General features: G+C 34.8%; 1 protein-coding gene, 1 long non-coding RNA gene, 1 other non-coding gene and 1 pseudogene across 3 annotated transcripts; 2 read left to right on the top strand and 2 right to left on the bottom strand.

Moving 5' to 3' along the window:
- Positions 1-9,946: 9,946 nt before the first annotated feature.
- Positions 9,947-17,895, top strand: LOC146929715 (uncharacterized). The gene is made up of 2 exons (XR_015006108.1): positions 9,947-10,218; positions 17,538-17,895. It is a non-coding gene; the product is annotated as an uncharacterized LOC146929715 (long non-coding RNA).
- Positions 17,896-19,999: 2,104 nt separating this feature from the next.
- On the top strand, positions 20,000-20,206 carry LOC146929714 (small nucleolar RNA U3). Its single transcript, XR_015009043.1, has one exon. It is a non-coding gene; the product is annotated as a small nucleolar RNA U3 (small nucleolar RNA).
- A 17,658-nt stretch (positions 20,207-37,864) lies between these two features.
- LOC146929713 (uncharacterized) lies at positions 37,865-38,707 on the bottom strand. The gene has a single exon (XM_085708248.1). The coding sequence runs from the start codon at positions 38,597-38,599 to the stop codon at positions 38,045-38,047; it is 555 nt and encodes a 184-aa protein (XP_085564374.1). The 5' UTR covers positions 38,600-38,707; the 3' UTR covers positions 37,865-38,044.
- A 17,772-nt stretch (positions 38,708-56,479) lies between these two features.
- Positions 56,480-57,121, bottom strand: LOC146929712 (uncharacterized; annotated as a pseudogene).
- Positions 57,122-72,089: the final 14,968 nt, after the last annotated feature.

The following is a 72,089-nucleotide window of genomic DNA, read 5'->3' as shown; positions in this document are numbered from 1 at the left end:
ACATATTTCATGGCAATTTAACATCTAAACAACAAGAATTGGCCAAAGGGACTCTAGGGTTCTAAACCCCTAATTAACAAAATCCATTCATTCTTTCAAGAATTTACACATCCCAAAGGTAGTAAACTATGTATAGAACTCACCTAAACAAGTTTCTTGCAATTCCTTCTAGATTCAAGCTCAAACCCTAGCTTTTGATTCATCTTGATCCTTAAATTTCCAACCAAAGCATGCTTTAATCTCTTCCTCCACTTGTTTCTTGCTTGCTAAGCCACCAATTGCATGACTTTAGAAGACTTTGATGACCTAGAGACGGGAGATTGGGGCGATCCTAGAGAGAGAGAGAGGAGAGAACTCTTTCTCTCAACCCTAGAGAGAGAAAGTGAATGAAAAATGAAGGAAAATTGGCCCTTGTCGCCTTAAATAGCCACTTGCAGCTTTTTACCACTTCGCCCTTTGCCTTAATCGTGTTTATCTTGACATCGATACATAAGTCCATACTTGACTGATATTACATAATAATATCTTCAGTCGTAAATAACATTCTTCATCATAATCGCTTTCATGAACATTAGTCCTCTGACACATTTGACTGGTAAAAATTCCATTAGCTGAAAAGCGGGATGTTACAGACAAAATGTGTGATGCATAAAGAATAGTATAATGACTAAATAATAAAGGATTATATACTGACTTATTATTCTCAACTATTGGTTTAATGGTGTGATCAATTTGAATTTAAGGCTCTATCTTTGGTCATAGGCTTTTGCTCTCACTATTCTTTTATTCATAGCTATTTAAATTATTAAAAGTGATAATATAAACCATTTAGTATGGATACACACATGTCTTTAAAAAAAAAAAAAGTATGGATACACACATGTCTGTCACGCCCTTGAATAAAAATCACTTATGTAAAATAAAATAATAATTACTAGGTAGGATCATCTCAAAATAATAATCTATACTATATATAAAGAAAACTATCCCTTTCAGCACACTTTTTGGGTTGGAATTTTCTTTCCAAAAATACCCTTAATTTTTTGTTTTAATTTTAAATACAAATAACACATGTAACAAATAGATAAGAATAAATTTAATTTAAGGAGAAAACTTACACACAATTCTTAATGAATTGTTCTTACTGTTAGTCAATTATAAAATAACACGTTGATTACTAATTCATGTCACTTATCGTCCCCGTTAACCCTCTTTTACCTCCGTTAACCATAGATCAAACTCACAAAAAACTAGCACAAAACAAAAACTCATGTTACTTTTTTATCAACCGATTTTATGTTGTTCCCCTCAATACAACCGACAATGATTGCCAAGTATTTTCATATCCCTTCCAAGAAAACAATATTTCCATATTATTTTATTACTTCCACAAAAAACAGTATTTCCATATTATTTTATTAAGTTATTCTGCCTTAGCCTTTGATCGATTGTAACAAACGTGAGCAAAAAATAATGGTAAAGATTGGACTTTAAATCCTCTAAAAAAATTAGTAACAAACGTGACCAAAAAATAATGTTAAAGATTGGACTTTAAATCCTCTAAAACAATATTAGTAACAAACGTGAGCAAAATTTTTTATTAAAGATTGGACTTTAAATCCTCTAAAAAAAGATTAGTAACAAACGTGAGCAAAAAATCATGTTAAAGATTTGACTTTAAATCCTATAAAAAAAAAAAGATTAGTAACCAACGTTACCAAAAAATATTATAATGTTAAAGATTGAACTTTAAATACTCTAAAAAACAAGATTAGTAACAAACGTGAGAAAAAAATAATGTTAAATATTGGACTTTAAATCTTCTGAAAAAAAAGATTAATAAAAAACGTGAGCAAAATATAATGTTAAAGATTGGACTTTAAATCCTTTCATGTTACAACTAATCAAAGTCGATTAATTTTATGGATTATATTTGACTTTGCTGGTTCATAAGTGATTATGATTCAAATTGTTTACGATTAATTTTAAGGATTATTTGACTTTGCTGGTTTATAATTGCTTATACAAACTATGACAGCGTAGCTTTTTTTTCTTTTTTTTTTATATAAAGAGAACCGTTTTTTTTTAATTATTATTAAATAAAGGAAAAATAAGCAATAATACCCCCTGCCGTTAAGCTCCTTCCCCTGCCGTTCTACATGTATACAGTTGATAAACTGCTCTCATGGCCCCCATCCAATATCCAACAAAATACGATGAAATCAAAGTGTTAAAACCATTTAAACAATTCAAAATTGTTAAACCATAATCACACTCATGTTATCAACAACTAAAAACAGAAACACTAGAAAGCTTCAAACAACCATCTTTTGTTTTTGGTTACATTCAAACCACCATCTGAGAGGCCATTAAAAGAGAGGACCGCTAAGTAAGAAGTATGGATACTAACACCGACACCAGATACAACACGGATACTGACACGCCAATAACGTTATAATTTGAGAAAATCACATAATTTAGGGTAATTATAATTGTGGATGCGGATGCAACGCGTGTTCAGACACATCTAATATGAGAAGTGTATGTGATTCATAGGCGATGAGTACTATCATAATTCGTAATCACAATATAAAAGGAAAAAAAATCAAATAGAAGTGGAAATAGAACCGGTTGATTAAAGATAGATAAATAGGGTAGAAAGAAACAAATGGCTACACTACCATATCAACATGAATTCCTAAACTCAATTGCTCAAGGAAGTATCCCACCACATATTTTAAAGGTAAAAAAAGGTGTACCTTTGATGTTGTTGCGAAACATAGACCCTAGATATGGCATGTGTAATGGGACACGATTGATATGTCGTGATTTATTTAAGAATATGTTGGATGTGGAAATCCTAACAGGAAGCAATGCTAGAAAAAGAGCATTCTTGCCCAGAATTAAATTAAAAATAAATGTGAGTTCAGGACTTCCCTTTGTGCTTAGTAGAAAATAGTTTCCCATTACAATAAGTTCTGCTATTACCATAAATAAGTCAGAAGGGCAGACCATTCCCAATGTCAAAATCTATCTTCCACGAATGGTCAATTATATGTAGCTTTATCAAAAGGAGTTTCTCAAAATTCAACAAAAGTTCTCATTAAAGAAGGGAAAATAAAAGGAGAATATGAAGACTTTACGAAAAATGTAGTTTTTAAAGATATTATTTTATCGCAATCATAGCAATGTTTCTTTTACATAACATGTCATTTTACATTTATGTTATGATGTTACTAATTACTATTAGAATAAACAATAAATGATCATTATTTTATCTTAATTTTATATGCAGGCAAACTAAAATATGTTGAGTTGAAAAATAATTTTGTTATATGCCTTCACAATATTTTGTTTATAAATCAATATATCAATAATTTCCATTAATATTTTGAAATTTAAAAATTTTAATCAAAATTATACAAACAAACATAATAAAATAATCACATGCGTTAGCGCAGTAGAAAGAGCGGACAGATGGGCACGATAGTGCTCGTCTTTCCGCTAGTAATAATAATAACAACAACAATTATAATAATGATGATGATAATAAATAATTAATATATAAACAATTCATAAAAGTTGACCATATTTCAACTATATACTAGGAATAAATATTTTGCCATTGCCATGCCGAATAAAATAAATAAATAGTTAAATAAAATATATTAAAAGAGAAAAGAATTCTAATTAATTAAATTAAAGTTCATAGATGAAATATCATACATAAAAAAAACTTCAGGATTTAATAATTAAAAAGAGTATGCTATAATTTCTGAAATTCTTTACACTTAAGATAATTCTTTTAATAAATCAAGAAAATAAATAAAATAATATATATAATGTATATAAAATATTGAGCTGTTACATTTTCGAATAAAATAAATAGATAAATAAAATATATTAAAAGAGAAAAGAATTCTAATTAATTAAATTAAAGCTCATAAATGAAATTTCATACATAAAATAAACTTCAGGATTTAATAATTAAAAAGAGGATGCTATAATTTTCTAAAATTCTTTACGCTTAAGATAATTCTTTTAATAAATCAAGAAAATAAACAAAACGACATATATAGTGTATATAAAATATTGGGCTGTCACAATATGTACCCCAACCTTTTGTACTCTTTTTTTTTTTTTAATCTACATAGGGTGATGCAAATCCTCTCCACCCCATTTTCCAAAAAAAATAAAATAAAAAGAATTTCACCAACTTGTATTGTCTTCAAAACCTTCCAAAATCTTCATTGATCTTCATTCTCTAGCTTCCATAACGTCCATGGGGTGCCTTGATTTTTGGATTACATGATTTATATAAAAAGATTCAAAACATCTATGGAATGCAAAATGTCCCCAAAATCATTAGCAACTCATCTAAAACTCCTATCAACTGTCTTTTTTTGGTCTATATGGAAATGTAATACGCGCTAGACAGGGGGTGAATAGTGTTTCAAAAGTTTATCGAGTTTTTAGCGAAAGCAATTTTCGAAAATAAAGATGACTAATTGGATTTGTGCGAGATTCAATGGTAATAACAAAAGTAATAAAACTATGTAGTAATAATAAGATTCACTAGGCATTGAGAGATTCAAAGTTGAATCTTAATACAATCTATTATTGATAAATCTTACACAAAGTACAAAACAAGACAAATCTCAAACCAAACCTAAGAGAAATTAAACAATTATACTATTGAATGCAATGTATATGTGTTTGATAAATTGACAATAGATTAAACTCAAATGTGATCAAAGTAGATTAATAGAAAATCTAATTCAATGAATTAATTCAAGTTTAACAAGTTGAAACAAGATCACATTCAATTTCTATTCTAACAATTTATCAAGCATGCATATACGCAATTAACAAAATTAAAGAGGAAAGGGAAGAGAAACGACATTGAGATTTATAGGGTTCCCCTTTCGTCCTAAATCTAGGCTACATCTACTCTTCTTGGTGGAAAACGTCTCCTCCAAGGACTTCCACTAGAATATGAATGTTTGATTACAATGTGATTACAATAATTCCTTCAAACTACCCTAGCTCTTCATTTCCTATGCAACCACTCCCTCAATCTTCAAATACCCTTTGAAATTGGTGCTTTTTGACGTCTTTGAATCCTCAAACACCCGTGCAACCCTGACAGCTCTTCACTCGAACTCTTCGATGCTCCGTCTGGTGGTTGGATCCTCTTCAACACATGCACTTTAGAAATAACCCCCAATACCCTTAGAGGTTGAATGAAATTACTCAATTCACTTTAGATTCTTGATTCCCAATCAATATCCTTTAAAGCAATCAACTTATAATCCCTATAGCACTCTAGCAATCTATGACTCAAAAGACCACAATGATTCTTAGAAAAAGTGTTTAATCACAAGAGCAAATGGACAATGAGGTTTAGAGACTCTAGAGAGAATAGATGCAAATGATTCAGAGGTTTGGGTGTTAGGAGGATATGAGTATATATAGAAAAGGGTGGCAAGTGCAATATTTTGGCCAAAAACAACATTTTGAATATATTCACTTAATGTGTGATTCTATTCAAACAACAAAAAGACAAGAAAGATAAGGCATGATGATTGATATGATTCAGACCTATAGTGAATCGATTCAAATTACCCAGGATAAAGATTGATACGATTCATTAATCAAGTTGATCGAATCATCAAGCCAAAAACCAATGAGTGAGAGAAACAGTGATACAAATCAAAATAGATTTAATTGAGTCAATCATGATACGATTAAAAAATACATGAATTGATTCAGAATAGCAGGGCACAATGGCAGAAAGATCCTTTGATACGATTCAAATTTATTTGAATCGAATCAAAATATTAGGAACTGACTTTAGCTAAAAGAAAAAGACCATATCTGCATGGGTATACCACTATAGACACAAAGAATTATTAGGACACAGGAGAGGATAATTGCTAGGTGCTTTAACATGAATATAGCCTATATCTATGAACACAGTAACATCATTAAAAGAATAAAACTACTATCTATCTACTAGCAAAACATCATCAAAACAAAGACCTAAATCTACATATGACTTCATCTTTAAATGACTATTAAATGACTCAAAAACATAGTTAAAACATCATATTACGAGGTGCCGACAAAGCTCCTTACTGGTTATAATCTTATGATTAGAGGTTGTTATATGGCTTCCCATTGTGATCTTTGTGGTGTTTTAACTAAATCTATTTTTCACCTATCTGTGGATTTTTTCACCACTTAGAATATATGAAATCGATTGGAGTTCTAAATCAAAGTCAGAAGATTATAACTAGGAGGTTTTATTTATTTTTTAAAGTATTCCTTGTAAATATATTAACACCTACTTTTGTAAAATATTTACATTATTGCTATGATTGTGTTTTTCAAGTTTAATAAGATCTAGATTTTGAAGTTTTAAAGTCTATTGTTAATACTTTATATGAACTTAGACGTTAAAAATTTCATGTAGTCTAAGATATTAAATCATCATTGTCGTAAAATAAAAAAAAGATATCACATCATCATAACAAGTAGCAACTCAATGTCCTAACTCAAATAGAATACATTTTCTTCTTAGAGCCTTACAATTATCTTCATAATAAAATAAAATATGTAATATTTTCTCAGGATACAAGAAAATATGTCAAGAACATGTTATTAAACTCAACCCTGATGTCACAATATCAGAGCCTAGAACTCAATTTAAACATAAACAATAATCCAACAAACTTTAAGAACAACATAATATAGGTGAGAGTATAATTATCTATTTTAATCTCGTACACAAACACCTTGATACTACTCCTCAATATTGTCACGAGGATAACCTGCATATAATGAATAGAAAAGAAACACGTACAAAATAGGCGGTGAGATATGTTATACGACATTTAAAGTGGTACAACAATATAATTTCATAGAAACAAACACAAGAATAGACATTTATGATTGAAAACCATTTGAGGTGTACATATAATTAAACAAGAGACACATATATCATGTGAATCATTCCTACACGTCTACTACATGAATGTCATATCAATAACTCATACTTAATAAATTATAGTTGGGGACAAGGGAAGTAAAAGAAGAACACCATCAATGAACTTTAAATTATCACACTCTCACTGGTATTAGAATATTAGACGACTAGTTAGAGTTTTTGGGCTTTATAAATATGCCATAACATCAAGTAATCATAAATAGTATTATTATGGAAACTAAGAATATGATGAAGATGGTTTATAAGTATAAAAATTGACTACGGTTATGGATAAGAATGAATACGGTAACATGACTATAGCGTTCAAAAAAAAAATGACTAGCTCGTAATTTTTATGGATCAAGTTACCCCGAATTGTAGAGATTATTGGTGGAGAATTCAATGATGATTCATTGATGTTATGCCACTATCTTGTGTATGGATGCATAAGGTTGATTATTGGTCCCATCTTTTAAAAAACATACTATCATTATTTTGAACATGGTTAGATAAAACTATATATAGTGGTCTATTTTGGTCCAAATTATGGACTCTAATAGACTTATAGAATTTAGAAACCACAAGAAGAAACATGCCGCTTTCACTTAGCAACAACATTTTTGGAATCATGATTTATCATTTTCATTGTCAGGATTTAGTTTAGCATGCATCAAATAGATAGGAATAATATGAAAGAAACTTTAATGAGGATGTATGATATGATTTATTCGAGGATAAATAGTGTTTATTTGTGTGTTTTACTTACTTCCATCCCCTTATTATGATGTTTATAGAGTTTTAGTTCTTGTTTAAAATGATTATCATTTACGGGGCTTTGAATTTTACTATATTATTAGAGTACCCCATGTACTATATTTTCAATTATATATATATATATATATATATATATATATGTATATATATCGTTCTATTGTGATCAAAGAAATTGCAAGGTCCGATAATTAAATCAAAGTTTGGGACAAATTATAAGAGTAACAATATTATAATGAGAAATAAAATAAAAAGGCTTAGCCCAATGGAGAAATATTTGTTTACCCTACCCAGTAAAGGCCACACAATAACCGTTAATGCACTTCAAAGGGTGTTCAGAAGGATCAGGATATTTTTTCTGACAATCGGCATCAGTAACACACTCTCCTGTAATGTAAAATAAGGATAAAGAAGTATTACTAATTATGAGTAAAATATTGCGTCTAAGATAAAAAAAATGAGAATTAGCTTACTATCAGCCTCAAATGCAACAAGAAACAATGAAACATAAATGATTGCAATATAAAAAATCTTGAGAATTCCAGCCATATTTTTACTTATGTTTTAACTTTGCATATAATAAATGGTGAATTGTTTGAATACTTATATAGTGAAAAACCTCATCCAATGTTAACATCAAGTAAATAGTTTTTAACAATTCTTCCGTTGCATGAAACTCCTCAATAAATTAGAATAACTATTAGATGTCACTAAAGTAAATTTATGTATCATGTTTGTCCCTTTAACCCATATAATAGATCTCACATAAAAATGTTGTTTGTAATTATAGTTAAAACCATCTACCAATATTTAATAATTTTTAATTACTTATCTAGTATTCCCTAATATACATACATACATAGAAGAGTGTTATAGACACTCTCTTTCTAACACTCTCCCTAACACTAACTCTTTTATTGGATGAAATTCATGTGGGCACCAAACATAGAAAATTGATCCTACATAAATTGGCGAGACCCACGTGGATTTGACCCAATAAAAGAGTGAGTGTTAGAAAGAGTGTTCCTAACATCTCTCTCTACACACACACACACACACACACACACACATACATAAGGGGTTAGGGTGGAAACCAATGTATCATATTTGAATCTTGTGGTTAAATAAAACGTATTTAAAAAGGGAGGCCTTATTAAAGGTGACCAACAAGATTTAATGGTTCATATTAGTCACTGACACCCAATGATTACTATGCACCTATAAGTGTGGAAGAAAAAAGGCAAGAAAAATCATAAAGATTATTAATAGTCTAGAATGGCGACACAATTATTTGTAGAAATAATACCCCAAAGAGATAATATATTTTTATATTAATTTAATGTATTGACAATTCTTCATGGTATGTATATGCTTACTATCTTTTTTTTAATTATGTTTGTTTCCTTTGGTCATTAGTTAATTTTAGGAGTAATTTGATACATTTCTTTGATTTTTAATTCATGAATTTAATAATATGTTTACGCTTTCATATCCTTATTGAACCACCCATTTTTGTAATTTGTTTTTCATTGGTTTAAAGTGGTGTTCAGATTATTGACAAATCAACATAGCCTATATTGGGTATTTTAATCACATTTTTTTTAATTTTTTGAAAAAGAAGATTCGTTGAGCTTAGCTTGCACTCCGGTGGGACAACTCGCGATAAGAGCTAGTAGATTTCACCTCACAACATTCCATCAAATTTTGCAGTGTGATATATGGAACAACTTACAGTGTGACAAAATTATGTTTTAGACAATATATAAATAGTTTTACACTTTTTTAGGATTTTAAAATCAAACGAGTTAGAGAAAAATGGGATAAACACTTGAAAAATTATGAAATGAGAATTGAACATTGGGAAAGAGAGTTTGATATTTCTTTCATTTTTCATCATGCCTAATACTGTTATCTCTGCTGTTTTTATGTCAATTCCTATGAATAGCTAAGCCCTTTTGGCTAAGATTAAGATGAACATCTTTTGATATATTTTTAATTAAATTCTCATATTATTTATGTCATTGTACTGTAACACCCCGATTTTTATTATTAGTTTATTAATTTTATTATTATGTGACATTAGTAATATTTGTATTATTTAGAAATTTATTTGTTTATTATTTTGTTATAATGTGGTTGAATTGATGGGTTAGCTAATTATTAAAAAAAAGAGATAATGATAAATTAAGGAAATAGAGGTGTATGAGTAATTAAAAGGTTTAAGTGAGTAATTAAGTATTGTTTTATTTGTGAAGAATAAACATGATAGAACCAAGCCCGGTAAGAGGATATAAATAGATTGTAGTCTCATGAGAATTAGGGTTAGAAACACACAAGAGTAAATTGAGAGAAGAGGCAAGAAGGGGATCTAAAGTGGTGAAGAAGAACTCTAGGAGGCTAGAGGATGAGAATGGAGAGAGACCCATTCATTGGAGAGATTTGATTTGTTGATTGTTGAGGTAAGTGGAAGTCTCTATTCACATATGGGTTATGTGAACAAATGGATAGTAAAAGATTTTGTGTAATTCTTCATGTTAGTATGATGAATTGATGTTGAATTCGTGCTCTAGTATGTTGTTGTGATTTGTTGGTATGTGATTATTTGTCAATCCATTATGTGGATATGCTAAATCCATGATTTAATTGTGTTAATGTTGTGTTTTTGAGTTTTATGTTAAAATGAGTGAAATTCAAGAAATTTGATGTATGATTGATATTTTGATGTGTTATAAGTACCAAATTAAAATATAACGAGATGAGGCAATGTTTACCTATCGTTGTTAAAGTAAAAGAGGGTTGATGATCATGAGATTAGATAACACTAAAAGCAATTGAATTTTTATTTATATGTGATCTTGGTTACTCTGCTTGATTAAGAAAATGCTAAATTCTTCCACTACATAAACTGTCTTCTCTCCATCTCATGTTTTTGGCTGTGTGGAAAAACTGTCAATCACTTTGTAACAGACTGTTTTTCACTAGAATTATTTTATATATTTATTATGTGTGTTTATATGCGCGTGTGCGAGATTATTTGTCCTTTGTGTGTATTTTATTCGGGATTAGTGGATTTTGGCTTAAGAAGGGTATTTTAATCATTTTAGACTCAGGATTATTTTGGTTATGTGGTGAGCAAGGGTAAATTAGTCATTTCAGTAAAAGGGTTATTTTTGGTGTTTTAAGTGGGAATGATTATTTTTACTAAGTTACTAGTGAGTTGGGGCAATTATTTAGAGACTGTAACTATTCATTATTTTGACGGTTTAAATGAAAGTAACTTTGAGGAATTGGTTGGTAAGAACATTGAGGCCATTAAGACAATTAGAGACCTAGCCCAATTATGTGGTGACTATATAAACACAACACTTGTGAGAAAATCAGGTCTTTACATTCATTCATTCATTCATTTCACAAAATATTTTGAGAGAGAGGTAGAGAGAGAAAGTGGATCAAGAGGATAGAAGAGGAGGGTAGAGAGAGAGGTTGGGGTTTGAAGAGTTGGGAGCTAAAGTGAAGCCTACGCTAGAGGAATCAAGAGCTAGGTGTAAGGGGGATGGTTTCTTTTCAATAATTAACTCATAATATCTTATTTTTGAGTTTAAGTGCTTTTGTGTTAATTGTGACTTTTGTGAATTTTGAATGATGAAATTCGTGCTCCTAATTCAAGTGAATTTCTGGGTATGATAAACTTCATAAAATTCTTGAGTTAAGATCTTAAATTTCATAGTTGTTGTTGTTGTTGATAAGTTGTTTTGATGATTTTTGATTAATTGAGTGTGAATCATGAATTAGTGAGTGATTGTTGTTGAAATATGTTTGAATTCACTTCATGAATGTTTGTTTATGTTTTTATCTTAATGGGGTTTGAATTGGTGTGGTTGTTTGTGAAGTTTGAATGAAAATGAGAAAAATTGAGGGTTTTGGTGAAAATGAATTAGATGATGAATTTTGGGTGAATTGGTGTTATGATTCGATGTTTGTTGTTGTTTTGAATGTCTTTTGATGTTTACAAACTAATGTACAAATTTTGGGGTCGAATTTGGTGGTCAAGGGGATCAAAATTGGGGATTTTAGATGAAAATTGAGTGAGTTCCCGAGAGGAACCAAAATTCTGAGTTTGCTGTGTGCTGTCAAACTCACTGTAGCAAGTGATCACTTGCTATAGCGAGTTGCTCAGTACAACAACTCATGATTTTAGCGTTCCGGGTACTTTGGGGCCGATCCAGACCGTCCAAACGGATTCTTTTAATGTACTTAAATGCATTTAAGCTTTATAAACCATTGGAAACATCAATTGAATTAGATTGAATTTAGTTTTGTGGAATCGAATCCAAACTTTTGAAAATGGCTCAAGAACATGAATTTGCCGAAAATAGCAGTATCTTAAGTTTGGGGTGGAGTACCAGTAAAATTAATTTATCAAAAAGAAAAAGGTTAATAATGTTTTATCCCTTGTAATATAGACCATTTTCGGTTTTCCCCTTGTAAATTTTTGTTGAGATCCACGTCAGCGCCACATAAGAGATTCTGGTAGCTGGCTCGGGGGGTATATTGGAGAATATTAATTTACAAGGACGGAATCTAAGCAAAAAACTATTAACCCAAAAGAAAAGGAAAAAAAAAATAAGGTTATGAAACCTATTTACAAATGACTCTCCCGGCTATAGTTTTTTAAAAGATTGGATTCTCCCAAACTTAAAACAAATCCTAAAAACAAGAAAAATATATTTTGGGTGCATTTGATCTACTAAAAAATGAAGAACAAGACATGACAACTATAGACGATTGTAAAACTATTCCAAAGACAATAAACTGGGGTCAAAAGACAAGATAAAAACTGGAATTTTTTACCCTCATTAAACCACAACACAACTTTTGTCCCAAGTACAAGCTCTCTAAAATACCAAAATAGTTTTTTGTTCACCAAAAGTTGTCAAGGGCAAAAAAAAATTCAATACCATAAAAATTTATCATATGATGTTTTCTCTTATGTTGTGTTGTTTTGTCTTACATTGTAGTGTCCAGTACTTGTTGATTAGCAGATTAAACACACCATTTTACCCAAGGCAAGGATTTGGGGTTTGTCACCTATAAAAACAAAGAATATTGTTTTGTAAGCACTTTGGTTTAATACCTCTGTTACATCTGCTCATGTGGATGACAACTTTGTAATTTTGTTAGAAAGCAAATGGTAAAATTAAGATTTCACATACCGTTGTTTTCTCATCTCGACTCTGAATTGTCCCTGCTCTCATTCTTCTCTAATTCGCTCTCCCGCATCCAACCCCCTTCTTTCCTCCATCGTTCATCTCCATGTTGCTGCCACCCCTCTCCTTACTTATCGTCGTCCCTCGCGGCTCTCATCTTCACTTATGTATCTCCTTCCTCATCTCTCTCTCTTTGATCAACCCAAATCAAAAACCGAAATCAGCAAGAAAAAAAGCAAATCAGAAAACATCGTGAGTGCTGCAACTTGATGGGGTCGTGGTTTGCGATGTTAGCGTTGAGATACAGAGGCAACGACTTTAACATTTACGAGCCGACCCGAGACAATCTGATAACAAACCGATGAGACTATGGACGGTGACGGTGATGACGACATCGAAAAAGTGGAGAAGAGGTGGGGAGGAGAAAACTAGGAAGATGGAGAGTGGTGGAGATGAGAAACCCATGAAGGAGGAGAGAGAGTGAGGAAACAGAGAGACTTCTCTGATTTTTTTTTAAATTTATTTTGAGTTGGAACATTTATTATATATTAATGTCGATTGTACAATTGTTTGTGATATCTTTTGTGACAATCTTTTTTTTTTCTTTTTTTATTAGCAAAAACATTAGAGAGAAAAAAAAAAGGATAGAGAAAGTAAGAACATAATGTAAGTATGAAATATGAGTATGAGAGAGTTGTCCAAAAGTTGTCATAAAATAGTTGTACAAATATTATTTCTCTGATTTATTATTGCCACATGGATGCATCATAGGGGTGTAGAGTGATGGTTTGCTACATAGGGTGTAGGGGTGGGCATCAGATTGGTTCTGTTCGGGTTCAGGCCCAAACCCCCACTTCGAGCCAACCCCCGGGTGATCGTCTAAGACCCAAAACATAAACTATTAAAATTTTGGTTTTTCAGGTTAAGTTATTTCAGGTTGGCAGGTGCATCGGTTCAGTTTTATGAGTTAAATGATAATAACACATTTTAAATTTTGAACGAAATCAATTTTTTTTATCTAGTTACGGTTTGTATGTCCTTTTATACAATTTTTTCAAAAATTAATTTTCTTCACTTCTTGCTTGATTTTCTTCATCTTCATCTTAATTTTTGCAAAAATGGTTTGGAGCTTTGCTTTTGACAAAAATGATGCAACTGATAGAAGAAATGGTTTTGAAAATGAGAGATGAATATTGACAGAAGAAATGACAAGGAAAAACATAGTTTTAAAAACCGGTAAGAGTACTGAGTCACTGTGTCATTGGTCAAACCGCATGAAAGAAGATTAAATCGGTTGACTCGTTTATATCACCCGATTATTGTAAACATTTTGATTTTGTATTGAACTGGATGACTCGGTCTTTAAAAAAATATAAGACTTATAAAATGTTAAAAGAAAATAAATTAAATTAATTTTACAAATTTGTTCTTCAAATTTACAACAATCAACTATGACATAATTATCTAATCAAACACATAAATTAATTTTAAAAGCAAACTAGTTTGCATTTAAAAAAAAACAAATTTTCCGCCGTTAATCATTTTAATATTTACAATCAAAGTGTTTTCCTATGAAAAATTGATTCGAAAGTACTCACCGAGAAAAAAGTATACTACACTTAAAAGGAAAAGTTTTAATTTAGCATTTTAGTATTTTATAATATAATTAATTTGAAGTAATGATTAAACAAAACAAAATGCATGTTGTAGCGGTTAGCTTTTCCCTTGATCACTGCGAAGAATCCCCTTTGAACCATGTTGAAGGTCATTTTGCAATTTTTTAATAAATTAATACGTTGTTCCCAACAATTAAGACATTCCCCCGCCGTTCTGTAAAACTGTCGGTTCGCCGGTTTTCATCCGGTTTGACCGAGTCACACCGGTTTTCACCGGTTTGATAACATGGTTGGTCCAATGTAAGAACCAAACCGGATACTCCTCCGGTTCACGGTCCAACCGGCCGGTTTGGTTTTCAAAATTATGAGGAAAAATAATGAGAAATGAAGCTTCAGTGAAGAAATGGTTTTGAGAAATGAAGATATAATTTTGGGAGAGAAGATAGTTGTCATGCGGCTGCTGCTACTAGGGTTTGAAAGATGAATTGGTGTTGTTTAACCTTGCTTTTATACTGGTTAAAAATTTGGGCCAAAAGAGAATTGAGCTTCATAAAGCAGATTTGGGCCAACGAAACATATCCAGGTTTGAAAAATGGAGGATTGCTTTTTAGGCCCCCTCAATATCTCTTTAAGTCCCCTAAAGTTCCAAAACTTGAGGGAAGAAATGGTGGAGAGAAAAGGGTTGGTTTTGGAAGAAAACAAGAACAGAGGTTGTACAATATATGTACGGTATTTATGTGCCGGAGGTGAAACAAAATTCAATTAAAAAAATGCACATCTGGTAGTTAAGTTCTGGATGTGTTATTAAGGGTATTTTTGTAACTTTAGGGGGCTTAAAGAGATATTGGAGGGGCCTAAAAAGCAATCCTCTGAAAAATGCTCTTCTCCCAACAAGTTTTGCTCATTCCCAACCAAACTTCTGAAAATGCTCCTGGCGTGAGTTAAGTCACGCATGTGTGAACCTCAACGTGACTTAACTCACACATGAATTAACACCTGTGATACTTAACTCACGCTATGTTTGTGGAACAGGCAGAAACTCTATATTCCCAAATTTTCTTCATCCCTTCTTTCATTCATTCAATTTCATCATTCATTTAATTACTCACAATCATTCATTCATTAATAATTAACATACGCATAATAAAACCAAAATTTACGCAAAATTAAAAAACGATAAACTAATCAAAATATCATAAAAATGTGCAAACGCGCGAGTGTAAATATATTACATCAAAAACCCCGAAAATGTCACAAAAACATCTAAAAATAAACTAATGGCCTAAAAAAACTCTAGAACGAGACCCTAATCTTCCTGTGGACTATGACTCATATTCCTCTAGCATGCAATAATGTTGTCGGATGTTTTCCATAACACTGACAACAACAAGATTTGAATACACACCAGGAATCTCCGTCATAGCGCTATCCACTATGCCTCTGACATTGTGGATGATCTGTAATGGGTCGAGTGGATGTCTGGCCCACTGCTACTCAATAATAACTTCCTCGTAGGGAGGGACAGGAGCTGTGTAGCCAGGAATGGCCGCAGGGGCTGTCAAAATAGGATGGGATACTTTGTAGAACCATTTCATGTACCCCTTTGAATACTTCCACCCCTCATCCTCCGGGAGTGGATCATTCTTCTCCTGCTGGCTAAGGACATGGATAGCAAACTCCACGAAGGCCATAACCACATCCGCTGGAGCAATCTCCACAATCGTCGTAGGAGGTCTGGGAATGGTCTGGACATAGCCTTACTACCTTAGAACCAGCTTCGGCAAGTGACACATTATCCTGTCTTTGTCGGCCATGATCTATCCGGAATACCAGCATACATCATGAAAAGGAGTCAGGTCTCGTTAAGTCTCGTACGACCTCTAGATGACATGAGCATGCTCCATCGAATCAATTGCGTCTCTGTAGTGTTCAGGATCAGAAAAGCCCCTCGAAGGTTTCCATTGACCCACAAGCGGGTCAGAACGCAGGTAATCTTCCTCAGTCTTCCTCAGAAGGAGTGTCTTGAAGTGCGCAAAAATACATCCCTGCAAACATAAGGAGACAAATTTATATCATCACAAGTATCATACAAACAACTATACATTATAATCCACTAAAAAAATATAAAATAAAAATATATTACCACAAGCAAACTCATGTAACCACCAACGACGCTAACAGCTGAGTCGGAGGTAAGAGAAAGCATCTCATACAGGAAAGCAAGTCCCATCCTGTACCATGATCAGTCGCCCACCCTGTCCAAATCCTTAAGCGCAAGCAGCCATAACAGATTAACGGTTCTGCTGTTCTTGCCGAAAAAAAGGGTGTAGCTAAGCAAGAGCAACAAAAATGCCTTAACGCAGGAGGTCCTAACAACACTCTTCTCCTCCTCCTCCTCCTCTGATGCATGATCCACCAGCTGATTACATCTATTCCACGATGAGTAGTAATGCGTCTTCAGTTTAGTGAAACAAACATGAGCCCCACACTGTTTTTCCACCTCCTTCATCGCCTCTGTCCCTGTAAAACATAGCTCATCCTGCATCAGCTGTATTCCCCGCTCATGAGATAAATCATCATCCTCAATGAGCCTTCCACTGATGGGGATGCCTAGAAGACGCGCCACATCATCTAGTGTGATGGTCATCTCCCCAACAGGCAGATGGAAGCTGCTGGTGTCCTCATGCCATCTCTCAGACAAGGCACAAACGAGTCCGTGATGATGTTGTCGTACCCAGTCTTAAGGAGGGGACAAGACCGGAATCATTCACCATCCCCCAGAACTAGTCATTTGCATCGTCCGCCAACGGTACTATCAAGTTACTTGATGTGTCAATATTTAGTCTATTTTTATGCATTAATTAGTTTAGTTTTATTTAGATTTGATTTGATTTTATTTAAATATTATTTCCTTTTTGAATATTTTACTTCAAATTAAATATTATTTTATTTCAGGAACGAATATATGATGGAAGGAGCCTTGGAGTAAAAGAAAGGAGTCTGGAGCAAATTCAGAGCAAAAATACAAAGATACGGAGACAAAAATATGTCTCCCACAAGTCAGAAGCTTGGCACGGCCCGTGCCAACATGTGGCACGGCCGTGCCACCTCCCAGAACATCTTTTTGCTGCTTTTGCTTGAAGGCCAAGTTACTCTATTTTAGTTTTACCGAAAAGCCCTTGTAATTGCTTAGATTTTAAGTCAATTGTAAGCTATAAAGAGAGTAGCATTCCATCACAAATAATCATCTTTATTCTTGGAATTCAATAGTGACAATTGTTTTCTTAATAAAGTTCATCTTTTTATTTCTTTACTTTCTTGTTATTTATTTTATGTTTTCTCTCTTCTTCTCCATGTTTACGATGAGCATGAGCGAGTAGACTTCTTTATCTTGGGATCGTTGGATAAGTCTAATGACGTAATCCGGATCAAACCAAGCCTTAAACCTTAATTATATGTAACCCTAATTTCTAATCTAAATTCACTGTTTTAACATGAATTAACCATTATCAAACTGTGGAAGCGACTACTCGTAAGACTCCCCATGAAAGCCCTATGGTCCGGCCTCAAACTCCATCCTTGGCTCCTCCTGAGCCTCACCCTCCTGCTGGTGAAGCTGCTCATACTGAGGCTGAAAATACTCAGGTTGATACACCTGCTGCTGCTGATATTGCGTCAGGTCCACTATCTGGGACTCAGCTGTCTGTGAAGATGAACCCACCACAAACCTTGTTCCCCCACCTCTCTGTCGACCAGCCAGAGGGGGGCGTTGTGGTACCTTTTCTCTTGGTGCACTCCCTGTAGCCGACTCCCTATCTCCCCTAAGTCTGTCAGGCCTTTGTGATATATCTGCACAATATTTCAAAAAGAAAAAATCAATGAGCCATTTTATCAGGGACATTGTGTCATTTCTAACTATTCAACAACAACAATTAAATTTTGGCAATGTCATTTCAATATGTAAACTACCACATTGCAGTCAAACTAACTATAATCAACAATAACAAACCAATTTCTAAATAATTTCATCATTAACAATCCAAAACCCTAAACTACCACATTGCACTTTAAACAACATCTAAACTACAATTCGTAACTTAATTCATTACTAACAATCCTAAAAACTAACATGCAAGCAAAATTTCTAAAAACCTAAAAATGTCTAATTTCTTTGAAAAATCATAAATTTAAAACAAAACAAAAAAAAAAAAGAAATGAAGTAGGATAAGCATATTTTACTTGTTGATTTGGTTGATTTGATGTTGATTTGGTTGAAGTTGGTGAAATTCGCAAAAATGGTGTGAAAGATCGTATTTGAGATGTTTTGAAAATGAATGGGGTTATGTTTCTGTTGATGTGATATAACACTTAAGTCACGCATCGTGAGTTAACTCACGCTGCGTGACTTAGATCACGCAGGAATTTAACGTGCGTGAGTTAACTCATGCAGGAGCATTATTGGTACTTCAGTTGGGAACGATTGATTTTTGTTGGGAAAAGAGCAGTTTTCTTCAGGGTGGCAAAGGAAATATATTTAGGTTTGGGCCAATGAAACAAAATGAAATTTTAAGGTTGGTCGGGTTAGTTCCGGTTCCGACAGGGCAAAAATAACCACCCAAACCAAACCGAATGTACCCATAGCAACCTGCAAAGCTCACCAGACCAATCTCTAGTCTGTTTTAACCTGAACCGAATGTGTGAACTTACATCGGATTGCCCAGGTAAAATTAGGCCGACCTGTTATTGTCCACCCTAATAGGGTGGTTTAAATACCACCTCTGAAAAACAAAATAACAAACTCATCCTAAGTAATGGTAAAAGCAAAATTACCAACAAAGGAAAACATGTTGAACACTACCCGAAAAAGAAAAAAAGCCTATAAAGTAACTCAAATTTCAACATTTTAATAATGAAAAATAAATAAGTGGGGATGCCAATTGTGTGCCGATCCTTTATCAATAAATTTTGCTGCCTAGAAAGGAAGTTGACATTACCCTTATTTAAAGTCGGTGTGAAGAATTGTAGAGAATGTGTCTTAAAATCAACTTTTTTGTCTTTTAGTTTTTAAATTATGTGATTTGAATCAAAATAAATATGAGTTTCTGGTTGGTATAATTCAAATTACACAAATTAGAAACAAATCATAACTCAGTTTTTCTTCTTGATTCAAATTACAAACATCTAATTCGAATCACACATTTCAATAAATAAAAAACGCATAATTTATGGTACATTCTCAACACATATTGAACACTATCACACAACAAAAAGGCCTAAATGTAGCTCAAATTTTACATTTTAATATTGGAAGATAAAATCAGTGGAGGGACCAATTCGGTACCTCTCTAAGCTTGACTAGAACTCATCCTTTATCAACAAATTTTGCGGCCTAGGAAGAATCCTATGTGCTCTCTCTAATGTCCTTTATTCTTGTTCTATAGGATAGTACTATTGTGTCCTTGATTTCTAAGGAGACCAAAACATACATCTGGTGGATGAACTATGACCGTGCTATCAAAACGTGATTAACGGCCAGGATGATGTGTGTATCATCTTTAGCTGTAGATGATCGTTCTCGGTCTATATCAACTGATCGGGATGGTCACATGGTTGTCTAGCAGATTCTAAACCCTAGACGAAGAAAAAACAGAGAAAAGACCTAGCAAATAGATATCACGTCGCCCTCCTTGAAAAATTACCAGCAAGGGTAGGAACGATAGTACTTTGTGCAAGTGCAATTCTCTTTTTCCTTGCCTATGTTTTCAATGCTTTAGCGTGCTTTGCTTTGCGTGTGTACAAGTATGGTAGGGATTACACGAGAGTAGGTACCGCATGTACACCTTTGTGTGGGAAGAAATGGAAATATGTATCAAATAAGGAGAAAGAGTAATTTGTATGACACTAAAAATACCAAACTCGTTTGCTGCATACGTGCTAGCTGCTCAACAGTTCAAATTTAATACTTTTAATCTTTATTTTCTTATTTGCTTCTACCTTATTAATATTAGTCTTTGTTTTTGTCTCTTAGGTTGAAATGGATCAATATGAAGGTTGGGCCGAAATCGTCTTTGCAAATAGACATTTTTGTATTTTAATATTTTTTTTAGTTTTGTGAAAAATAAAAAAATAATTAAAAAAGATGTGAAATAAATCCCACAAAACAATATCCATGAATCAATTTTCACTTTAGAGATTAATTGATCTTTATGTCGATATCAAATGGTTTCTATAGTACGACAACACACATACCAAATTAGTGATGGCCAATAGAAGCATGACTTATTGTCTTTAACTTGAATAATCCAACTTTTACACACACATATTTAGAATAGGAAGAACAAAACTAAATAACTGGACTTAAATGATTAATGAGCTTCACAAATAACGGATTGTTAAAGAGAATATGAGTTAAATTTTTTATTGAACCAACTTTTGACCTAGTTTTAGTTATATATATCATTATTATTGAACACTACCTAAAAATGTAACCAAAAAAAAAAAACACTACCTGAAAATGAAAAAAAAGCCTATAAAGTAACTCAAATTTCAACATTTTAATAATGAAAGATAAATAAGTGGGGTCGCCAATTGTGTGCCCATCCTTTATCAATAAATTTTGCTGCCTAGAAAGGAAGTTGACATTACCCTTATTTAAAGTCAGTGTGAAGAATTGTAGAGAATGTGTCTTAAAATCAACTTTTTTTCTTTTAGCTTCTAGATTATGTGATTTGAATCAAAATAAAGATGAGTTTCTATTCGTTTCTGGTTGGTATAATTTAAATTACACAAATAAAAAACTAATCATAACTCATTTTTTCTTCTTGATTCAAATTACAAACATCTCATTCGAATCACATATTTCAAAAACTAAAAAACGCATATTTTAAGGTATATTCTCAACACATATTGAACACTATCACACCAAACAAAAATGCCTAAATGTAGCTCGTATTTTACATTTTAATATTGAAAGATAAAATCAGTGCCTAGGAAGAACCCTATGTGCTCTCTCTAATTGTGTGCCTCTCTATGCTTGACTAGAACTCCCTTATCAACAAATTTTGCTGCCTAGGAAGAACCCTATGTGCTCCCTCTAATTGTTGCGTCCCTCTAATGTCTTTTATTCTCTTTTTCCTTGCCTATGTTTTCATTGCTTTAGCGTTCTTTGCTTTGAGTGTGTATGGATACAATAGTACAAGTATGGTTGGTTGGGATTGCACAAGAGTAGATACTGTTGGAACATTGATGTGATGTTGGAAGAAAAATTGGAAGATTAAATACCAAGTAATTATATTTGATATAATGTTGTGTGAATTGAAAAAATAGAATGTGGGGTCCCAGATAAATAGAACACACACATTAATAGTGTTTAAATTGTGATATTTAATTTTAAATACTTGATAATGATAAAATTAATAGTGATTATTAATTTTATTCGTGAATATCACTTCCCATAAATTTAACTTATGGTGGTTGTGATAAGAATAAGAATAAGACGGCATGGTTGATAGTCTGCCTTGCACAACTTTGGGTAGTGCCACGAAACGTCTTATAGAGAGCGATCTGGTCGTGACTCAACCTAGTAACAACTTCGATAGATATTCTTTTTCAAAATAAGAATTTGGAAATTCAAATACAACAATTTGGTAATCCAAAATCAACATTTTTAAGACGTTTCCTACTGCAATGTCTACCGAAGAAATTACTTATTGAGATTTCGTTGTCCCAAAAATAAAAGAAGGATATATCAGGCTATCAAAATACATCTTTCAACTGAAACGATGAAGTGATTGTTGTTATAACAACAACACTAAGAAATTCACATATGCGACTTTGAATCTGTTCGAATTTTATTTTCAAAAATTCAGAACCACACTGTGAATAAGTAACTCTAATTGCAAACAGAATAGGAAAACCCCAAAATGGTCCTAAATGAAAATCAGCAGCCACCATCAAGACATGGCATTTGTTCGCAATTTATATTTAATATAATTGTGAGAAACCAAGTCATATGTCCTGCAAGTATATGAACAAGTAAATTGTTGCTCCGCGACGTAACTTGACTGAAAAGAAATTCACTGATATGACTAGTTAAATCAATATAGTTTGTGAATTAAGTGAATGATGGATAAACATTAGTGCATTGCGCCATGTTTGCTATGATAATGCTATGTTCAAAAACATATGTCACTGCTGAAAATAAGAAAGCGTTGTTGGAACACTATAACAACATTAAAGTCGTTGCCACTAGAGATATGAAGTTGCAATTCACGTTCGAAAAGAAAAATTATTCTCTAGGACGTGATGCATGCTCTAAAAATAAGAAAGAATTTGAATTTTATATTTCCACTAAATAAGACTGAGTTGACTCAGACTTAAAGAGAGACTTGTGCACCATGCATTCTTGTGGGAAAAGGCTGCGCCTTTGATGGTATTTTCAAAATTAAATTCTCATTCTATTTTATAAGTTGTGTGATTTTAATATTTGACATGTCAAAATTTATCATATGAACAAGCATATAATTTTAAACTTGAGTAACTTGGACTTAATTCCAACGTTATATGATTAGACAATTTTATTTTTTGCGATCATGATAAATGAACTAAAAGTTCATATAAATCAGTGTTTAGAGAATTTGAATCTCTAAACTTAATAAATTATGATATGTGCGAACTTGATGGCACATAAACTATAAATGATAAAATGATATTTAATCATATTTATTGATGACTGTGAATTTTGAAAAATAAAATTGATATGCTTGATATGTTCAATTTCTATAATGAAAATTGAAATTTATGTTGAATAGAGTACCCAAACTAAGAAAAAAAATTCTAATTAAGATTTTTCTTGAAGAAAGGACAACTCAACTTGTCTGATTTTTGAACTAGGAATTGTCTGGACTATATTTGGATTCTGGACCCCAAGAGAGTTGAACTCACTAGTAGAGCCTATGAATGAGCATTCATTGGGTATGCTATAAATAGCGAAACATATAGGTTTTATGACCTAAATGCTAAAGTGATCATAGAATAAAACGATGTTGGTTTATATGTAAATATTTACCCCTTTAAATAAAGAATAGTGGGGGCACTAGTGTGGGCTCTAGTGGGAGCACGACATTAGTGGGGGCAAAATAAATTCCCTTTTAAAAATTAAGAACTAGTAGGGGCCCTATATCTGATCACATTCCAGTAATCAGAAAATAGTTATGAAAACATCGTATGAGATGTTATAGAACCTCAAAGAGGTAAGAAAGATATAATTGCTAAAGAATATAAATCTAATTATATGGTTTGTATATTGGAAGAGGATCCATTTGGCCTTCAAGAAGCTTTGTCTTCATTGGATGCTAACTTTTGAAAAGAAGCAATAAACGATGAAATGGATTCTCTAGAGTCTAACGAAACATGACTCTTAGTTTACTTGCATCATGGTTGCAAACAATCGGTTGTATTTGGATTTTGAAAAAAGAAACTAAAACTGGATGGTTCGTTGCCTAATACAAGGGTTACCTTGTAGAAAAAGATTTTAGGCAAAGAGAAAAAAATATAGATTTCTTCGACACGCAATCACCAATCACTAGAATCATACTCATGAGGGTACTAATTCCTTTAGCCGATATTCATAACTCGATAGTACTCCAAATGGATGTGTAAGCTGTCCTTTAAATGGTGAAGTAGAATAAGAAATCTAAATGGAACAACCTGAAAGTTTTGTGATTCATGGACAAGAAAACAAGGTCTGTAAGTTAGATAATTCTTTGTATGGTCTAAAATAAACTCCTGAGGAATGGCATGAAAAAATGGCATTCTAATGCTATCGAATGAGTATAAAGTGAATGAAAGTGACAAATGCATTTACTACAAATATGGAAATAACATTTGTACGATCATATGTCTATATGTAGACGACTTGCTCACATTTGGTTCAAAGATTCATGTTGTAAATCATGTGAGATCATTGTTTATCAACAACATTGATAAGAAAGACCTAGACAAAGTTGAAGTAATTCTTGGTTTCAAGATTACTAGGTCAGAAAAGAGAACTTTTTTGATGAATCTCACAAAGCTAAGAAGATCTTAAGGAAATGTAATTATTTGACTGTAAACTTACAAGCATATATTATGATCCAAGTGTAAGAACATTTGAGATGGAGTTAGACAAATAGAATATGCGAGCATCATTAACAGTCCTTAGGTATGCCACTGAATGTATTAGACCCGACATTGCCAATGTCGTGAAACTCTTGTGCAAGTTTACTAGTAGACGGATGAGAAGCATTGCCATGCTATTGAAAGAGCATGAGGTGTCTTAAGAAGAATATGACTTTAGAATTACATTATGAGGAGTAACCTATTGTACTTAAATGGTACAAGATATAAAATATTACATCCTTCAGATGAGTATTTAGAGACCAGTGGCTACACATTGAGCATCACTGGAGGAGTTGTTTGTTGAAACAAATGATATTGACTCAGTCCACTATAGAATGTATTTGGGATGAGAACACTAGAGAAAACTAGTGAAGAAACAATTTGATAAGATGTTTGCTAGTTAAGAACCCTTAGTGGGTGACATCGTTGCCAGAAGAGTTAATTCATTGTGATAGTACCGCAGCTATTACAAAAATTGAGAATCGATACTACAATAGAAAGAGACGATAATTAAGGCATGAACACATAAAGGATTAGAGAGCTAGCTACTCTCAAAAGGAACGGTTAAAGTAGATCATGTGCGTACTGATGAAGAATTAGTTGATCCTTTGACAAAAGGAATAACTAAGAAAGTCCTAAGCACATCCAATGGGATGAGACTAATGTCTAAAGATCACAAGTGATGGTAACCCGACCTAAATGACTGGAGATCCCAAGAAATAGGATCAATGGGTAATAACAAGTCATGAGTGATAGAACATGCTATGAGAAAATTAAGAAAGCATGAATCCTGCAGCGACATGAGGATGAGATAATAATAGAAACTCTTAAGGAGATCTATACTCTATGTGGAGTGAAGTACATAGCTACAGGAGTACTCTTGATAGAGTCACCTATAGGAATGTGGAACTGAGGCCGGTTCCTATGGAATTCGAGGCAGAATACCTAGGGCGTTCGTTAAAACTAGGATAGACGTGCAGGGCCATAAACACACGGGCTTTTAGAATACACCTTAGGAAAAGGTTTGTGTGTGGGTTCTAAGTCTGAGATAGATTTCAATGATGTAAGAAACTCTTGTTAAATCGGAATATTATCCGTTATGTGAAGGTTCAAGTTGTTGGCGACACCTTTGTTTATTAGCAACCTTATAGAAACGTTTTGACATTATTATTGAAACCATTTTTTAAATTCAAGTGGGGGATTGTTGGAACATTGGTGTGATGTTGGAAGAAAAATTGGAAGATTAAACACCAAGTATTTATACTTTGATCTAATGTTGTGTGAATTGAAAAAATAGAGTGTGGGAGTCCCACATAAATAGAACACACACGTTAGTAGTGTTTAAACTGCAGTATTTAATTTTAAATACTTGATAATGATAAAAATAATAGTCATTATTATTTTTATTCGTGAATATCACTTCCCATAAATTTAGCTTATCGTGGTTGTGATAAGAATAAGAATTCAATTGAAATTCTTATCTTTCCTTCAATCAAATCCAATGAGTTTGTTTTCCCCACTTTTGTGGATTTGTTTCTTTTTAATCTTATCCACAAGCGTTGTTGAACAAATTAATGGATAAGTTCCCTTTTGATCTTATCCATTAGAGTAACTGTTGTCGCAATTATTGCTAAAACAGTTACAAAATCTCTATATAAAAATAGGACTCCACTCAATTCAAAAATCACATCAAAGAGTGTCTAAAAATCTCTATATAAAAAGAGGACTCCACTCAGTTCAAAAATCACATCAAAGAGTGTCTGTTGAGTTGGCGAGAAATCTTTATCTCTTCTCCCTCTATCTTGTGTTGACGAGATATTCTTCTCCTCGTCTCCTTTTAATTTCTGTCCATTTTGAAATAAGAGTGTTCTTAAGACCTTAGTTCCTATTCAGTATAATGTCCATTCGGAATTAAGAAAGGTCTTAAAAACATAGTCCCTTCGATAATGTATGTCCCTCCGAAATAAAGAGTACTTTTAAGATCATAGTCCCTTTTGGAACAATAATGTCATGTCGAAATTAAGAATGATCTTAACAATATATAAATATTCTTTCAATATTTTTCTAGTTGAGGAGAAATTAAAAAGTCGAAATGGTGGTATCACCATATTTGAGTTGTCGTAGTGTCATATTGATATTTTGGAGAACTTAAAGTTAGAATGGTGGTAACACCATATTTGAGTGGTCTCAATGCAATAACAGAGGGGTAACAATACTATATTAAAGTGATTTCAGTATTAAAGAGTGGTCTTAGTACCATATTTGAGGGTGTAAATCTAGAATGGTTTTCAACAGTGCAGTAGTTAACCGCACAGTTGTAGCTGGGCTTGTTTTATCTTAGAGGCGGCGTGGTTGATAGTCTGTCTTGCACAACTTTGGGCAGAGCCACAAAAGGTCTTAAAGAGAGCGACCTGGTCGTGACTCAACCTAGTAACAACTTTGGTAGATATTCATTTTCAAAATAAGAATTTGAAAATCCAAATACAACAATTTGAAAATCCAAAAACAACAGATACTACATGTGCAACTTTGTGTGGGAAGAAATGGAAATATGTAACAAATAAGGAGAAAGCGTAATTTGTATAACACTAAAAATACTAAACTCCTTTGCTACGTACGTGTTAGGTGTTCAACAGTTCAAATTTCATACTTTTATTCTTTATTTTCTTATTTGCTTATATCTTATGAATTCTGCTCTTCTCCCAACAAGTTTTGCTCCAACCCAAACAAAATGACCAAAATACCCATGTGTGAGTTAACTAACGCAAGTGTTAATCCTGCCTTAGTTAACACATGCTGCGTGACTTAAGTCACACAAGTGTAAAACACTGCGTGAGTTAACTCACGCTGTGTATTATGAAGGTGAGAAAAACACAAGAAGGGGGGTTGAATTGTGTTTTGGAAAATTCTTCGTTTCTCCTAAAAACTGAACACACTGGTCAGAAGCTAAGTGAAACAGCTTCTGAAGTGGTTATCAGAATCTAAATGCAGCGGAACAAAACAGAGAGAGAGAAGAAAAATGACACAAAGCAATTATACTGGTTCCTTCCACAATCCGGAAGTAGTCCAGTCCCCCTTGCACTTTGTAATATCCCGCTTATCAGTAACGGAATATTACCCATTAGACGCGTCAGAGGACAAATGTTCATGGAAAGTAAGGGTAATGGAAATGTCTATAAATTGCATAAGTCAGGTATGAGCTAGATATCAGAGATTAAGTGTTACAGAACGTCAAGTACGACGGAAGAATGTTTTTATGAAATATCAGTCAAGCAGGGGTTTATGTATCAGTGTCAGGTTAAGCGCGACCAAGACGAAGGGCATTTAAGTAAACTCGCACAAGGGAGTATATAAGTGTTTTTGGGGCCAAAATATTCATTTTCCCATTTCACTTCTCTCTCTAGGTTTTGGAAAACCTTTCTCTCCCCCTTCTCTCTAAGAATTGCGCCTCCCTCTCCTCTCTAAGTCGTCCAAACTTCTTCAATACGTGATCAAGCATGGCTTAGCAAGCAAGAAACAAGTAGAGGAAGAGATTAAAGTATGGTTTGGTGAAAAAGGGCTAAGGATCAAAAGCTAGGGTTTGAGCTTGGAACTTGAGGAATATGCAAGGATCATGTTAGGTGAGTTCCATAGATAGTTTACCTTCCCTTGGTTGTGTAAATTCATGCTAGAAAGTAGTGATTTATGTTTATGAGAGGTTTAGAACCTTAATGTACTTTTGATAAATTCTTGTTGATTACTTGTTAGTTTGCCATGAAAGATGTTTAGAAATGTATATATATGTTGCTGGATGTTTTGGTGCATTGCAGGAAACATTAGGATGAGTTTTGGGTCAAAAACTGGAAATTTTGTACCTCAGACCCGAAGAACTACGCTATTAGCGAAATCTACGCTAATAGCGAAAATCTTCAGGATGAACCACGCTATTAGCGAAATCTACGCTAATAGCGAAATTGACAGGATGAGCCACGCCCCAGCTGAGCTATTAGCGCAGCTCTCTGGACTTGGCCAACTTGCTTTGGCCTGTTGGCCCAGTTCAGGGACCGTGGTGCATTCCGAAGCTTTTCTTTCAACGTTTTATAACTTTATAACTCCAAAACAACATCTAGGCAATGCACATAACATCAAACGATTCTTGAAATGAAAATCATGGCAATCTTAACAAGAATGGCAAGAGTGAATCAAGAGAGAGTAAGCCGATATTACTCGGGTAGTGATGAATCAAGTAAGGGCATGAACGTAGAGCCTTGACATAGCTTGTCAAGAACTAGAATAGTTAGTAAGGAATAGAATGCTAGGCATGAGTAGTATGCTTGATTAGATACGAAGTGATATAGAGTATTCTCTTCGTATAGAAACTAGGGAGCCATACGAGTATGGCAAGACGTGAATTGATTAGACATCTCTTCACATAGCAAGCTAAGCAAGCATATAGTTTACCTCTAGTCGGATCGTATAGGCATCCGAGGTAAAAGAAATATAGTGTATAGATTTAGTACTCATGCATTTATAGACCAAGACATTAAGTTAAAGGTGCCATGTCTCTTGAGACCACTTTAGGTTGGCTCAAGGGGTTTCCATTAGGTGGAACGGGGTTAGCCGTAAGGAACCCGCATGTCACTTAGTAAGAAAGAGGTAGTGGTCGTGTCTCTTGTATCCACACTAGGTTGGTGCAAGGGGTTTCCATTAGGTGAAACGGGGTTAGCCGTAAGGATCCCGCACGTCACTGCAGGAGTGCCGTTGGTTATACCTTAGATAGGTTTCCATCGGATAGATAGGGATTGCGCTCGGGGTTACTCCACTCGGGGCTTTCCATAAAATGAACTCAGATAATGTTTGATTGTTAAACGCTAACTTCATGAATGAATCTGACTGTGCATATTTATTAGATATATTTATGTTATGTCATAGAGCCTTGACGTAGATCGTCAAGAATAGTAGAACATAGACGTATATCATCAAGAACTAGTATGATAGCAAGATAGAATATGTTGTTAGATACAACATAGCTATGCATAGAGCAAGTATAGATAAAGATATGCCGATGACGATCTTAGGTTTCCCTTAATCGTCCGGTTTAGAACCATGTCATGATTATGTTAGAATTAGGCCTCGATACGTAGAGCGTATTCTTGGCATTGCGGTTTTAGATTCCCCTTGACCGCCATGACACGTATAGGAAGTGAAGCCTATAACAAGTGAGATAAGACTACGACGGCCCTAGTATGCACGACCGTCTAAGTATGCAAGTCCCCACACACGTATAATCAACCGTCAGGTTGTATTTTAGACACGTGGTGACCGTAGGTTTCCCCTGAGGTTACCTATAGCCTAGGATTTAGGGGAACTCACTGAGACCTTATGTCTTATCCCAATCCTTATTTGTTTCAGATAAACAGGTTGGATTAGCAAGCTAGTAGCCGAATGGATGATGCGACAAGTGTTCGTTCGTACCTGCTGCAGGATGATGTGGATAGTCAAGGATGTATTTATAATATTTTTAGAGAAGTTGAGTTGTATTATTATGTACGAACGCATTTGGTTGTATATATATTCATTCGTAGTTGTATTGTTGTAAATTTTTAATGTATCCAATACTAAACTTAACGCACGTGCTAGACATTCTAGATACATCTAGTATGGGTGTTACACACTTCCAAGGAGATTTCACTAAGAGTAATATCTGATTACAATTGCTCAAGCACACAAGCAAGAGACTTCCTTTGCTCAAGCACACAAGCAAGAGACTTCCTTTGCTCAAGAACACAATCAAGAGACTTCCCTGCTCAAGCACAACTGCAAGAGACTTCTAACTAAACAAAATTACACAGAAAGTTGTTTAAGGTTGAACACTTGATATACAATCAGAGGTGCTCACAATACAAATCAGATACAGACTCAATGACTTAAGAATTTCTAAGATATGACTTTGAGACACAAAAATTCTAAGTGAATTCAGAACGATTTCAGCAAAGGTTTGGCACTTGTAAAAATGTTGTGAGTTTTTCGTTCAGCGTTCTTGCATTACCAATTCTCTAAGTCTTCACTCCTTTATATAGAGGTGTGAAAGAGACGTTGTGAAATTGTCAGCACATCAAACAGTCGTTGTTGAAGCTTGATCTTTCACCAATGATATTTTGCCTGATTTGGTTATTGTCCTATGAAGAACAAATTTGAAATCCATTCCTTATCCAAAGGAACATCTATGCAGGCGAAGCCGTATTCTGGAGTTGTTTTCTTATCTTGTAGCGTAGACACAAAACAGAGTAGTGGAGAACGTGGTTGTACAATTCGTACAGAAGTACAATGTCAACGCTTTCGTCCAAAATTGCAAGCACATGCCTTCAAACACCTTTGAAATGACCGTTGCAATGTTCCACTAATTTTCTGCTATGTTTTCGAATCCAATAGACAGCTTTTGCAGTGTTGATTCTTCAATCTTTGAATTTTTTGCAAATCCAGTTGATCTTCAGCTTCTGGTGAAATGAGTTCTGATGAGGCAGCTTCTGATGATGCAGTTTCTGATAACGCAGCTTCTGATAATGCAGCTTCTGATGATGTGGCTTCTGGACCTCTTGTCTTCAGAAGCGGTAATCTTCAAGAGCACCATTTCTTCAGGAGCGCTTTACTCTCTTCAGGAGCAGCTTGACTTCAGGAGCGCTTTACTTTCTTCAGGAGCAGCTTGACTTCAGGAGCGCTTTCCGTCTTCAAGAGCGTATTGCCTTCAGAAGCCTCTAAGCTTCATTTTCTTTTGCTCTTTATTTGCTCATTCAGAACCAATTAATGATGTAACTTTTTAACTGTGGTCCTGTACACTTGAACAAATATTAGCTAGTCCAATTTACAATTTTTAATACCTTGTTATCATCAAAACTTTCTAAGGTTCATTGTTAAACACATTTTGTTCCAACATATTAACATCTGCGTGAGTTAACTCACGCATACTGATATATCAATACAACATTGGATGATGTACTGATGTGCATTTAATGCAAACAATGTCATTAATGACCCGTAATCTTTACACACACATAATTGAACCGAATTACGCTAGTTTAACAACAAAATCACATAATCACACATAAACGATCCAAATTACACAAAATCATCAATTTTCTCACAATCACATAATCACACATAAACGATTCAAACGGTCCAAATTACACAAATTCACCGGTAATGACCCGTAATCACTTAATCACACTTAACGATACGTAAACGATCCAAATTACATGAATTTGTACTTAAATTCCCAAAATCACATAACGCTCCAAATAACCAAAATACATCGTTTTTCTCAAAATCACATAATCATATATAAACGATCCAAATTACACAAATTCGTCGTTAATGACGCGTAATCACTTAATCACACATCATGACACATAAACGATGCAAATTACATCAATCTGTCCTTAAATTCTCAAAATCACAAAATCTCACGTAAACGATCCAAATTACACATAACACAAATTCATTAAATTCAACATTACAGACACAAATTCGAACACATTAGACTATTACAAGTTCATAAATATTACACTTCAATGGATCAGACATAAAGATGTAAAATGTTATTATCAACCATTAAACTAAACATGGAATCAATGTATCCATCATCTCCGATAAGTGTTGGAAAATACACTGTCTTCCAAAAGTCCTCTTCCTTATCCTCCGCCAAGTCCACGCATGGCACATATGCTATTACATGAGATGTTCTTTGATTTTTACCAATATGGATAAACCATCGGTCAAGTTGTGTCTTCAGCTCGTCCAACTTGTCGGTGGGAGTTAAAAAGAACTTAACCCTCTTTCTCACGGCTTCGTAAAGGACATGAGCTTCAATTGGAACCTGTGCATCTTGAGACATGTTTCACTTCACAAAAAATAATGAAATAACAAGTATGAGAATAAAACCAAATGAAAAATAAAATAAATAGTTGAATAATTAGAAACAAAAAAAATACGAGCAATAATTGGCGTGACATAATCAGCCACAAAAAAATCACTTCATATTTTTATATAATATTAGTTACATATTGGCCACAAATATCCAAATTACATATCCGGCCACCAAAAAATACGCTGGTGTGATATCATGCAAAAAATAGGACAAACACCGACCAAAAAGTCTCATAACCTATTTAAGTAGTCTAGTGAAAGTGCTAAATTTTCGTCTTCATCCATGTCTTCCATGACTTCAAATTCTTGTTTTTTTTTTCGGAGTGGGAGTATCACAGATAATAAGATTGTGCTCATTTGTTGGTTTCTTTGGTGGCTTCGGCTCCTTGGACATGAGTTCATTGAAGGCGGCTTGTCTATCCAAAAAAGCAAAATGCCATTTCTCTGCCTCACCAATCCTATTGTTCATCCACTCCGTACAAGGCGGAGGTAACATACAATCTTCTTTCAACAAAGCATGAAGAAAGTGGCTTGGAATCAAGCAAAGACACGTGATGTTGGAATGTGGCTTAAGTGGTAGAGCACTTCGGATTGGGAAATATGTCTCACATATACCTTTTTCGGGCAAACTCAATAGAACAACGACTCTATTGTAGCAAGTGGAAATAATGTGACCCATAACCGGAGTGGTCAACCACTTATTTTTCGGTGCAATGCCACTTCTACTTGTTGGAGGGTGTAAACCATCCAAGATAACTTTAAAACGCTTCTTGGTACCTTATATCGGCAAATAGTCACTCTTATGATTTCTCAACTCATGAATAAGTGCTTGACGAACCAATACATGATCTTCCTCATCCATCCCCAAGTGCCTAGCTATGACCCGAAATCCACAATTACCATCCCCTTTAACATTCACAATTTCTTCAACAAAAGGTCTCATGATATTTGGAATTTGTGAAATGTATGGGATATTCCGAAACGGTTTTGAAGTAGAGGATGAAGCTTGTGAGCGGGAGTAAGTGCCAAGGCATGCATCTTTCCTCTTTGGAAGTGACTTCTTGGGTTGCAAAAGTTGAGTATCCGGATTTTGAGAATCAATAACCTCCCACCTAGAGGGGATTCGACCCGTTGATGACACTTTGAGTGTAGACCTCTTCCTTTTAGGTGCTCCCTTGGTTACCACCTTTTTTGGAGGTGGAGACAAATTTGTGTCTTCCAGAAATGCTGGTTGACGCATCATCTCTTTGATGTAGAGTTTCATCTTGTAAAGGCATTTCTTGAGACGTTCTTGAATTCCATTCCACTCCTCCATCACGGAAAAGTCATCATCAACCTCTTCTCCTTGTGCACTTAACCTTTTCCAATGAGGGTATTTATCATCAAATACAAGAGGCAATTTTTGCTTACTCTTCATGGCAATAATACATGCACAAGGTAACCCATACGATGTCTTTTGCACACAACCACAATCTTCCTTACCAAAGTCGAATGTCTTGGAGCGTTTGAATTCATCATAGATAAATTTCAATGCGTGTCTAGATACATAACCCTCCAACTCTCTCATCGTCTTGATTTTTTTTGTATTTGTGTTCTAAGATCGTTTTGTTCCTCCCAAAACTTCCTTGTATCTCACCAAATTGCACGACCAACATCTTGTCTATTTCATCCCAACATGATGCCAAATCACCCACACTACTCCTCAAATATCTTTTCAACACTTCATGAGTCGATTCAACAATGTTGGTGGTTCTACACCCTAGATGCAAGACTTTATTCGTCCATGCCCTCACAAATTTTTCCTTAACGTTCAAAACCGTGGTTTCAACATATACAATGCAATGAGGAAATGGCATGCATACTTCTTTGAATTTCAATAAAGCACTTGCATATGATTCCTCCGTATGAGATTCGACCAACTCTTTCCAAGCACCCACGATTTTCTCAACAACATCTCTATTCTTCTCCTTGTCCTTTTTCACTTCTTTCTTGTCAACTTTTGCATCCTTAGGAGGCTTTGGTTTAACTCTACAATTCGTGACGCACTTAGCCCTTAGATTCTTCTCAATATGAAAAAAACAAACAGGAAAACTATGGCAACGACATTCATCAAAACAGTGTCCCTGTCGGTGACAATCACCTTAGGCATGTTGTCTTTTGAGGACAAAAGACCTTTCACCATATTAAGTTCCCAAGTAAAGTGATCCTCTTGTTCAAAGAAAAGAAAGGCAAAACCAATGGAATACGTCATTTTGGTAGAGGTGCAACCAACTATCTCAAATAACGACATTCGGTAGATGTTGGTTTTGTAAGTGGAGTCCATTACCAAAACGGTCAAAAAAGTGTTGAGCAATTTAATTGACTCTGGATGAACAAAAAATACGTCTTGAAGAGTGGTTTCCTCACTATTGCATCTTGTGTAATAGCGGATTTATGCTCCTCCAACTTTGAAATCAAGTATTGCAACTCCGTCATGTCACCTCTTTGCCCCTTGCACCATCTTGTTTGCACATTGTACACTTGTTTGATAGTTGTCACACTTTCTTTGTTATTTTGCTTCAAATTGGTGGGAATATTCCGAGGCAACGTTAAGCTCTTTGTCCTGTCGATAACTTATTTATTCTCCTCCGCATTAAGTCTACCCGCAAGAAGGTGGCCTTGTAACTTTTCCTCCAAGTCATGGTTGTGCATTCCACAAAGCATTGCAATCCACCAATCATTTGTATCCTTATCAAAGAAACCTTTCAACCTAAACGGACATTGACATTTCCTTGAGCCGATGCCTTCAAGGTTCGGTTTCTTCCTCGTCTTAGGTGGCATGTATTCCCCACTCCTTTCACATTGCATCGTCAAGTATGGCCTTTCCAAACTTGATTTATCTATACAAATAGTAAATTCGGCCCTTGCTGCTTGTCAACGAACCCAACCAAGTAACTCTTCTCGCTGTCCCCATCTTTCATTTGTTGTAAACAATAAGGCGGTGTCACGAACTTTGCAAACAACACCGATAGGTACCAGTTTAGGTTTTTTTTCCTTCAATTTTACCAATGTTAGCTTGAAAGGGAATTTTTATTTTAAGCGGTTTCACATTAACGGCTGGTTTGACATCGCCAGAACCTACGCAGGAAGCTTCACCGGAAGCTTCAATTTTGGCCAGTTTTGGTTCAACGTCATCATCCGCCACATTGTCAACCATCTCACTCTATGTCTATTGAATAACAAAATAACAAAGAAAAAATAAATAAATTACTTGTGCAACAAGCTAACAAAGAACAGAAGTGGCGCAAAAATTCAAAAAAACTGGTCTACACAGTAGCGTGACTTAAGCCACGCTGAGCATTACTCCTGCGTGACTTAAGTCACGCAACCCTTAACTCCTACGCCAGTTAACTCGCGCAAAGCCCTATGTCCTACGAAAAACCAGACGAACCAGAACCAAAAACCAGTAAAATGAGATGAGTTTAGATGATACATTACCTTATATTTGATGCTGATGAGCGTAGAAACTTGCTTCCTGACGATTTGAATTGATTTGGAATAAAGATTTTGACCCAAAATTTCGCACTTTTTGGGTTTTGAAGGTGGGGGGAAAGAAAAAGATGCTTGGAGTATGGACTGATGAGTTTTGTACAAAAATTGTAACACTGCGTGACTTAACTAACGCAACGTGAGTTAAGTCACGCAAAGGTAAATATGTAAATTCAGTCGGACGCGAGTGATTTTTGTTGGGTAAAGAGCAGAATTCATATCTTATTAGTATTAGTCTTTGTTTTTGCCTCTTAATTTGAAATGGATCAATATAATGGTTGGGCTGAAATCGTCCTTGCAAATCGACTTTTTTGTATTTTTATAGTTTTGTCAAAAATAAAATCTATAGTATATATAAAGAAAACAACCCTTTTCAGCATTTTTGGGCTGACGTTTTTCCTTCCAAAAATACTTTCAATTTTAAATACAAATAACACATGTAACAAATAGATAAGAATAAATTTAAATATTAAAACAAATGTAACTAACATGATATTGATATATATATATATATATATATATATATATATATATATATATATATATGTCCGATAGTTTTCCTTTATCATTTAAAAAGTGTAACAAGTTAGACGAGTATATTTATACTTACTTTTTCATTATCCCAATTATACTATTAAAACATTTTCTATAATAAAGATTGTTTCTGGTGTCATTAAAAAAGAATTTAGTTTATATTTTTTGTTATATTGTTGAGGTCACTGAAATAGATAATCATGGTTAGTTTAATTTGTTATAATTTGAAAGCAACAAACATTTATATTTTTAGTTTTAATCAAAATCAAAATTTTATAAATAAAAAAAAAACACCGTTCTGAATTTTCAAACGTTAACACAATAAAAAGAGCATAAAGACGGACACGTAGGACGTAAGTGCTCGTCTTTTCGCTAGTATAAATAAAATAAAATAAAAAAAGAGGTGAAATAAATCTGGAAATTGTTCTTCTCCCTTTCAATATTGTTCATTCCCTTAATTATGTCCAGCGTGAATTAACTCATTTCCAACTTTTTCAACGTGAGTTAACTCACGTAGAGATGTGAATGAGCAAAAACAAAAAAGAGAAGAGCAATTTTCAATAAATCCCACAAAACAATATCTTTTTTTTTTTGGTACAAACCACAAAACAATATCTATGAATCAATTTTCACTTTAGAGATTAATTGATCTTTATGACGATATAAAAGGGTTTCAGAAGTATGACAACACACATACCACATTAGTGATGGCCAAAGGAAGCATGTCTTATAATCCAACTTTATGCACATACATTTAGAATAAGCAGAACAATACCAAATAATTGGACACAAATGATTAACGAGCTTCACAAAAGACGAATTGTTCAGGAGAACCTAAGTTCGATTTCTGATTAAAACAATTTTTGACCTAGTTTTAGTTATATATCTCCTGGTCAAACTCCATATTATCAGGGCCGATTTCCCATAAGAATTGGAACTTTAACACAAAATAACAAAATAGTATCAATAATATAATGAACTGCAGAAGATATATAAACTTTACAAAAGACGGATTGTTTGAGATAATCTGAGCTCGATTTTTGGTTAGAACAACTTTTTACCTGGTTTTAGTTATCTATCTTTCGGCCGAACTACATATTACCAGGGTTCATTTCCACACGAAAATTGGAGCGTTAACAAAAAATAAAAAATACAAAGAACAAAAGAAGTATCAATAATACAACGAACTGCAGAGGCCATACAACAGTATTGAATTAAAATATTAACTGATGTAAATAATTTTATTAGTAATATTCGGAACATAAAAGGTATACAAGGTAATAAATAAGGAACATACATACACATTTCTTAAAATTACAATGGCAATTAGAAACCAACAATCACACCTTGATTTTGCTTATGCAGTAAGAATCAGTATACAAGGAAGTTATGTTAAAAAAGATATTACAATTGATAGTAACCGTTGCCTTCACCTTAAAAACCTTAATCATATGCACTTTCCCACGAAGTGTTGCCTTTGCTGTTAAATTAAAAGATCCATGTGCAAGATCCGCCAAAAACTTATCATTAGATATCAACTTTTTCTCCATAAGACCAGCAGTAGCACTCACATTAGTTGTTCTATGACCAGGGAGTTTGTTTGGTCCTATAGGAGCTATGGCTACTAGAGTGTCTTGAAAACTAATATAACCAGTGGTATTTTTGGTCTTGTAGGTTCCATAATTTCGGTTGAATATTGTGATTACCAAGTGCAAAGGTACAATTGTTACATTTGGTTGGAGAAGTTGAAGGTTTTTAAGTCCAGTTGGGTAGACATGTACATCTGGGTCCTTGGGTTTAAAGATTGTGAATGCTAAGGATAAAATCACGATGGCAACAATAATCAAGAAAATTATTGACACCAACAAACAGATTTTGAGGCCTCTTTTGGTCATGGTTTGGTTCTGTGGGGTAACTCCTGTAATGAAACAAAGGTTGTTTTTTGGTAAGTCAATATCAATGAAGGACAACAAAATCTATTAATAGAAAAATATGAAGGACAAGAAAATAAGTATATTAGATATTTAGATTCTATTTAGTTGTAATTTGTCAGGACAAGGAAGTATATAACATGATTTAGTTAGTTTTGATAACTGAACTTTGGGGGTTTTGGTTGGCAAAATCAAAATAAGAAGTTGGATGTATCCTAAAACTTAGGCCACTTGATTTGTAATTAAGAGACAACAATTGAAACATGCTCTCAAGAAAGACAAAAACATTAAAACATATTAATTATTGTTGTAGGTTTCGTTTTGTGGTGATAAGAATTGATTTTGAGTTTTGTCAAAAAGAATTGATTTTGAGTGAATTCATTCTATAAAATTGATTCTAACCAAAAAAGAATGGACAAATAAAATGATTTATGTTTGAATACATTTATATAAAAGTGAATTGACGATATATTTGTATGTAAAAATCAATTCTAGAATCAAAATCTATAAATTATAGCTTCAAGTAGAATAAATCCTAAAGGCAAAATCAATTATAGTTTTTTTTTGTCCTCGTGAGCTTAATGCAGTTGGTATGGACAATGCATAATTCTATATTTTTTTAGATGAAATTCAATTATACTTAAAAGCAACCAAACATGTTAAAATTAATTATGTGTCTTATTAGTCGATGTTATTGATACTCGAGACTTTCTTTTTTAAAAAAAGAAAAGAAAAGAAAAGAAAACTTCTTACGTCCCTTGTGTATTTTATCTACAATTTGCATACTGTGTTACCCATACTAATTTTAAATATATATTATATATAAAGAAAATAGCATATTTCGGCTCTTTTGAGATGACTTTTTCTCTTTCCAAAATTGTCTTCAATTTTCAATACAAATATCACATATAACAAATAGATAGAAGTAAATTCAAATATTAAAATAAAAGTGTAACATACACCATATGAGTATACATGTGTTCAGTTTTTTTTCCCTTTATCCTATATAAAACGTGTAACAAAATAGATGAGTATATCTATACTTACTTTTTCATTTTCCTAATTATACCCTTAAACAATTTTTTCTATAATAAAAATTGTTGGTATCATTAAAAAAATAAGAATTTAGATTATATTCTTCTGTTATATTGTTGGTATCATTGAAATAGATAATCACTGTAAGTTTTATTTGTTTTAATTTTAAAACAACAATCATTTATATCTTTAGTTTTAATAAAAAAATTAACAAAATAATACTGTTCATAATTTTCAAACATCAGCGCAATAAAAAGAGCGGAAATATCAGCACGTGAATGCCCGTCTTTTCGTTAGTATAAAGTAATGTAAATAGTAAACCAATAGATATTATTGATGATCAAAACATCTATACAACACGATTAAAATAAACGAGACAAAACTATGGGTAACGCTTCCTTTAAAAGTAAGGATTTGCACTTTGAGGCTTAGCACAACTTACGATAAAGTTGGATATATAAGAGAAAAGATGGAGATAATCACCAATAATCTTTTCAAGATTGGAAACATCATGCTTAAAATAAGAAATATTAGGGGCAAAATTTGGAAATAAACTTCCAATACAATATTAGATTACCGATGGTCGGATTAGGCAAGTGTACCAAATGGTTTACCAAATAATAAAGTATAAGTAGAGTCGTAACCACAAGAATTGTCGTTTCGGCCAAACAATTCGCGTTACTTATTTTTTAACAATAAAATAAAATAAAGAGTTGAGGGTTAAGAGATTGCAATTTTTATCTGTTTGCAACAGAGCAAGTTACCTGTTTTGGTTGCAGAAATGTTAGCAGCGGTTAAGATTCTTCGAATTCCCCCTAATTAATTGTTGGAATTAATTAACAGTCAAGTCGCGTTCAGTTATTTTAAGTAGACTATCTAAGTGATGAGTCGTGATAACCTTATCGGCTTATCAAGTTGCACATGATCGCACAGTGATCATAACGTGGGTCTTATATCGGATTGCCCAGGTGGTGGTTTAAATACCCACCTCTGAAAAACAAAATAACAAACGCATCCTAAGTAATGGTAAAAACAAAATTACAAAACATGTTGAACACTACCTGAAAAAGAAAAAAAGCTTATAAAGTAACTCAAATTTCAACATTTTAATAATGAAAAATAAATAAGTGGGGTTGCCAATTGTGTGCCCATCCTTTATCAATAAATTTTGCTGCCTGGAACGGAAGTTGACATCACCCTTATTTAAAGTCAGTGTAAAGAATGGTAGAGAATGTGTCTTAAAATCAACTTTTTTTTTCTTTAAGCTTCTAGATTATGTGATTTGAATCAAAATAAATATGAGTTTCTATTCATTTCTGGTTGGTATAATTCAAATTACACAAATTAGAAACTAATCATAACTCATTTTTTATTCTTGATTCAAATCACAAACATCTCATTCAAATCACATATTTCAAAGACTAAAAAACACATATTTTAAGGTACATTCTCAACACATTGAACACTATCACACAAAACAAAAAAGCCTAAATGCAGCTCAAATTTTACATTTTAATATTTTATCTTTATCTTTAACTTTATCTTTATCTTTATTATACTAAATGTTAATGTTAATGTTATCTATTTATCTACAGAAGTTAACCTGTAAGCTAATGTTAGCCCTAATTTTAACCTAAATCCTAGGGATTAAATTTCCTGTTTTAACCCTAACCTAAAGCTTAATTCTGAAACAACTATAGCCCTATTTTTCCGAAACAACTATAGCCCTATTTTTTCGAAACAACTATAGCCCTATTTTGTTGTTGAAACAAATTGGCCCTAAACTTCACCTTAATTTTACGCAAAAACAGTTTACTTTCATATTTATTTCTTCCTTTTCTCTTGGTTCACGAACTGCAAGCAACATAACTCCCTTTTTCTCTTGACTTCACATAATCATCTGGTTAGTTAACATACCTTTCTCTTTTCTTTGATTCTTTTCTTTTCATCGCTTTTTTTATCAAACTTTGATATTTCCTCCATCTAACTAATTCATGACATACTTCAAATCTCTGTTACTCAACTAACTCTAATTCTATTTTAGAAAAGATGGCCGACAGAAGTATAGAAACTCTTTTGTCCTATCACTGCCTAACTGGTAAACATTTTAACACATATTCCTTTTATCTAATTATTTTTTTTGCTGCGATTTATACATCACAGAAGTTTCACTTTCGTTTTTGATAGGTCCTCTCATTAAAAACCCAGTTTCAGAATACGACAGATCCTTGCCATTACTGAACTTCATGTTACATTTCTAGCTATACCCCAAGTAATCAACTATCGTAAGTTCGGACGCTTCAGTGAAATAGACCTTACCATTCTTCTTCTAAATCTTAACCTTGAATTTATTCTTGTTTGGATCACGAAGCATAACAAAGGGAGCCATTTCCATTCCATGTCACTGAGTAATCAAGATGTAGGTGTTCGTGTCTCTTGTTATCCACGTCAGGGGGATACGAGAGGTTCTCCAAGGGGAACGATTCAAGCCGTAAGGGACCTGCACGACACCGAGGGAGTCCGATGTGCCTTAGCTAGGTTTTCATCGGTCATGTTTGGATTGTACTCGGGGTTACTCCACCCGGGGCTCTCCGTAAAATGAATCAAGATAATGAATGTTTGTTCAACGCTAACATAATGAACGAATGAACTTACATGCGATTATGTATGATATGTCTATGATTATGATCATGAATGAACTCATGTACGATTATGTTTAAGAACAAGAGCACGAGATGCTATTAGACAAGTACAAGTGATGTATAGAGCAAGAAAGAATGTATGCCGATGACGATCTTAAGTTTCCCCTAATCGTCCGGTTTAGAATCGTGTCATGATTATGTTATGCTTAGGCCTCGATACGTAGAGTGTATTCTTGGCAATGCGGTTTTAGTTTTCCCCTTGACCGCCATGACACGTATAAGAAGTGAAGCCTATAACAAGTTAAGATGAGCCTACGACGGATCTAGTATGCACGACCGTCTAGGAAAGAATGACCACACACGTATAATCAACCGTCAGGTTGTATTGTAGACACGTGGTGACCGTAGGTTTCTCCCTGAGGTTACCTATAGCCTAAGATTAGGTGGAACTCACTGAGACATTATGTCTCATCCCAATCCTTATGTGTTTCAGATAAACAGGTTGGATGGCAAGCTAGGAGCTGAATGGATGTTTCAACAAGTGATCGTTCGTACCCGCAGCAGGATGTTATGGATTTCAAGGACGTATTTATTATCCTTTAGAAAAGATGAGTTGCATTATCATTGTACGAACGCATGTTGTTATATAAAATATTCATTCGAAGTTGGTAATGGGAATGCATTGAACTAGTACTTATCCCCAGGTACTAGGTTCGATTCCCACGGGAGGCAAAAACACTACTGGGGGGTAGTGATTAAGCTTGTGAGTAATAGTGTCGGGGGTCGTAAGGTGAGGCCGGTGCCACCGAGGTGTGCATGCGGGACCCACCCTGCAGGGCTATTACACGGGGTGTCGATAATCATCCCTCGAGACAACGGAGTCATAACCAAACCCAAACGCTCAACACAACTAACTGCGATAAAAGAATGAGTAGCACCGGTATCAATAATTACAATCAAAGGAGTACTATTGATAAAACACATACCTCGGATGAGATTATCCGGATGCTCCACCTCTTCCGCATTCAGTGCAAACACCTTTTCTGTTGCCTTCTTCGGCTTGGTACACTTAGTGCTGATATGCCCCTTCTCACCACAATTGTAGCAAGTAATCTCCCTTCTTGCAATCATTAAAGTAATGACCCAAAGTTCCACACTTGTAGCATCTCACCTCAGCAACATTCGACTTAGAGCCTCCACCAGATTCTTTCTTCTTTCCTTTGTCCTTACTATATGGCTTCCCAAATCCATGACCATTTCCCTTCTTCTCATTCTGAGCCTTGTAATGATTAGCCTTAGCCCTCCCGGCATCATCAAACATACGACACTTATGCACCAAAGTGTCAAAGTCACGGATCTTTTGAATACACATGTACTGATAGATGTCGGGCCTCAAACCGCTTTCAAACTTCACACACTTAGAAACCATCGCATCCTCAGCATTGATGTACAGACAAAACCTCAAAAGCTCTTCAAACTTGGCAGCTGATAAGTGCTAGGAAGTGATACTTTCATGTTATATTTTAAGCACTTTTGTTACTTGTTTTGCAAGTAATTTAGGGAAAAGCCGAGATAAAAGTGATAATTGCCTTATTACGCTTTAATTGCCTTACTTTACCCAATTGTGCAGGATTTGACCTCAAGACACTAAGCAAGTATGAAAATGCCAAGAAAAGTGCAAAAGGGCCGCAGGTACCCCATTGCTCGCGAGGCAAGCACAGCAGCTCGCAGTGGCGAGCATCAAAACAAAGCCAAAAAGCCGTGAGCACCCTCTTGCTCGTGAGGCGAGCAGAGCTACTCGCCGTTGCGAGTAAGGGCGGTTTAACCCTCCCAGGGTGACGTGGCAGAATCTTAATGGTGAAGGAAACAGAACTCGCCATGGCGAGTAAGGCTGGTCGTGAGGCGAGCTCAAGCATAGTGGCAATTCTATAAATAGCCCACTTGCTATTCTTTGTAGATATCTTAGGAAATATCTAGGGTTTTTAGTTTTTATTAGGCCTTCACTTGTAAGATATTTTATAGAGAGAAATAGGGTAGTTCTTCATAGAGTGAGAGTGATTTTGGAAGTTGGATCTTTCTCCTTTGTTGAGACATCACAAGGTGTAATAAATCTTTCCTTTTCAAGCCATCCTTGCAAGGCTCCCATGATGATGTGTAGCTAAATACTCTTTGTTGGGATGATAGGTACTTGATCCTTGCTAAACATGTAATCTTTTGATCTTGCAATATATGGTTCTAGCAATTTATATTCAATATTGTTGTTATTCTTGTGTTAATGCTTTCAATGAGATTCAAGATGCTTTGGACACAAACTCTTGAATCTAGACCTAGAGTAGCAATATATCTTAGGTCAACTTACTTGACATCTTTGTTAATCTTTGATAATCACCATAATCAAGAGTTTAATGCTTTCGGATACTAAATCAGGCTGGACACGGTCGATTAAGTTATCCGATCGACTTTGTTATCGTTTAAGGGATTTGGACACGAATGTTTAAACGATACCTTAGAGTTAATTATATCACTTTGGACACGAAGGATAGTTTAGAATTGATTGTGATAATGTTGTTTATAAAGCTAGAATTCGTATGGATCATTCGGTTACGTGTGACGCTTGGTTAAGGAACGCTACTCCTAACAAGTTTCAATCCTTATTTATCTCAACTTTTACTTTTTGCAAATTAGTTTAGCTAATCACATTTCAAACAAACAAGTACTCTTAATACTTTGAATGATAATTGATGTTAAACTGTCATTGATAACGCACTATTCCATGTGGAGACGATACACAAATACTTATCTTGTTTGATGTTAAAAACGACTTTCATCAAAATGGCGCCGTTGCCGGGGAATGGTGTTTAGTTATCATAGATAGAACGATTGATTTATCATTTTAAGTATTCGTACATAATCCGTAAATAGTTTCTATTTCTTGATAGTTGTTTGTACTAACCCCTTGTTGATAAACAAAGAAAAGTTTCTTGTTAGTTGTTTCCGTTTTAGGATCATCACCTAGCCACAATTATGGCTGATCATGGTTATAGCAACTTCTATACTCCACCCGAGTATGAATCCTATCAACAATATCCTCAACATTCTTATGAAGATGAAAGATATTCGGTGATAGAAAATACTTTGAATATCTTCATGCAACAATCCATGATAAACATGCAAGATACCAACCAAAGATTGAAGACTTTATCACTTCAAATTGGGTTGATTCAAGCACAAATCATGGATAACCAAGCCAACAATCAATCCACTCTTAGAGAACAAGAAAATAATCCAAACATGTTTGAGAGAGTCGGAGAGATTGTTGAAGAAGTTGTTGTTCAAAATGAGGAAGTTACAAATGTTGATATTGAAGAAGTCATGGTGGTTGAGAAAAAGGAACGGTTACTAATCAAGGAAGATTTAATGGAAGCAAGAGGGAAGAAAGTGAACAAGGTAGAAATCGATCGGGTAATTGATGAAATTTGCACCTTGTTCAATAAACCAAAGCTAGGGAGGTCATGGACTCCAAATCATTTGTTCCTAAAGTTCATGGAATTTCTCCCAAAGCGAAGGAGTACAAAAGATGATGTGCTTTCCGTTTCATTTTGGCCGCCCTAACCAAAAAGGCGTCGAGCTAACGACGTAAAACAAGCGCTTGTTGGGAGGCAACCCAACTTTGTAAGTCTATTTATTGTTTTAAGGCATATTAGGTATTAGAGTCATGTGCATGCATCAAAACATCCAAAGCAGGAGCCAAAAAGAAAACACAAATTCAAAATTTTCATTACTTGCGAGGCGAGTAAAACTGCTCGCCACTGCGAGCAAGCTGGTAGTCAATTTGGTCAAACGACCAAATCACTCGCCACTGCGAGTAATGTTTGTCGCGAGGCGAGTAAGCTCAGTTGGGCAGTTACACATTCCAAGACCACTAACTCACATTAACTCCCCCATTATTTTCCTTAACCACCCATTTTTACTTTTCCCTTATCATTTTCGTTTTTACACTCTCTCTCATCAAAAAAATTTCACATTCTTCTCTCTAACATCATCACTAACCCTAAATCTTCAAAGTTTCAATCAAAGTCAAGACAAGTCCACTCAATCTTTTATATTTATTTTGCACTTGCATCAGTTTAATCTTCCAACAGGTTTGAATTTTTCTTCTTGCTTCAGATTTATTTTCAATTTTGAATGCATGTAAACCCTAGGATTAGAAGATTGAAATTTTGTTGAAACTTTTGTTATGTTTTTGCACCCATATGCCTAAGATGAAACAGAATCATGCACAATTTCGTATTGCTTTTCTTTCTAAGCCACATCTTTTGGTTAACCCTTTTGTAAATTTTGAAAATAAAAATTAGGGTTTTGTGGCATAAATTTGAATTACAAAGCAAAGGCATGATTCAATTCATCTTTAGGTCATTACCAGGGTCGAAAATGCTTTATCTAGGGTTAGAATTCATGAGACTGAACCACTGTTGTAAAAAAATCGATTTTTGGCCAATTTCTGGGTCACTCGCCGTGGCGAGCTTCATCACTCGCGAGGCGAGTGTTCATCCTGAACCCAGATTTTTATCTGTTTTCTCGCCACTACGAGTAGAGCTGCTCGCGAGGCGAGAAGCTTCAGAACCTGAAAATTTTTGTTCTGGTTTGAAGTTTTAGTGATGCCAATTGTGCTGATTTGTTTCCATACAGATTTTTAACTGTTATATTGTATTATGTATGGATTTCCTGGCTGTTTTGCAGGTATGGCTCCTAAGAATCCTCAAAAGAGAAAGAAGGGTGAAACCTCTGCACCCCAACCCTCTAGAAACCAAAACTTTGACCCAACCAGATTTAAAACCCGTTACCATCAGGATAGGTACGTCGAGTTACTCGACCAAAACATGTGGGCTGAGAGAGTGTTTAACATAAGCCCTAACGGACCTTACAGGGAAATTGCTAAACTTTTAAAAGACCAAGGGTGGGATAGACTGTGCAACCCCATCACCAACTTAAATGCTGAACTTGTGCGTGAGTTTTACGCCAATGCTCTTCCTGAAAACCCCCTCACTGATCCCTTTCTATATGAGACTGTTGTCCGGGGTCGCACCATTAAATTTGATAGGGCAGCCATCAACAAATTCCTTGGCAATCCCTTCCAATTACCCCGTGACCACGAGTATGATGAATTCCACACCAAGAGAAACTTGGGGCACTTTAAGGTTCATGAAACTCATGAAGAAATCAAATGATTTCTTTTGCTTGAGGGTTTCAACTATGACAAGAGTGAAGCCGGAAGAGAGCATCGCTGCCAATACAAATTCATGACTAACCCAGCCAAAATCATCCATAAATTTATCCTCTATAATGTCATGCCTAGTAGCCACATGTCTGATTGTGTTGTGGAAGTGTGCCCCCTCATTTACTATATCCTTAATGGCAAACCAGTGGACATAGCTCGAACCATTGCTTGGGAGTTGAGCAAAGTCACTTTACAAGGGAAGGGTGAGCCGCCAGCCTGCCTATTCTTCCCCGGTCTCATCATGGGACTCATTAAGGATACCGGTATGAAGCTTCCTTCATCTGTCCATGAGAAAATTCGCAACCCCATCAATGATACTTTCATCACCCGTTTCATCATGGGTGAATCTAAGAAGGATAAAGGTAAGGGTAAGCAAGCTTCATCTTCTCAGGCACCTCCTCCACAGGAAGAACCCATGCCATTCCAACCCACTGCTGCCTTTGATTTTGCTAGCTACGTTCAGTGGCAGGATCAAAGCAATATGCACACTTGGAATATGCTGACAGCTCAAAACCGTGCAAACACCTACTTCCAACAATCTCAGTATGTCATGCAGCAGCAAGTAGGCTACCCACAGGAGGTGATGGATCAGTTCATGAAACCACAGGCTTTTCAGACCTATGTTAATTGGCCTGAGGGCATGCCAGGTCCATATGGAGGGGTTGGAGACTTTGCAAGTCATGAAGATACAAACTTGGGAGAAGATGTAGGTGATGATGATGATGATCGAGATGATTCGGCAAATGTACCGAGTGCTACATCAACTCACGATGGCTCGGATGATGACATGCAATCTTGAGGAGGAGGAAAAGATTTGAAAGCTAGTTCTTCATAAAGTGATTTTATCAAGCTTTCAGTCATTTCTTGCTGTCTTCCTTATATTTCATTTGCTTTCTCTTATGATACTTTTTGAACAATGTTACTTCTTTTTGTGTTTTGACTTGGCACTATTGACTCAGTTTATTTTTGTATTGGTAAAATCATATTGTGTTATGTTGTATTGTGTTTCGTTGGTACAATTAATTTAATTAGTATTGTGATATTTATATTAGTATTATTTATTTTCGTATTATGTTAGTTAAATTCATGTTTGGCACCTTTTGTATGATCAAGTACCCTTTGTGGTTTTAATAGCCAAAGTTTAAATTTTAAATTCTCAGATGATTGATTTTTATTTCATAGTTGTGATTAAAGCGCAAAGCCAAGGTACAAGTTTCCAGTTTTTCTAGGTTTTTACTCGAATATGAAACGAGTACTTAGTACAAATTTTATTTCATTTAGTTCTTTACAATAATATATTTGTTTGTGAACCACTTAGTTCTAGCTAAAAGTGAGGAAACCTCAAATGTTTGTACATATGCAAGGAGACCGGAATTTATTGTTTAACTCGATTGTGTTATTTTAAATCCAATAATTGTTTTAAATTGTGTGAAGGCATGGAAGTGATCAAGGCACATTTTTGTTAATGAGTGAAACTTACTTGACCACAAATAGCCTACCTTGTGAGAAGAGCGAGTACTTGCTAACCCACTTGAGCCAAATGAATCGGAGTCATCAATTATGAACTGTCAATTTATAAGCACAATGCTTGATGAAGTTGCCTTTAAATTTTTCAAAATTCATTTCATTCTTGACGCACTTTAGGACTCTGATATGTTTTTAATTGTTGAACCCTAAAATTTCATTGTTTATTTGTCCCTTTTGCCTTAGAGTAGAGGAACATTCAAATAGGGTATTTTGATTCAAGTTGGGGAGAGAAGGTAGATGTAAATTATATGTCAAGTACTATGGTGTAATTTTATCTTTGATCAAGACAACATGGTGTTGTAAATACAAAAAGAAAAAGAAAAGAAAAACAATGTGTACATGAAAAGAAAAAGAAAGAAAATTCCAAAAATAGAATAAGTTGTCAAGATCAAAGTGCTTCATGTGTAAACACCAAGGGTTTGTAATGATTGGTAGGAAAGATTGTGGAATTTAATCGTTGATACAAGGAATGTTCCTCTTTGCTAGGCTTTTTGATTTCAATTGCCCCACATATGACATTTCTTTTGTAACCCGGCCAAGTTATAACCCTCAAAGACCTTTTGATCCATGTTTTTATGCCTTTTGAAATGATATTTGGATGGACACATAACTTGATTGGAATGTTAACCTGATTTCTGGATGTGTGTTCATAACCCTCGTTTATATGTTTTCAATTGTTTATCTACTTGCAAAGAAGTGTGTTAGGTGTGGTTCGTAAATAATTGTATTATTGTCTTGAAATATTTGACATGAACTTTTTACTTAGGACTCATCCCATGTTGGTAGTAGAATTTTAGATTAGTTGGAAACTTAGACTTGCCAGCGCATTCACTTTTAAATCATTCATCTCAAGATGTTTTCAAAACCTTTTGTACTTGTGTCTTGTTCTATTAACTTGTTTGATTTTCAATCTTTTGTTTGAGGAAAAACAAAGAGTTAAGTTGGGGAGAGTTTGATAAGTGCTAGGAAGTGATACTTTCATGTTATATTTTAAGCACTTTTGTTACTTGTTTTGCAAGTAATTTAGGGAAAAGCCGAGATAAAAGTGATAATTGCCTTATTACACTTTAATTGCCTTACTTTACCCAATTGTGCAGGATTTGACCTCAAGACACTAAGCAAGTATGAAAAAGCCAAGAAAAGTGCAAAAGGGCCGCAGGTACCCCATTGCTCGCGAGGCGAGCATAGCAGCTCGCAGTGGCGAGCATCAAAACAAAGCCAAAAAGCCGTGAGCACCCTCTTGCTCGCGAGGCGAGCAGAGCTACTCGCCGTTGCGAGTAAGGGCGGTTTGACCCTCCCAGGGTGACGTGGCAGAATCTTAATGGTGAAGGAAACAGAACTCGCCATGGCGAGTAAGGCTGGTCGCGAGGCGAGCTCAAGCATAGTGGCAATTTTATAAATAGCCCACTTGCTATTCTTTGTAGATATCTTAGGAAATATCTAGGGTTTTTAGTTTTTCTTAGGCCTTCACTTGTAAGATATTTTATAGAGAGAAATAGGGTAGTTCTTCATAGAGTGAGAGTGATTTTGGAAGTTGGATCTTTCTCCTTTGTTGAGACATCACAAGGTGTAATGAATCTTTCCTTTTCAAGCCATCCTTGCAAGGCTCCCATGATAATGTGTAGCTAAATACTCTTTGTTGGGATGAGAGGTACTTGATCCTTGCTAAACATGTAATCTTTTGATCTTGCAATATATGGTTCTAGCAATTTATATTCAATATTGTTGTTATTCTTGTGTTAATGCTTTCAATGAGTTTCAAGATGCTTTGGACACAAACTCTTGAATCTAGACCTAGAGTAGCAATATATCTTAGGTTAACTTACTTGACATCTTTGTTAATCTTTGATAATCACCATAATCAAGAGTTTAATGCTTTCGGATACTAAATCAGGCTGGACATGGTCGATTAAGTTATCCGATCGACTTTGTTATCGTTTAAGGGATTTGGACACGAATGTTTAAACGATACCTTAGAGTTAATTATATCACTTTGGACACGAAGGATAGTTTAGAATTGATTGTGATAATGTTGTTTATAAAGCTAGAATTCGTATGGATCATTAGGTTACGTGTGACGCTTGGTTAAGGAATGCTACTCCTAACAAGTTTCAATCCTTATTTATCTCAACTTTTACTTTTTGCAAATTAGTTTAGCTAATCACATTTCAAACAAACAAGTACTCTTAATACTTTAAATGATAATTGATGTTAAACTGTCATTGATAACGTACTATCCCCTGTGGAGACGATACACAAATACTTATCTTGTTTGATGTTAAAAACGACTTTCATCAGGAGCATACTCAGCCACTGACGGTTCTCTTGCTTCAAGTTCAAGAATTCCACTTCCTTCTTGGTCCTCAAATCCTCAGGAAAGTACTTCCTCAAAAACTCAGTCTTGAACCTAGCCCAAGTCACAGCTCCACCAGCCTCAAGCCTTCCCTTAGCATTGGTCCACCAATACTCAGCCTCCTCAGCAAGCATATGAGTAGCCATCCTGACCTTCTGATCCTCACTAGTCACCATAGCACGAAAGATCCTCTCCATGGCCTGCATCCATGTCTGAGCTCCATCCGGGTCATACCTACCCTTGAACGTCGGCGGACTGTTTCGCAAGAAACGATCAAGCCTCCGCTCCTCAGCCTCTTCAGGATCACGATGACCAACGCCGCCTGCTCATTAGCCTGAGCCAACACTTGTGCCATTGCAGCCAAAGCCTCTGCAATCGTTCCATCATCTCTACCACCAGCCATCTCACTTCTACCCAAAACCAACCAACAGATAAGAACAATAGCACAACAAACAAGTACCGAAGGTAGCTCATTACCATTCGCATACTAACAGGAAAATTCAACGGATACTAGTCCGGACAAGACTGACCACGGCTCTGATACCAACTTGTAACGCCCTATTCCTATTAAAGCGATAAAACACGCGAATATAACAAATATTCAAGAAATAGAAGTTACGTCTCATCAAAATAACAACAGTCATGCATATATATATGTAATATATCCTCAGTCACAGCGGATATAATCATACATCTCCAAATCAAACAATACGTATGCCATGGTCAAATACATCATCAATATAAAACTCTCCAAATCTCAACAGACAGTACATCTCAATGAATAAAAATAAGTCCAACACAACTAAAGACACTGACTCGACCTAATCAGAGCCCTAAACGATAACTCCAAAATGATAGTGGAGGCTAACTCCAGCTATCCAAGCACTCACCGCAAGCGGACTACTCCTGCACAGCGTCTACCTATCCATACAGACAGGTAGGCGGTCAAAACCACTGGAGGTTAGCATTACATCAATCATAATCAATGACATAAATAAACATTTAAATTCTCAAATAATCATCATGAACATTTAACCTCCACATCCACATTCGTATAACAACTTCAATCATTGCAAGTGTATAATCATTTAGTACACTCATCATCATCATTCATCATTCAATACAACAAATCAAGACTCATGCAATGTGATATGCCTAAACGACACATACAAGCATGTGGTACCATATCACCTCAAGGTCGTCACCTTCGATGCAACAAAAACATTGTAATCACCTCAATTGGACATAAAATCCGCCACCATCATTCATGAATGCATGAACATATGACTCGACTACAATGCATATGTTCACACAAACAAATCACCTCAACATCACCAACACTTAGTATATATGCAATCGACAACAATTCACCACCACTTAGCATATATACAATCACCAACAACATCCATAATTCAAGCAACAAATAGTTGTCACATATATACACCACCAATCATCTTCACATAAGTTATATCAACTATCCACAAAGGATTCATAGGCAATTGGCTCTCAAAGATCATTTTCAATCAAGTTCGTCTCTCAAAGTCACAACATTAGAAATAATTGAGCATTTAAGCCAAAACCAAGTAAACAAGTTCCAATGCCTCAACTAAGCATACCTCTAGGCTACATATGAGTGCAGTAGAGGATACCTTGGCGTTTCACCGGCCAAGTGTGACGAAATCATGAAAAACTCAAAGTTCGTCTCACTTTATCACTTTTCACAAAAATTCTCATTTTCAAAGCAAAACAAGTTCAAACTTGATGAAACCAATCACAACCATTTTTAGAAATCTTATAAACATTATACAACTTTAATCCCACTTCAATTTCTGGAGAAAAACGAGTTTTCGGAAAAATCGACGTTTGGACCGTTTTTCCAAAGTTAAGTGAAAGTTCACAAATTCATGTCCAATTCGATTCAAACCATGTTCCAGTAGGATTAAGTGCATAAACAGAAGTTCAACAAGTTAAAAGAAACATTTTAGAAAGCTCGGATTGGTCCCCAAGTGCACGAAACGAAGAAATAAAAATGACTGAACTGGGGTTGCACGCTTAAGCGTCCGCCGCACACTTAAGCGTCCTAAACACCGTAGCTCAGTGTTTGCACGCTTTCAGCACGCTGGCAACACGCTTGCTGCTCGCTTAAGCGTGGTGAGCAAGCTTAAGCGTCCTCCTTCAGACTGTCAAAAATCAGTTACGGGTTCCAACCCATTTTCATCCAAAATCCCCATTTTGATCCTCCCAAACCCCAAAACTTAACCCAAAACGTGTTTACAGGTCATATACACTATAAAACACTTAAACATCAACAAGTTTTGAGATTACAACATCAATTCACCAATAATTCACCAATTCACCAAACATTCTCAACTTTCAACAACAATGACAAATTCATCACCAATTCACCATTTCAATGACACCCAACGCATCAATTTATCAACAACACATGTTTAAACAACAACAACAACATTTGAACATGAATTCATCAACAATTCAACAACCACAACATTATTCATCATCATTTTCACCCAAAACCCATCATGTTCATATATACCCATTTTAACATACAAATTCAACAACAACAACACAATTAACATTCAATTCATGCATATAATCATATCATCATAAGTAAGCACGAATTTCTACAACAAAAACCCAATTAACAACTTAAGCAAATAATTAGGAATTAACTACAACTATTGATTATGCTTGAATTCTAACCCCCTTACCTTAATTCTTCAAAATCAACACTAAGGCTTCACTTTAGCTCCAATCCTAGCTCCAATCCTTGAAGCTTGACCTCCCTCTAGCCTTCTCTAGATCCTTCTCTTCAAACCCTTTCTCCTCTCAATCTTTATCTCTTCTCAATTGAAAATGTTGGCAAAAACCCTATTTTCTCTACCAACTAGAGCTTATATAGGTTCTATCTAATTGGGCTCAACTCACAACACCTTAATGGGCCTAACCCATTTATATTCCAACTAAAATGTTACTTCTCACTTAACGGTAAAATGTAATACTAACGGTCACCTACCGGTAAATAAATAATTACTACACTCTCTCTAGTGACTTAGTAAAATAACACTAATCTCACTAAGCACTAAAAATAATATTCATCAAAATTACAAAATTACCCTTACTCTCAAAATGACCAAAATACCCCTAAGTCGAAAATGACTAAAATACCCTTCTAACACGAATTCTACAATTCCCGACCAAAAATACACACAAAGGCAATTAATCACATAAGAGCACATATAACACACATAAATAAATAATAAAATAAATCTAACGAAAAATCGGGCTGTTACAATCATAAGCTTTCAAAACTTGAACAAGTTACTTTGCTTTGAAAAATGTCAATGTTAGTCGTTTTTACAACTTGATACGAACTTTATCAAAAATGGTTCTTAAAAGCCGATTACCTTATAAATCTTTCGTGAATAGTTTTATATGGTTAAATGAAGATATGTGAGTGGTTGTTAGGTGTTGAATATGATGTTTATCATAAGATGTTGTATTTTTCCAATTTACTTGGTTTGTGAGGAAGTGTATGGAATTGTTGGACTACGTTGTGTAGTTGTTGTGGATCAACGTACATGTGGCAATTGCTGTTGATGATTGTTGATAAGACGGCGATGACTCTTACTTGAATTGTGATTTGTTGAATGTGTGGACATGAATACTTGATAATACAATTGTTGTTGAATTAGTCAATGTAATTGGAGGTGTACTTTTACATTATCGTTGGTGGTTGTTTATGTTGTAAGTTGCATTATTGGGTCGTTGTTGTATGTCCATGCATCATAAACATATTGAGTCATATGAGAAATGTAAAAGGAGGTGTACTTTTACATATTTGGTTGTAAGAGGAGGTGTACTCTTACTTAAGATGTCCTGTCGACATCTAATGGTTGTTGTTATGGTACCACATGCATATATGTGTCGAGTAGGTGCATTGCATATTGGCATGATATCGTATTTGTGACATGTGAATGATGATTGTTGGTGATAAGTGTGTTGATGAGTACATGCTTGATATATTTGGAATGGTTGTATGGGTATGTGGAAGTTAACTGCTCTTGTGAATGATTTGAGACTTGATTTAATTATTTCATGTCCTACTGTTTATATTGATTATGATTGATGTAAAGCTAACCTCCAGTGGTTTTGACCGCCTACCTGTCTGTATGGATGGGTAGACGTTGTGCAGGAGTAGTTCGCTTTTGGTGAGTGCTTGGATAGCGGGAGCTAATCTCCGTTATCGTGTTAGAGTTGCAGGTTTAGGCTCTGATTAGGTTGTCGGTGTCTTTATGCTTTTGTTGGATTTATTTTATTATTGAGGTTTACCCACTTGTCGGGATTTGGAGGATTTATTTGATGATGTATCTTGATATCATGGCACGTATATTTTGGAGATGTACGAATTGTATCCGCTGCGACTGTTGAGATTTTATACATGCATGTTGTTGATTTGGGATTTTGTTGAGACGTAGCGTCTATTTCTTGAATATATGTTTTATTCGCGTGTTTTATCGCTTTAATAGAAATAGGGCGTTACAGTTGTGGCTACCTAACTTTCTCATTGTTGAACACTTCCCATTGAAATTCCATGCAAGCATCGCCCCCTCTTGAACATTTGAAATATCATTGGTATAAGGATCTGTTATGAGACTGGAAAATTTCAAGAAATAAGAAAATTCCTTAATAATAAACAAGCAAGAAATAATTTTTTTTGAGAAATAGAATCAAACTGACACGACTGACATCTAACAAACACAAGTTATTGAAAAGAAAATAAGAACAGACGTGGACTTTCATTTACTTATTTTTTTCCATCTTTTCACTTTTTCTTTCTTTCTTTCTTTCTTTCTTTGTTTTTTTTTTTTTGCTATTTTTTACTGAATAGAAATACCTTCAAAATAAACAAAATTAAAAAAAAAAAGGATGGGTTGCCTCCCATCAAGAGCTTTCTTTTACATCATTAAACTTGACGCCTCAACCAACAGTTAGGGTGGCATGAATGAGAGAAAGAACACATCATCCTTCTTCTTCCTCTTGTTTGGTAGGAATTCCATGAATTTGGCACAAATAAGTAGATGATCCCATGCTCCCACCAATAAATTTCTCGAAATTGTGACCTCCCACCTTAGAAAAGAATGAGTCTATTTTTGCAAATGAATGATTTCTTCCATCTCCATTGATTGAGTCTCTATTGTAAGGTACAAATCGACATGCCTCACATGTGGCTTTTCTTCTATGTTTGTACTTTTATTTTTCAAATGTTCAGCTTGCACCATGATGACATGTCGCTTCATCTCAACCTCAAACAACTTCTTTTGACACTCATTTGCTTTCTCAACAAGATCACCACACTGAAGCTCAAATTTATCAAATGAAACTTGATTGGACATCAAGAATTCATCTAACATATTTTCAAGTTCAGAGTTATAGTCAATATTGATAACATTTTTCCCTTCTTTCTCTGAACAGTGCCCCTTACAATAGTCACTGTGACAATTCTTACCACAAATTTCACATCTCACCTTCAACCTTATATCCAAATCTTTTATATGGAGAAATAACTTAAATTTTTCATACTGAAGGATAATTATCTCTTCAGTATCTATCAGTAGTCTACTTCCCCACATTACTACAAAACTCAAGTCTATTAGCATTATTAGTTTGAGATAAGAGTTGTTCCAACCTTTCTTGTGTGATCAAGAATTGGAGAAACCTGCTGAGGTTGACAATACAGAGTGTAATCAAACTGATCTGGTGTGATCAACAACAACTTATAGTGCTATTCAGAAGTTTCTGATAGCTGTATACTATAGTGGATAATCTCGCACGAAGTGTGGGGATTGGAAGTAGCCGGTTTTGGTGAACCAGGATAAAACTCTTGTGTTCTCTTTCTTCTCTCATCTCTTAATTTTTGTTTAACACATCTAACACACTATCACTTATAATTAACAATATTAATTTTTTCAGAGTTCTCTGGTCCCTTAACAAAAATTAATATTTACCTACTAATTAATACTTATCCAGAACTTTCTGATCCCATTTATTTACTACTACTTTATTCTTAATATCTCCAGAGTTCTCTGGTCACTTTATCGCTTTATTTATTTCAGTTATATATCTAGAACTTTCTGGTCCCTTTATCGCTTTATTTATTTCAGCTATATATCTAGAGTATTCTGGTCCGTTTATTACTTTATTTATTTCAGTTATATATTCCAGAATTCTCTAGTCCTTTTATTTACTTTATTTTAAATATACTATCCAGAGTTCTCTGGTCCTTTTATTTATTAATGGGTTAATGGTGCTTTACCCCCTGTAATATAGGTCATTTCCAGGTTTACCCCCTGTAAAATAATTTTTTTGATTTACCCCCTGTTAAAGTTTTTTTTTCTCCAGAATACCCCCTTAATAGGCCATACAAAAACCAAATTTTTGTAAAAAAAAAAGTAAAAAAACGTTTTTGTATGGCCTATTAGGGGGAGTATTCTGAAAAAAAAATTATTTTACAGGGGGTAAATCAAAAAAAATATTTCACAGGGGGTAAACCCGAATATGACCTATATTACAGGTAGGGGTGTAAGTGGTTTGGACAAAACCAACGAAACCGAATGTCCAAACTGAACAAAACCGAAAAAATATCCGACCTTGTTTGGTTTGGTTTGAAACCGATCCGAACCAATCGAAACTGATCTAGTTTGGTTTGGTTCATGGTTTTTCATTTTGAGATCCGTGAAACCGATGAACCAATCCGATGCTAACCACACTCCTTATTTTACTAATATTATCCCACCTCACACAAACTTATGGTTAGGTCCAAAATTAAAGTGCAACATAAATTACTTTTTAATCCATTCACTTTCTCTCATCATCATCTTCATCTCATCTCATCAGTCAGACTCTTTCATTTCTACTGAAAAAGAAACCCTAGCCGGCCGTCAACCACAACAAACCCATTGTTCATCGCCACTGGTCACTGATGAGATTGTTCATCTCTTGGTTAGGATGTTCTTCGCCACCACACCAAATTTCAGGATGTTTTAATTTTAGTTTGCATGGATTTGTTATTTTGACTATGTTTTAATTTTCGGATGTTCTTTTTGGATTTTTTGTGTTTGTTGATGAATGATGCATGTATGGATTGTAATGCCCTATTTCTATTAAAGCGATAAAACACGCGAATATAACGAATATTCAAGAAATAGACGCTACGTCTAACACAAAATTCAAAATCCAAACATACATGTGTGTGTGTGTGTGTGTGTGTGTGTGTGTGTATATATATATATATATATATATATATAAAATATCTCAACAGTCAAAGCGGAATATAATTCATACATCTCCCAAATGTATATATGCCATGGTCCAAATACAACATCATACAAAAATACTCCAAGTCCGACACGAGGACAAATCTCAACAAGATAAAATAAAACCAACAAGACATAGCAAGACTCTACAACCTAATCAGATCCCTAAGCTACGGCACCAGACGATAACGGAGAAAGCACTCGCTATCCAAGCACTCACCTCAAGCAACTACTCCTGCACAACGTCTACCCATCCATACAGACAGGTAGGCGGCAAAAACCACTGGGGGTAAGCATTACATTAATCATAATCAATAAATAATAATTGACATCAATAATCCAATTCATTTCTCAAATGGCTTGCATGAACAGTTAATCCTCAATAATTACATTCATATAACAAATTGAAACATCACAATTAGCATTCATCAACATGTTCATCACCAACAAACATCGTTCACATATCACAACAAGACACCATTTCAATATGCAATGCGCCTATACTCGACACATATATGCATGTGGTACCACAACAACAACAATAGATGCCAACTGAACATCTAAGTAAGAGAACATTAATCACCTATGTAAGAGAACACCTCCTCTCTTACATTTCACATATGACTCAATATGATCATGATGCATGGACATACAACAAGGACCCGACAATGCACAATTTCAACATAACAAATGTAAGAGTACACCTCCTCTCTTACAAATCACCAATGTAAAAGTACGCCTCCAGTTACATTAGCTATCTCAACAACAATTGCATTATCAAGTATACATGTCCACACATTCAACAATCACAATTCACATAAGAGTCATCATCACACACATCAACTTACCAAATATCACAACAATTCCATATATTTTTCATAAACCAAGTAAAATGGCACAACACATCATTTCATGATAAACATCATATCCAGTCATCAACCATCTCCCACATACCCTCAATTAACCATATAGAACTATCCACAAAAGATTTGCCAAGTAATTGGACTTCAAGATTATTTTCGACAAGTTCGTCTCTAGTTTCACCATTTTAAAATAATTGAAGCAATTAAACCAAAACCAAGTAAACAAGATTCAATGCCTCAACTAAGTATACCTCTAGGCTACTTATAAGTACATTAGAGGATACAATTTCGTATCACCGGCCAAATGCGACGAAATCATGAAAATCACGAAGTTCGTCTCACTTTATCACTTTTCAAGAAATTTTCATTTTCAAATCAAAACAAGTTGAATCCATCACACCATAGTTTAATACCATTAAACACCTTAAATGAACTTAGAGAACATAAGTTTGAAGTTAAGAAACATTCCACAGAGTTTGGGTTGACTTAGAAATAGTTATGTGGAATTTTCGTAAATTTCCCTAAGACCTCCTTGGAGTATTTTCCTCATAACTCACAAACCAAAAATCATTTTCAAGTCAAACCAAAGCCTCTAGAAAGCTAACAAAATTCTCTACAACTTTCATGTTTACGTCGAAAGCCAAATCAAAATAAAAATGTGAGAAAAAGACGCAAGAACACAGAACAGGCGTGCTGTATGAACAGTAGCGCTTCTGAAATAGTGCTTCTGAAACAGTGCTTCTGAAAACGGTAGAGCGTGAACAGTGCTTCTGAAAACTGTAACGCGTGAACAGTAGCAGATTTTTTTAACCTTCACGTTTTCTCGCATAAAAACCAAACCGTTAATCCGTTTCCGATGCCGTTTTCGCCTACATTCTCCTAACACTTAGCTCTATCATAAGCTACAGAAAAATTCAAGTTTCAACCATCCCAAAGTCATTTCTCCCAAACCTCACATAATCATTTCTTTTGCAAAAACGCTTAAACATCGATATTTCACACGAAAAACCCGTTTTCTCCCAAACGACTCGACTAACACAACCACCACTTGAAAACATAAATTCTACCAAGTCCAATTCAACCAACAATACCAAAAACACAGCCAACAACCTCATATTTCAAAATTTCATTTGGGTCCTTCACATGAACAACTTAAACATAAACTTCACCAATTTGAACAACAACAACAAATCTCATCATAATTCATCATTTCAATGATACCCGTTGCATCAATTCATCAACAACACATGTTAAAGCAACAACAACAACATTTGAACATGAATTCATCAACAATTCAACAACCACAACTTCATTCATCATCCATTTCATACAAAAACATATCATGTTCATATCTACCCATTTTGACATACAAATTCAACAACAACAACACAATTAACATTCAATTCATGTACATAATCATGTCAACAAAATTAAGCACGAAATTCTACAACCAAAATCAAATTAAGCACTTAACCACAATTATGCAAAGAATTAGGGTAGAATTTAAACTAAAGGATCATGATTAAAGCCTAACCCCCTTACCTTAATTCTTCTCAACACCAACTAAGGCTTCACTTTAGCTCCAATACTAGCTCCAATCCTTGAAGCTTGACCTCCCCTTAGCCTTCTCTAGATCTCCTCTCCAAACCCTTGTCTTCTCTCTATCTCTATCTCTATCTCTTCTCAATTGAAAATGAAAATGTTGGCAAAACCCTATTCCCCCTACCAACTAGAGCTTATATAGGTTCACCTAATTGGGCTTAACTCACCACACCTTAATGGGCCTAACCCATTTCTATTCTAACCCATAAATATTACTACTCACTTAACGATAAAATGTAACACTAACGGTCAACTACCGGTAATCAAAAATAAATTACTACAACTCCCTAGCACTTAGTAAAATAACCACTCTTACTAAGTATTAAAAATAATCCTCAGCAAAGTTACAAAATTACCCCTACTCTCAAAATGACCAAAATACCCCTAAGTCAAAAATGACTAAAATACCCTTCTAACACTGAATTCTACAATTCCCGACCAAAAATACACATAGAGGCAATTAATCACATAAGAGCACATATAACACACATAAATAAATAATAAAATAAATCTAGCAAAAAATCAGGTTGTTACATGGATCATGAATGATTGCAATATTTGAGTTTGATGAAGTTGTTTTTGAAGAATGATGGATGAATGAATCTTGGATTGAATGAATGAAATATTGAGTAAGGTTAGTTAAAAAAAATTGTTTGAAAAATAGGGAACATGAAAATAGAATTATACAAAATTCTATGAAATATTTGTGAGAATATGAATTTTTTTAATTGTATTTTATTTTTAAACAAACCGATCAACCGAACCAATCCAAACCGATTAGTTTGGTTCGGTTTCTTTTTTGAAAAACAGTGAAAACCGAACCAATCCAAACCGATGAAGGTTTCATCGGTTCCGATATTTTTTTAACTGAAAACCAATCCAAACCGAACCGTTACACCCCTAATTACAGGGGGATAAAACACTATTAACCCTTTATTAATTAACAACATAAATATTTTATTTGTTTAGCCCTTACCAAGAACTTTCTTGAGTATATAAACTTATTTAAGTTTCAGGAATAATTTTTAAAAGGGTCACAATTCAAACCCCCCTTTCTTGCGACGTTTATTGCTACTTCAATTGGTATTAGAGTCCGATCTCTGAAAAGATAAAGCACTTAACACGTGCTATAGGAAAAGGTTCAGAAAGAAGCAATGGCTTACATACCAGAAGGACTCTCCTGTACTAGGCCTCCATTATTTAATGGAAAAAAAACTATTACTTCTGGAAAGGGAAGATGGAATTATTCCTAAAATCTCAAGATATAAACATGTGGAAAGTTGTCACTGAAGGTAACTTTGTACCACAAACCACTGATGCAGTCACAACTATAGTGACTATCAAACCTGAGGCATCATGGACTGATGAAGATAAAAAGAGTGTACTCCTAAATTCTAAAGCTCAAATCTTTTTACAATGCTCACTAACCATGGAAGAAAGCGAAGGAATATATGAATGTAATACAACAAAAAACATTTGGGATTGATGAGTCAATAATTAGTGTTTTTAAGTGTTTATTTTAGTTTATTTTATTTAGATTTTATGTGTTTTTATTTACTTTTTAGAACTATTTTACTTCAATTACTTGTTATTTAATTTCAGGAACAAATATATAAAAGATTGAGTCTTGGAGCAAAAGAAAGGGTATTTGGAGCAGATTGAGGCCAAAAACATTAAAACATATTAATTATTGTTGTAGGTTTCGTTTTGTGGTGATAAGAATTGATTTTGAGTTTTGTCAAAAAGAATTGATTTTGAGTGAATTCATTCTATAAAATTGATTCTAACCAAAAAAGAATGGACAAATAAAATGATTTATGTTTGAATACATTTATATAAAAGTGAATTGACGATATATTTGTATGTAAAAATCAATTCTAGAATCAAAATCTATAAATTATAGCTTCAAGTAGAATAAATCCTAAAGGCAAAATCAATTATAGTTTTTTTTTTGTCCTCGTGAGCTTAATGCAGTTGGTATGGACAATGCATAATTCTATATTTTTTTAGATGAAATTCAATTATACTTAAAAGCAACCAAACATGTTAAAATTAATTATGTGTCTTATTAGTCGATGTTATTGATACTCGAGACTTTCTTTTTTAAAAAAAGAAAAGAAAAGAAAAGAAAACTTCTTACGTCCCTTGTGTATTTTATCTACAATTTGCATACTGTGTTACCCATACTAATTTTAAATATATATTATATATAAAGAAAATAGCATATTTCGGCTCTTTTGAGATGACTTTTTCTCTTTCCAAAATTGTCTTCAACTTTCAATACAAATATCACATATAACAAATAGATAGAAGTAAATTCAAATATTAAAATAAAAGTGTAACATACACCATATGAGTATACATGTGTTCAGTTTTTTTTCCCGTTATCCTATATAAAACGTGTAACAAAATAGATGAGTATATCTATACTTACTTTTTCATTTTCCTAATTATACCCTTAAACAATTTTTTCTATAATAAAGATTGTTGGTATCATTAAAAAAAATAAGAATTTAGATTATATTCTTCTGTTATATTGTTGGTATCATTGAAATAGATAATCACTGTTAGTTTTATTTGTTTTAATTTTAAAACAACAATCATTTATATCTTTAGTTTTAATAAAAAAATTAACAAAATAATACTGTTCATAATTTTCAAACATCAGCGCAATAAAAAGAGCGGAAATATCAGCACGTGAATGCCCGTCTTTTCGTTAGTATAAAGTAATGTAAATAGTAAACCAATAGATATTATTGATGATCAAAACATCTATACAACACGATTAAAATAAACGAGACAAAACTATGGGTAACGCTTCCTTTAAAAGTAAGGATTTGCACTTTGAGGCTTAGCACAACTTACGATAAAGTTGGATATATAAGAGAAAAGATGGAGATAATCACCAATAATCTTTCCAAGATTGGATACATCATGCTTAAAATAAGAAATATTAGGGGCAAAATTTGGAAATAAACTTCCAATACATTATTAGATTACCGATGGTCGGATTAGGCAAGTGTACCAAATGGTTTACCAAGTAATAAAGTATAAGTAGAGTCGAAACCACAAGAATTGTCGTTTCGGCCAAACAATTCGCGTTACTTATTTTTTAACAATAAAATAAAATAAAGAGTTGAGGGTTAAGATATTGCAATTTTTATCTGTTTGCAACAGAGCAAGTTACCTGTTTTGGTTGCAGAAATGTTAGCAGCGGTTAAGATTCTTCGAATTCCCCCTAATTAATTGTTGGAATTAATTAACAGTCAAGTCGCGTTCAGTTATTTTAAGTAGACTATCTAAGTGATGAGTCGTGATAACCTTATCGGCTTATCAAGTTGCACATGATCGCACAGTGATCATAACGTGGGTCTTATATCGGATTGCCCAGGTGGTGGTTTAAATACCCACCTCTGAAAAACAAAATAACAAACGCATCCTAAGTAATGGTAAAAACAAAATTACAAAACATGTTGAACACTACCTGAAAAAGAAAAAAAGCTTATAAAGTAACTCAAATTTCAACATTTTAATAATGAAAAATAAATAAGTGGGGTTGCCAATTGTGTGCCCATCCTTTATCAATAAATTTTGCTGCCTGGAAAGGAAGTTGACATCACCCTTATTTAAAGTCAGTGTAAAGAATGGTAGAGAATGTGTCTTAAAATCAACTTTTTTTTTTCTTTAAGCTTCTAGATTATGTGATTTGAATCAAAATAAATATGAGTTTCTATTCATTTCTGGTTGGTATAATTCAAATTACACAAATTAGAAACTAATCATAACTCATTTTTTATTCTTGATTCAAATCACAAACATCTCATTCAAATCACATATTTCAAAGACTAAAAAACACATATTTTAAGGTACATTCTCAACACATTGAACACTATCACACAAAACAAAAAAGCCTAAATGCAGCTCAAATTTTACATTTTAATATTTTATCTTTATCTTTAACTTTATCTTTATCTTTATTATACTAAATGTTAATGTTAATGTTATCTATTTATCTACAGAAGTTAACCTGTAAGCTAATGTTAGCCCTAATTTTAACCTAAATCCTAGGGATTAAATTTCCTGTTTTAACCCTAACCTAAAGCTTAATTCTGAAACAACTATAGCCCTATTTTTCCGAAACAACTATAGCCCTATTTTTTCGAAACAACTATAGCCCTATTTTGTTGTTGAAACAAATTGGCCCTAAACTTCACCTTAATTTTACGCAAAAACTGTTTACTTTCATATTTATTTCTTCCTTTTCTCTTGGTTCACGAACTGCAAGCAACATAACTCCCTTTTTCTCTTGACTTCACATAATCATCTGGTTAGTTAACATACCTTTCTCTTTTCTTTGATTCTTTTCTTTTCATCGCTTTTTTATCAAACTTTGATATTTCCTCCATCTAACTAATTCATGACATACTTCAAATCTCTGTTACTCAACTAACTCTAATTCTATTTTAGAAAACATGGCCGGCAGAAGTATATAGAAACTCTTTTGTCCTATCACTGCCTAACTGGTAAACATTTTAACACATATTCCTTTGATCTAATTATTTTTTTTGCTGCGATTTATATATCACAGAAGTTTCACTTTCGTTTTTGATAGGTCCTCTCATTAAAAACCCAGTTTCAGAATACAACAGATCCTTGCCATTACTGAACTTCATGTTACATTTCTAGCTATACCCCAAGTAATCAACTATCGTAAGTTCGGACGCTTCAGTGAAATAGACCTTACCATTCTTCTTCTAAATCTTAACCTTGAATTTATTCTTGTTTGGATCACGAAGCATAACAAAGGGAGCCATTTCCATTCCATGTCACTGAGTAATCAAGATGTAGGTGTTCGTGTCTCTTGTTATCCACGTCAGGGGGATACGAGAGGTTCTCCAAGGGGAACGATTCAAGCCGTAAGGGACCTGCACGACACCGAGGGAGTCCGATGTGCCTTAGCTAGGTTTTCATCGGTCATGTTTGGATTGTACTCGGGGTTACTCCACCCGGGGCTCTCCGTAAAATGAATCAAGATAATGAATGTTTGTTCAACGCTAACATAATGAACGAATGAACTTACATGCGATTATGTATGATATGTCTATGATTATGATCATGAATGAACTCATGTATGATTATGTTTAAGAACAAGAGCACGAGATGCTATTAGACAAGTACAAGTTATGTATAGAGCAAGAAAGAATGTATGCCGATGACGATCTTAGGTTTCCCCTAATCGTCCGGTTTAGAATCGTGTCATGATTATGTTATGCTTAGGCCTCGATACGTAGAGTGTATTCTTGGCAATGCGGTTTTAGTTTTCCCCTTGACCGCCATGACACGTATAAGAAGTGAAGCCTATAACAAGTTAAGATGAGCCTATCACGGATCTAGTATGCACGACCGTCTAGGAAAGAATGACCACACACGTATAATCAACCGTCAGGTTGTATTGTAGACACGTGGTGACCGTAGGTTTCTCCCCGAGGTTACCTATAGCCTAAGATTGGGTGGAACTCACTGAGACATTATGTCTCATCCCAATCCTTATGTGTTTCAAATAAACAGGTTGGATGGCAAGCTAGGAGCTGAATGGATGTTTCAACAAGTGATCGTTCGTACCCGCAGCAGGATGTTATGGATTTCAAGGACGTATTTATTATCCTTTAGAAAAGATGAGTTGCATTATCATTGTACGAACGCATGTTGTTATATAAAATATTCATTCGAAGTTGGTAATGGGAATGCATTGAACTAGTACTTATCCCCAGGTACTAGGTTCGATTCCCACGGAAGGCAAAAACACTACTAGGGGGTAGTGATTAAGCTTGTGAGTAATAGTGTCGGGGGTCGTAAGGTGAGGCCGGTGCCACCGAGGTGTGCATGCGGGACCCACCCTGCAGGGCTGTTACACGGGGTGTCGATAATCATCCCTCGAGACAACGGAGTCATAACCAAACCCAAACGCTCAACACAACTAACTGCGATAAAAGAATGAGTAGCACCGGTATCAATAATTACAATCAAAGGAGTACTATTGATAAAACACATACCTCGGATGAGATTATCCGGATGCTCCACCTCTTCCGCATTCAGTGCAAACACCTTTTCTGCTGCCCTCTTCGGCTTGGTACACTTAGTACTGATATGCCCCTTCTCACCACAATTGTAGCAAGTAATCTCCCTTCTTGCAATCATTAAAGTAATGACCCAAAGTTCCACACTTGTAGCATCTCACCTCAGCAACATTCGACTTAGAGCCTCCACCAAATTCTTTCTTCTTTCCTTTGTCCTTACTATATGGCTTCCCAAATCCATGACCATTTCCCTTCTTCTCATTCTGAGCCTTGTAATGATTAGCCTTAGCCCTCCCGGCATCATCAAACATACGACACTTATGCACCAAAGTGTCAAAGTCACGGATCTTTTGAATACACATGTACTGATAGATGTCGGGCCTCAAACCGTTTTCAAACTTCACACACTTAGAAACCATCACATCCTCAACATTGATGTACAGACAAAACCTCGAAAGCTCTTCAAACTTGGCAGCTGATAAGTGCTAGGAAGTGATACTTTCATGTTATATTTTAAGCACTTTTGTTACTTGTTTTGCAAGTAATTTAGGGAAAAGCCGAGATAAAAGTGATAATTGCCTTATTACGCTTTAATTGCCTTACTTTACCCAATTGTGCAGGATTCGACCTCAAGACACTAAGCAAGTATGAAAAAGCCAAGAAAAGTGCAAAAGGGCCGCAGGTACCCCATTGCTCGCGAGGCAAGCACAGCAGCTCGCAGTGGCGAGCATCAAAACAAAGCCAAAAAGCCGTGAGCACCCTCTTGCTCGCGAGGCGAGCAGAGCTACTCGCCGTTGCGAGTAAGGGCGGTTTGACCCTCCCAGGGTGACGTGGCAGAATCTTAATGGTGAAGGAAACAGAACTCGCCATGGCGAGTAAGGCTGGTCGCGAGGCGAGCTCAAGCATAGTGGCAATTCTATAAATAGCCCACTTGCTATTCTTTGTAGATATCTTAGGAAATATCTAGGGTTTTTAGTTTTTCTTAGGCCTTCACTTGTAAGATATTTTATAGAGAGAAATAGGGTAGTTCTTCATAGAGTGAGAGTGATTTTGGAAGTTGGATCTTTCTCCTTTGTTGAGACATCACAAGGTGTAATGAATCTTTCCTTTTCAAGCCATCCTTGCAAGGCTCCCATGATGATGTGTAGCTAAATACTCTTTGTTGGGATGAGAGGTACTTGATCCTTGCTAAACATGTAATCTTTTGATCTTGCAATATATGGTTCTAGCAATTTATATTCAATATTGTTGTTATTCTTGTGTTAATGCTTTCAATGAGATTCAAGATGCTTTGGACACAAACTCTTGAATCTAGACCTAGAGTAGCAATATATCTTAGGTTAACTTACTTGACATCTTTGTTAATCTTTGATAATCACCATAATCAAGAGTTTAATGCTTTCGGATACTAAATCAGGCTGGACACGGTCGATTAAGTTATCCGATCAACTTTGTTATCGTTTAAGGGATTTGGACACGAATGTTTGAACGATACCTTAGAGTTAATTATATCACTTTGGACACGAAGGATAGTTTAGAATTGATTGTGATAATGTTGTTTATAAAGCTAGAATTCGTATGGATCATTAGGTTACGTGTGACGCTTGGTTAAGGAACGCTACTCCTAACAAGTTTCAATCCTTATTTATCTCAACTTTTACTTTTTGCAAATTAGTTTAGCTAATCACATTTCAAACAAACAAGTACTCTTAATACTTTGAATGATAATTGATGTTAAACTGTCATTGATAACGCACTATTCCATGTGGAGACGATACACAAATACTTATCTTGTTTGATGTTAAAAACGACTTTCATCAAAATGGCGCCGTTGCCGGGGAATGGTGTTTAGTTATCATAGATAGAACGATTGATTTATCATTTTAAGTATTCGTACATAATCCGTAAATAGTTGTTTGTACTAACCCCTTGTTGATAAACAAAGAAAAGTTTCTTGTTAGTTGTTTCCGTTTTAGGATCATCACCTAGCCACAATTATGGCTGATCATGGTTATAGCAACTTCTATACTCCACCCGAGTATGAATCCTATCAACAGTATCCTCAACATTCTTATGAAGATGAAAGATATTCGGTGATAGAAAATACTTTGAATATCTTCATGCAACAATCCATGATAAACATGCAAGATACCAACCAAAGATTGAAGACTTTATCACTTCAAATTGGGTTGATTCAAGCACAAATCATGGATAACCAAGCCAACAATCAATCCACTCTTAGAGAACAAGAAAATAATCCAAACATGTTTGAGAGAGTCGGAGAGATTGTTGAAGAAGTTGTTGTTCAAAATGAGGAAGTTACAAATGTTGATATTGAAGAAGTCATGGTGGTTGAGAAAAAGGAACGGTTACTAATCAAGGAAGATTTAATGGAAGCAAGAGGGAAGAAAGTGAACAAGGTAGAAATCGATCGGGTAATTGATGAAATTTGCACCTTGTTCAATAAACCAAAGCTAGGGAGGTCATGGACTCCAAATCATTTGTTCCTAAAGTTCATGGAATTTCTCCCAAAGCGAAGGAGAACAAAAGATGATGTGCTTTCCGTTTCATTTTGGCCGCCCTAACCAAAAAGGCGTCGAGCTAACGACGTAAAACAAGCGCTTGTTGGGAGGCAACCCAACTTTGTAAGTCTATTTATTGTTTTAAGGCATATTAGGTATTAGAGTCATGTGCATGCATCAAAACATCCAAAGCAGGAGCCAAAAAGAAAACACAAATTCAAAATTTTCATTACTCGCGAGGCGAGTAAAACTGCTTGCCACTGCGAGCAAGCTGGTAGTCAATTTGGTCAAACGACCAAATCACTCGCCACTGCGAGTAATGTTTGTCGCGAGGCGAGTAAGCTCAGTTGGCAGTTACACATTCCAAGACCACTAACTCACATTAACTCCCCCATTATTTTCCTTAACCACCCATTTTTACTTTTCCCTTATCATTTTCGTTTTTACACTCTCTCTCATCAAAAAAATTTCACATTCTTCTCTCTAACATCATCACTAACCCTAAATCTTCAAAGTTTCAATCAAAGTCAAGACAAGTCCACTCAATCTTTTATATTTATTTTGCACTTGCATCAGTTTAATCTTCCAACAGGTTTGAATTTTTCTTCTTGCTTCAGATTTATTTTCAATTTTGAATGCATGTAAACCCTAGGATTAGAAGATTGAAATTTTGTTGAAACTTTTGTTCTGTTTTTGCACCCATATGCCTAAGATGAAACAGAATCATGCACAATTTCGTATTGCTTTTCTTTCTAAGCCACATCTTTTGGTTAACCCTTTTGTAAATTTTGAAAATAAAAATTAGGGTTTTGTGGCATAAATTTGAATTACAAAGCAAAGGCATGATTCAATTCATCTTTAGGTCATTACCAGGGTCGAAAATGCTTTATCTAGGGTTAGAATTCATGAGACTGAACCACTGTTGTAAAAAAATCGATTTTTGGCCAATTTCTGGGTCACTCGCCGTGGCGAGCTTCATCACTCGCGAGGCGAGTGTTCATCCTGAACCCAGATTTTTATCTGTTTGCTCGCCACTGCGAGTAGAGCTGCTCGCGAGGCGAGTAGCTTCAGAACCTGAAAATTTTTGTTCTGGTTTGAAGTTTTAGTGATGCCAATTGTGCTGATTTGTTTCCATACAGATTTTTAACTGTTATATTGTATTATGTATGGATTTCCTGGCTGTTTTGCAGGTATGGCTCCTAAGAATCCTCAAAAGAGAAAGAAAGGTGAAACCTCTGCACCCCAACCCTCTAGAAACCAAAACTTTGACCCAACCAGATTTAAAACCCGTTACCATCAGGATAGGTACGTCGAGTTCCTCGACCAAAACATGTGGGCTGAGAGAGTGTTTAACATAAGCCCTAACGGACCTTACGGGGAAATTGCTAAACTTTTAAAAGACCAAGGGTGGGATAGACTGTGCAACCCCATCACCAACTTAAATGCTGAACTTGTGCGTGAGTTTTACGCCAATGCTCTTCCTGAAAACCCCCTCACTGATCCCTTTCTATATGAGACTGTTGTCCGGGGTCGCACCATTAAATTTGATAGGGCAGCCATCAACAAATACCTTGGCAATCCCTTCCAATTACCCCGTGACCACGAGTATGATGAATTCCACACCAAGAGAAACTTGGGGCACTTTAAGGTTGATGAAACTCATGAAGAAATCAAACGATTTCTTTTGCTTGAGGGTTTCAACTATGACAAGAGTGAAGCCGGGAGAGAGCATCGCTGCCAATACAAATTCATGACTAACCCAGCCAAAATCATCCAGAAATTTATCCTCTATAATGTCATGCCTAGTAGCCACATGTCTGATTGTGTTGTGGAAGTGTGCCCCCTCATTTACTATATCCTTAATGGCAAACCAGTGGACATAGCTCGAACCATTGCTTGGGAGTTGAGGAAAGTCACTTTACAAGGGAAGGGTGAGCCGCCAGCCCGCCTATTCTTCCCCGGTCTCATCATGGGACTCATTAAGGATACCGGTATGAAGCTTCCTTCATCCGTCCATGAGAAAATTCGCAACCCCATCAATGATACTTTCATCACCCGTTTCATCATGGGTGAATCTAAGAAGGATAAAGGTAAGGGTAATCAAGCTTCATCTTCTCAGGCACCTCCTCCACAGGAAGAACCCATGTCATTCCAACCCACTGCTGCCTTTGATTTTGCTAGCTACGTTCAGTGGCAGGATCAAAGCAATATGCACACTTGG

This window comes from Medicago sativa, chromosome 4 (assembly GCF_051527215.1).
Source record: "Medicago sativa cultivar Bolivia chromosome 4, Bolivia_mono, whole genome shotgun sequence".
NCBI classification, from domain to species: domain Eukaryota; kingdom Viridiplantae; phylum Streptophyta; class Magnoliopsida; order Fabales; family Fabaceae; genus Medicago; species Medicago sativa.
Note: the sequence above shows the minus strand (reverse complement) of the source record. Positions and strands in the feature narration are given on the sequence as shown.

Bases quoted from the DNA above. Each gene is read 5' to 3' on its own strand.
- LOC146929713 (XM_085708248.1), bottom strand. From the start codon at position 38,599: ATGACCAAAAGAGGCCTCAAAATCTGTTTGTTGGTGTCAATAATTTTC.